The sequence below is a fragment of the Cricetulus griseus genome, chromosome 9 (genome assembly GCF_003668045.3).
Source record: "Cricetulus griseus strain 17A/GY chromosome 9, alternate assembly CriGri-PICRH-1.0, whole genome shotgun sequence".
Lineage (NCBI taxonomy): Eukaryota > Metazoa > Chordata > Mammalia > Rodentia > Cricetidae > Cricetulus > Cricetulus griseus.
In genome coordinates, this window is record NC_048602.1 from 19,822,444 (window position 1) to 19,894,532 (window position 72,089).

At 41.2% G+C, this 72,089-nt stretch overlaps 3 protein-coding genes across 5 annotated transcripts; all 3 read left to right on the top strand.

Annotated features, from left to right (window-relative positions):
- The first annotated feature begins 21,276 nt into the window (after positions 1–21,276).
- LOC100757167 (zinc finger protein 54-like) lies at positions 21,277–34,192 on the top strand. 3 transcript variants are annotated; one of them, XM_027433902.2, is made up of 6 exons: positions 21,277–21,533; positions 22,724–22,829; positions 23,381–23,466; positions 25,689–25,780; positions 29,865–29,991; positions 31,801–34,192. In XM_027433902.2, exons 4-6 carry the CDS (start codon positions 25,751–25,753, stop codon positions 33,813–33,815), a joined length of 2,172 nt encoding a protein of 723 aa, XP_027289703.1. In that variant the 5' UTR covers positions 21,277–21,533; positions 22,724–22,829; positions 23,381–23,466; positions 25,689–25,750; the 3' UTR covers positions 33,816–34,192. The 3 variants fall into 3 exon arrangements, with proteins under 3 accessions (XP_027289703.1, XP_035305392.1, XP_027289702.1); XM_035449501.1 differs by lacking the exon at positions 22,724–22,829 and having other exon boundaries at positions 29,091–29,991; XM_027433901.2 differs by lacking the exon at positions 22,724–22,829.
- An 8,006-nt stretch (positions 34,193–42,198) lies between these two features.
- On the top strand, positions 42,199–52,751 carry LOC103162753 (zinc finger protein 54-like). Its single transcript, XM_035449141.1, has 5 exons — positions 42,199–42,598; positions 43,725–43,837; positions 44,433–44,523; positions 49,634–49,810; positions 51,499–52,751. Exons 1-5 carry the CDS (start codon positions 42,199–42,201, stop codon positions 52,749–52,751), a joined length of 2,034 nt encoding a protein of 677 aa, XP_035305032.1.
- A 3,873-nt stretch (positions 52,752–56,624) lies between these two features.
- On the top strand, positions 56,625–66,506 carry LOC100757460 (zinc finger protein 54-like). Its single transcript, XM_027433904.2, has 4 exons — positions 56,625–56,758; positions 59,639–59,730; positions 62,356–62,482; positions 64,243–66,506. The coding sequence occupies exons 2-4, from the start codon at positions 59,701–59,703 to the stop codon at positions 66,246–66,248; spliced, it is 2,163 nt and encodes a 720-aa protein (XP_027289705.1). The 5' UTR covers positions 56,625–56,758; positions 59,639–59,700; the 3' UTR covers positions 66,249–66,506.
- The last annotated feature ends 5,583 nt before the right edge of the window (positions 66,507–72,089 follow it).

Here is a 72,089-nt window from a genome sequence, read left to right on the forward strand (position 1 = left end):
GGGAATTCAGGGATAGATATGCAAATATGAGTAGTAATTAAAAATTTAAACAAAAAACACTAAGTAAAACATGAAAAAAGAAGATTCCCCTTGCCTCAGAATTTTAACTGCTATTAAACCAGATAATATCCAGGGTGTGTGGCATACTTCTTCAATCCAAGCATTATAAAACAGCAATAGGTGGATCTCAGTCATTTATATTTTTCTATAAAATGTATTTCACGATATCCAAATCTGTTACTCAGGTAAACACAGCCTCAGGAATTAAAAAAGCAAAAAAAAAAACAAAACACTCATAAATATACAATGGAAAAGAAAATAAAGACTGATATGGTCATTTAAAAAACTTTAGTCATGTAGGATTGTGTACTGCACTCGACCAGCAAACCCATGGCAGATATCTGGGATTTTAGGTCAGCAGGATCTGCAAAGAAACATCCAGGACTGCCAGTATTACACAGAGAAACCTCGATTCAAAAAATTTTTCAATTATTAATTATTTGACAGCCCCACACATATGCATATATACACACAGTGTCTGTGTGGTTTTGTGTATTCATAGCTCAAATACTCCCCACTCTCAGGACCTACCTCTCTGTTACCCTGGTACACAATTCCAAACAATATCTCCATAGTGCTCCTCTCAATTGTTTTTGCTTGAGACCCACTAGAATAACCAGGGAATTTTTGTGAGATGGTGGATTTGGATCTATGTGCTGGAGTTTAGTGGGCTTGGCAGAGGACTACAGCCACAGGCAATGTATCTTCCCCTAGAATGCATTCATAGAGAGAATTTGAGAGATTAAGGGTGGGGCTCGGTGAGGCTTTCCCTTTCTAAAACTGACTGTGGTCTAAACTGAGGTCAATGCAGGTCAGCTCAGTTGCTGTTGGTTACTGATTACAACTGTGTGGAGCCCAGAAAATCTCATGTCTTAGCCCACCCTGCTCTTTCCCTTTTATTTCATTTCTTCCTCCTCTTCCTCAGTGTTTCCAGGCCATAGGTTGAAGGTAAAAGGGATGGTTTAGGTCAGGAAACATATATCTATGGAGATATTGTGTTTGTATTCAAACAAATGAAGTTTGCCTGAATAACATATTAATTGTAATTTTTTTATTTTAGACAAAAAGGGCAAATATAGTTATAGGTTTTTAATCTAAAACTAAGCTTGCCTGGAAATCAAAGTGAAGGGCTAAGCCACTAATTATCCACATTCCTAGTTAGCATCAAAGCCATTGGTTGCCCAGACAATTAAGGCACTAATCAGTCCTTGAGGCTAGACGTTGGTAGCCACGCCTTTAATCCCAAATCTTAGTCAGATGTGAGTTCAAGCCCACAGAATGGTGAATCAGTTTAAAAGAGAAAGTGAGGTCAGACCTTTGATCCCAGCAATTAGGATCTCAAGCCTTTAATCCCAGTACTAGGGAGGTGGGAACAGGATTGGTGGCTGGTTGGAGAGAGGAATATAAGGCAAGAGGAGACAGGAGCAGCGTAGAATGAGGTTTGGTGGAGAGAATTGCAGTCTGAGGATTCCTTGAGTAAGGATCGAACAATTAGCCTAAGGTACAGGTTAGAGTTATCAGCTGGCTACTTTTTCTAATCTTCATGAAACCTTTCTTTGTTAAAGTTCAACAAAATAGCACATACCTTACTTATTTTCTGCTTCTGGTAGGGCCATGCGTCTCGGTATTCACCTCCAGTTGGGTGTGGCTAGTGTGTGTATGTGGGGAGTTGGGGGTTAAGCACCTTACTTAACACCAGCAATAGAAGAGAAACTTGTTTCTGAGTTAGTAAAATGATAAGACCACCATCTAATAGTAACAGCACTATAGTGTGGGAAGTACTCAGACCTGGGCTGTTAGCAATGGCTGACCACTGACTTATTAAGACCCACATTTCTTTTCAAAATCAAAGTTCCTGAAATGTCTCTCCCCACAACACAATTGCAGTATTTGGTTTTGGCTTGTCATGTTTGTATTGGTGATGGGACGCTGGCTTCTGAGTTTAGCTGTTAACTTATCTGGTTAATTTTACCTCATGAATCTGGTACTCAAGTCAAGGGTAGGCTGCCTGTTTTTACTTGAAGGATTCATACTAACTGTGGGAAAGTGTTGAGGGCCAAATCTCAGGGCTTGGCATGAGATCCTAGGCCATTCTTGGCAGGCCACATAGTTAACCTTTACATAGCAGCTCCTTAGAACCTCAGCTCAAGAAAAGAAACAACCTGACACAGTCCTCCACACACAGGCTCAGTCACCTAGGCAACCCTCCCTGGACCTCTTACTCATGAACTCTTGACCCTGCCAAACATCCTCTTTGTGGCTTCCCAATATCCTGCCTATACTAACACCTAGCTCACAAACAACCCATTCTGCCCCTCCCCACATCCTGATTATATAAGCTAGCCTGAGAAAAGTAAAGTTTGCCACTTGATCAGAATCCTGTCTTGTGGTCATTCATTCTGCGTCTCTTGTCCCCATTCCCTGTCCCTGACTCTCTTGGCCCAAGTTGATGTCCAGAAGGTCGGGACATGAAAGAGATACAGGGGCAAAGGGTCCTCCTACCTCCAGTTCTGGTCTAGTTTTCCAGCAAGCCTGGGGCTACTCTGTGCACAGCAGTTCAAGTGTATCCTGGCAACTGGAGTTGTGGGGAAGGAAGTCTGAGGCACTGGTAGTCACTGTATAATTGTTGCAGGACCACTTACATGTCAAAAGAAGCTGGGAGTGCAGTACATTTTAGAAGGGTGTGGAGGAAGACTGTAGAATGCAGTAAGGTAGAGGAGTCAAAGTGATTGGATTCTGGGATACCAAGTGAACAAAAGATTAAGAGTCAAGCACCAGTTTCCAGGTAGAACTTTCAGGCCTGCAAGAAGGGAAATCATGGGTTATAGACCTAAGTGTGGAGGAAAGGACCAGATACTAAGTGGACCAAAAAACTACCAACAGCCACAGGTTCTGGATCAGGAGTCATGGGAAAGTCACCAGTCAAAAGTACAGTGACAGGAAATGCTGACCTGGGACACAAGAAGGAAGGGTCCAGGGGCATGATTACTTTCTCTTCTGTTTGTAAGGAATCTGGCTCTGAATTTCTGCTGTGGATGTCTTACCCTCGTGAACAAATTTCACATTACATAAACTGGACTATTCTACTTTTTGTGGATATTCATTGTCAAAATATTCTTATAGAATCATGTAGTTGAATATGTGAGTTTATGTGTTGGTATTTGCCAACATTATCCCTTTGCTACCACAGAAAGGAAAAAGCTCTTCAAATAAACAGTCAACCATGGTGACTTCCACATTAAATTACTTCTCTATTCAAGAAAGTGGCACATAAAATTAGGGACTTGGAATGTCCAACCAGTAAAGGTAATCAAATCCAAAAATAGAGGATTTTTTTTTAGTTCCATGGATATGGTTGTAAACACTGACATTTAAAATTGAAATTTTTTACCCAGCATTGAATTTTCATCTGAGAAATATGCACTGTTATGTAAATATAGCATTCTGAGAAGTGCTTTGACTGCTTGTTGGTAAACAGCTTTTATCCCACCAATCGTAAGTCAAATACAGCTAGATCTCAGTAAGATATAGGCTAGCCCCCTCTCCATAGTGAATTCCACAAAAACTAGCCTTCATGGTAAGAACTTTTCTGAATAAAAAAGAGAAATGAATAAATGTGTACTTTTGTGCTGAATCATTGATGTTGCACCTTAGAGCCCGGAAAGATACAGTATACTGTTTCATAGTATCTGTATTTTCCCAGTTAGAACAGGAGTTTTAAACCAGGTGATGTTCGCACAAGCCTATGATCCCAGCATCAGGGAAGCAGAAGTGGCTGGATCTTGGAGATCATTGGCAGATTGGACTGGAGGAAGTTTAAGGAAAGCGGGGATTACAAAGAGAAACTATGTCCCCCACCCTCCTCCCCACTTGTGGGTAGTGAAAAAAGGTACAAATGAGAAGCTATTATAGTAGTGTAGGATAATATTAGAAAACATCTTTTCAATAATTACTATAACACATCTACATTTAGAAAAATGTCTACAACAGACTATTGTTTCCCTGGTCAACATAGGCACTCTGTCCATGAACATATGACCGAACTATTATTTTTTTTTAATCGTGTCTTCGCTGTGGTTGAGACCTGAACTTCAAAATGTGGCTCTGTCTGACCCTGACCTCACCATTGAGACCAGGATCAAGTGGACTTCAAAAACATCCACCGACTTGTTTCTACAAAAAGTTCTAGGATTGAAGGTGTACACCCGCACAACTGTTCAAACCTGTGGCGATATTTTGTTTGTGCGCTAACAAAAAATGCTTGCCTGAAGATCATAGTGTAGTTAGTCATAAAGGCCAAGGAGTTGTAGCACACACCTTTAATCCCAGCCCGTGGAATGAGGAAACAGAATTAAAGGCCACCCTCCTCTACCTAAGATTTAATCAGAGTAAAAGAGAGAGAGAGCGCATACCTTTAATCCAGTACCTAGGAGTTACACACCTTTAATCCCAGCACTTGGGAGGTGGAGACAGGAAGTAACTGGGCTGGGTAGACAGAGGTATATAAGGCAGGAACAGACACCAGTTCAGCCCACTCAGTCTGAGGACTCCTAGAAACTGGGTCTTCCTTTTGGCCTGAGGATTCAGTAGAGGTAAGTAGTCTCAATACAGGTTGGCTTTTTTACTTCTCTCATTTTTCAGTATTTACCCTGATATCTGACTCTGGATTCATTAAGATGAATTAGAACTCTGAGGAAAAACATGTGTTTGATTTTGTGGTCTGTTGACACCCAGTGGTGTGACTGTGTACTTGTCAGAGGAGAAGGGTTAAGGCTTGCAGCCTGCTTAGATGGCTTGTCCAGAGAATGGATTCAGCAGAGTAGCAAGAGTCTGCTTTCTGTGGATGAGAATAGTTTAGATGCAGGACCCCTTGCTCCCCTGAATGTTTCTTGGGAAATTATTTGTTAAGTGTATTTCCTTTTGGCAGATTTTCCTCAAATTTGGTCCATGATAAATTCAATAATTCATTTTGTGTGCGTCTGTGATCCCAATAATACAGTACCATTTCTGCTCCTGAGGTTGACTCAGAAATAATTGGAAGTGGCATTCAAGTTACACTAAATGGAAAAGTTTTCTCTGTATTTTCAGTATTATGACGAGGCATGACAACAGGAGAATTACTTGTAGAATCCAGTATGTTTATCTACTTGAATACAGTTCTTCCTTAACAGTATGGGTGCTTTCTGAATGATCTCTTTATCACCTTGGGGACAACTAATCCCCCAGATCTGCTCACCTGTGAAGCCAAATGCATGCCCCTGGAATGTGGAGAAGGAAGAGACAGTAGCTAAATATCCAGTGGGACATGAATTCACTTTTGCCACATTCTGTTTCACTGGAAATAATTCTATAGACTTCCACTAAGAAAGATCTCAGAATTACCATTGTATAGCTATGAGAATACTTTCTACTTAGAATTGGTACTTGGAGGCAAATCAATTTTATATGAATATTCATGCACAGTGGTTTTAGGTTCTCCTCCAAGATCTATCCTTCTCTATCCCAAAAAATAGGCTAGGTTTCCAGTACCAGACATGACTTTCCCCTGGATGAGAACACCTTAAATCCAATTAGAATCTGATTGTTACCATCAATGTATGTGTTGTGCTCCTACACCCTTGGTGTTATGATCGTGTAGTGTAGATCATTGTTATGACTCAGAATTTTCATAGCTGGGTAGGACTTTTGGCTCCCTCCTTTAAAAGCTTGCAGGTTCCCTTATGGTACCATGAAGGATAGTCCTCAGGGAGGAGGTTTTAAAATCCGGTCCATGTCAAGTCTCCTGGTTGTGACTGAAACACATGGCTTCTTCAACAGTAGGGGCTCAAGGTCTACCTATGGGAGTCAAGCGTGGACAACCACAGTAGACTGTACTGTTTGGAAATCTCAAGGACAGGATTGACCAATTGATGACAAAGCAGGCTGCTGTGTGTGCTTGTGAGAAAATACATGGCTCTTGAGACGAGCCTCAAGAAGTAAGACAGGAAATTATCATTTATACACTAACTGTATAGGCTTACAGAGACTTGAGTGCATTATAGGCATATTTGTAGATAATGGATAGAATCCTTAAGACCTTTTCAGACATCCTTACTGTTATTTTATTCTCTCTCCTTCTGTGTTTATGGCTGTCCCTTCTCCATTAATCCTGTTTGTGCACGCTCTCCGTCTCTCCGTCTCTCCGTCTCTCCGTCTCTCCGTCTCTCCGTCTCTCCGTCTCTCCGTCTCTCCGTCTCTCCGTCTCTCCGTCTCTCCGTCTCTCCGTCTCTCCGTCTCTCCGTCTCTCCGTCTCCCCGTCTCTCCCGTCTCCCCGTCTCCCCGTCTCCCCGTCTCCCCTCTCCGTCTCTCTCACACACACACACCTGTATTCTATTTACCCCTTTTTAGATCATTATTTCCTCTTTATTTTTCTATTACCCATTATTCTCCTACTTTCCACAGGATTTTCCTTTTACTTGTCTGGTTTTTCCAGGTAATCCTGCTTGTGGACTCACATCTGAAGATTTGGAGCTAGGAACTTCCTATTCAAGAGAACATGCAACATATTTCTTTGTGGATCTCAATCAATTTAATCTCTTTAGGGCCATCCACTTAGCTACAAAGCTCATTTTTTCAACTTTCTTCACATCTGACTAGTATTACATAGTGACACATATTAACACATTCTCACTACCCATTCAGCCAGTTCAGGGACATTTAGGTTGTTTCCATTTTGTAGCTATTGGGAATTGTTCAACAATGAATATGGCTGAACAAGTATCTGTGGAGAAGGATGCTGAGTCCTTTGAGAATACGCCAAGGAATATAAAAGCAGGGGCAACATGCAGGAATTATTTAAGCTCCGTATTTATTTGTGAGAGTATTCACTATCTGGATTACCATGGGGGCTAGGTTTTTGATCATGGCATTTTAATTCACTGTGTTTTTCTTCTTGATGGTGTTGCTGGTTGGAGTTTTGGCAGTATTTTTCTTCCTTCCATGTGAAAATTATTGGTTTGCTGTCTTGCCCTTGGATGATAACTTCCCAGTTCTCTGGGATTTACTATTATTCACATGAAATTTAAAATTTCCCAGAGTCTCATGGATAAATCCTGATTCTCCTGTGTAAATTTTGCCTCTAATTTTTGTCTGCAAACCTGCTTTAGTGAAATCAATTATGGTAACTTGAGACTAACTTGAATTGCACATATGTCTCCATCAATTTTAACATTTTAACTCTCTAAGTAATAATATGGTTAATACTGATTATGTCTTCAAACTTTAAATGTCTTGCCATGCTTTCCTTTATTTGGAATCGTTTTCTGAACACCTGGTTGTATTCATTTTCCTGGATATTTTCATATGACATGACATTTTTTCTAAAAGCTTTCAACATTAATATTTTTGTTTCATTTTGACCCCTTATATGAAACGACAGCGAGTCATCTGTATATTCATTTTTCCTGAAAGAGAAACTCAAATAAGACAAACAAAAAGAAATGGCTGAATCTCCAGTAAGCGTATCTAAGGTGAGTGGTTATGTCCACTTTTCTAGAAAGGTTGGATATGTGTTCAGATTTTGCAAGCATTTAGCTTTCTGTCATTGTTTATATTTTAAATGTTATTATGAGAAACATAGACACATATTCACACAGTATGAACAAATATCTTGTAACAGGACTTCCTTCAAATTTATAATTCTTCAGATATGAAATATTCTTCCACTTTCTGAAGTTTTTGGGATTTTTAAAGATTTTATTTATTATGTATACAATATTCTGCCTCTATTTATATTATCACACCAGAAGAGGGCACCAACTCATAATGAATAGTTGTGAGCCACCATGTGATTTCTGGGAATTGAACTCAGGACCCAAGGAAGAGCAGTCAGTGCTCTTAAACTCTGAGCCATCGCTCCAGCCCCCTTTCTGAAGTTTTTCTAGGTCAAAGTAGGATGATTCCTATTTTTATTAGGAAAATTTTAGATTATATCTAATGTTATTGATGTGGAATATTCTATCTGCTTTGTAGTGGCTCAAATGGCTTATAAAAGTAAACCCATCAATTAGCTGTTCTTATATGTTAATGATAGTACTGATAGCATGCATTGTTGTTACATACAGTGTTACTATGGGAAAAGTGAAAATGCCTTGCCTAAGAGCACAACTATGAATTCTAACTTCTTTATCTACCACTTTGTTCTTTAATGGAATGGAACTGGACCCATAGTTCAGACATATAAGCTGAGCCTGTTAGAATACAACCATGTAAGGCAGATACACACAGGGTTCATGGAGTGTCAATGTTTTAACATGATCCACAGGTGCAGCCATGAAAGCCCAATTACTCATCATGAATTTTCCTTCTGATACAAGTATACTGTGATCCTGTGGGGCATAAACACAGCATCGATAACAATAGCTAACAATGTCCAGACCTTAAATTTGTGTGGTTTTCTGCATATCAACTGTGAGCTTGTGTCAAATGTTTTCACATACTTAGAAAATCCCTTTTATCCCTGGGGAGCTGATGGGGAGTGCAATTGGAGGGGGGCCAGTGGGAGGCATTGGAAGATGGGAGGGAGAGAGAACTGAGATTGACATGTAAAATAAGATCTTTTCATATTAAAAAAAAAGAAAAACCCTTGTAGAATGTGACTATATTAAAAAGATCATTTTGAGTAATCAGTCTTCATCAACCATATACCTAATTTCCTCAAGTCTAATTATAATCTGGAAAGCACTCTATCTTTGAGTTCATGGTCAAGCAATGTTTTTGTTTCAGGATCTGTTGACATTCAGAGATGTGTCTGTGGACTTCACCAAGGAGGAGTGGCAATGCCTGGACTCTGATCAGAGGGCTTTGTACATTGATGTGATGCTGGAGAATTGCAACAACCTGATCTTTGTAGGTAAGACATTTTGCTGTTATAATTCCTAAATAATCCATTGTAGATATTGGAACAGCAGGAGACAAGGAAAATTTTGGTACTAGGAAGGAATGTTTACATCGAATTTGATTTTCTTCCATTTTCAAAGTTAGAGCTGTCATACTTCCCTCATTTTGGGTTCATGATGCATTCAAAGACTTTAACCTTCAGAATTTAAACCTTCATGTTCATAACTGTACCTGACATGGTTTTGAGAAAAACTAAAGATGTGTAAACACAATTTTCTAAATTTGGTGAAGATTCTGACTGGAAAAGTAATAGGAAATCATTCTTAGATTCCTCTACTTTGTGTTCTCTCCATTTGCTGAGCAAAATATAGTGATAGATGTCAGTATTCTTTCTAAAAGTTGTACCATGGGTCATGAGCTGCCTCACAGCACACATGGATTCCTACATGCAGGGTAGCCCTGGTCAATTCCAGGAGCAAATGATATTACCCTGGAATGTGGAGAATAGAGAGGAGGGTGGGGTAGGGGATGAGCAAGACAACAGTGGTGGCTTCTTGTGAAAGAGAAAGCAAGAGTTGACAATATTTTTATGATATTTCTTTGCACTGGAAAGGATGCCTGATCATTTTACTTAGTATAGCATCCTGGTACCAGGAGGCATCCTGCCTCTTGTAACTATTAAGACATGTGTCTATTGCCACCAGAGTTATGGTGGCAATACTACTACAAAATGCAATTTGGTTTGACTATCCTGACATCTGAATAGAATAATTTTATAAATTATGAACCTCAGATGGGTCCTTGAAGTAGGATTATTTTTTAAATGTCTTCCTTGATATCTGTATTTATATTCCACCCTACATTTTCTTCCCAGTGGAAAACAAACAGACCTGCCTTCTGGGAAATATTCTCAGGATTTGGTGTACAGGCAAGACTTGAGAATAACCCTAGGAGGAAAGTTAGGAGAAACAGCATTGTGTGGAGCTCAGACAATGGCAAATAAATACAATCGTTAGTTGTCCATGGCAGTACTGCCTCAAATGATCTGAGCCTATGGTGTCTGGCAGAATACTGCCTTTTCTTCTATTCCTTTGTAAGAAACCAATGTGTTTTCTGGATTAAAGACATCATTCTGATGCTTTTCATTAAGACTTTAATCTTCAAAGGTATTGGGTCTTTTGAACAGTACTCCTCATTTCCTAACACTTAATAAGTATAAATACAGTGAGCTGGAATTGAAGTAAACCATTCTTTCTCAATATCTGATTTAAAGTAATCAGTCAGTGATCTAAATTCCAAAGTGACTTATGGATTCCTCAATTTCCTGATCCATCTTGTACCATTAGACATTTTCAATTAAGATGAGATATCTATTGAATTTCACAGACCCTTGAAGGCTGTCAGACTAGTTTTTCAGAATATATTCAATTACAGTGAAAGAAAAACTGTCTGTGTAGTTGCTTGTTGACATATTTTGAGAGAGAATATAGAGAGATAGTTACTTATCAAATGTTGAATCTTAGAACAAGCAAACTTAATATGACCATATTCATTTTCCAGAGAACTATTACAGGTCTGATCCTGTCCATCAACGTGTGAGGATACAAAAGAAGTCTTGTCAGTGCAGTGAGCTTGGCAAAGTACTTCATGACCCCTCCACACGTGCATTTAATAGAACATGTGAAAATACAGAAAACTCTAATAACTACAGATACAGAAATCACGGGAATTCATCTACTGACTCACCAAACCAAGATGGACATGAAAGCATGCACTCTGAAGAAGAGCCTTGCAATTCTAAAGACCATGGGAAATCTTTAATGATTTTTTCCAACATTACTCAAGATCAGACAATCTGCACTGCAAAGAAAGTGCACAGGCAGGGAGAAAGGTCATTCCAGTGTGGGATATGCAAGAAAAGCTTCGGGAATGCCTCAAGACTCACTGTCCATCAGAGAATTCATACAGGAGAGAAGCCTTACAAATGTAAGGACTGTGACAAATCATTTAGTCTGAAGTCAACACTTATAAGGCATCAGAGAACTCATACTGGAGAGAAACCCTACAAGTGTACCACCTGTGACAAATTCTTTACCCAGTGCTCAAGTCTGAAAACACATAAAAGACTTCATACTGGGGAGAAACCTTATAAATGTAGGGAATGCGACACATCCTTTACTGCCAAAAATACCCTTACACAGCATCAGAGAATTCATACTGGAGAGAAGCCTTACAAATGTAAACAATGTGACAAATCCTTTACTGAGAAAGCAACACTCATAAGGCATCAGGGAATTCATAATAGAGAGAAACTTTATAAATGCGGAGAATGTGGTATACCTTTCACCTCTTGCCAACATCTTCGAGATCATCAGAAAATTCATGATGGAGAAAAACCGTACAAATGTGGAGAATGCAACAAATCTTTTAGTAAAAGCATATATCTTAGTAAACATCAGAAAATCCATACTGGAGTGAAGTCTCACAAATGTGATGAATGTGACATGGCCTTTCTTCAGAGGTCATATCTTAAAAGACATCAGATAGCCCACACTGGAGAGAAACCATACAAATGTGTGCAATGTGACAAATCCTTTGCCTACATGAAAACTCTTAGATCCCATCAGAAAATCCATACTAGAGAGAACCCTTAAAATTTCTGGTATGTGAAAACTCATTTGCCTACACGGAAAATCTTAGAACACTTCAAGAGTTCACACTGCAGAGAGACATTACAAAAGTAAGGAATGTGACAAATATTTTCCTAGTTGCTCATATCTTAGAGCACATCAGAAAAGTCATACTGGAGAGAAATGTCACAAGTGCTAAGGCTTTGGCATATCTTATATCCACCTGTCATTTGTTAGAAGATATCAGAGAGTTCCTACTGCCCCGGAAAATAGAAACACCATTGTAAATCATGGGACATAACATTTATATGGTATTCTCAATGTACTAATCTCAAATATACACAGTTAAATCATAAAGAAATTGTGAAAGTCTTTCATGTAATTTTAATCTTATTAAAATATATACAAGTAAACTTCTGCAATGGTAACTGTTTTGATTATTTTTATGTGTATGTGTGTTTTTTCTACAAGAATTTCAGTCCCATGATGGTATCCCAGCTATCAGTCTGGGGAGCAAGAGTTCCCCAGTGTTCATGTCAGCTGTTTCTGTGGTTTCTAAACAGTGATTTCTAAGACTGTCAGGACTACATATATCCTGTCTCCATTAATAGTAATAATAACAATCATAATAATGCCAAAATACACTAACAAAAATGTGACAAAACCTTTACTTCTGAATTACATCATAAAACTCCTATTTCTGAAAGATCACATCAATGTATACTATATATAATCTCTATGTCTTATTATTCATTAGAAATTATAGCCAGCCAATGCAATCACTTTGAAAAGCCCGTTACCTACTGCTCAAATTACAGACATAAAACCAAATGCAACACAAAAGAAAAAAAAGTTCTCCAATCAGGTCTCATTGATTGTTCACTTTCAAACTTTTCATAGGAGAATTAAAACTTAAATTAGAAAGAAGGCGAGAAAGAGTAAAGAGAGAAGCTTTCCAACAATCCCAAAATATGACCAAGTTGTTACAGAGATTCCCCAACAAATGTCAGCTCAGCTGAAAATGAAGAAACATTTTCAATGAACTGTCATTTCTGAACGCCATTCAGAGGCTTGTTATGGATGTTTGCATTTGAACTACCATACATTTTTGAAGGGTAAAAAGAAACAAAACACTTGCTGTTTTCAGTTAATCATGATCTGGATGCTATCTAGAAATAAAACCTTCCATAAAAGAATATAAAGGCACTTTCAACAACAGAAAGACTAATATGACACCAACAGAATCTAGGGATTCTACACGAACGAAACATGAATGTCCACATACAGATGAAGAAGAAAATGAAATTAAAAACAACTTTATGGTTTTTAAGTGTGTGTGTGTGTTCCATATGCGTGGATATGTGCAGGGGCCAGAATAAAGCATCAGATTCTCTGGATCGGGAGTTACAGGTGGTGTGAGCTATCTGATTTGGGTGCTGGGAACTAAACTTGGACTTCTTGGCTAGTAGTGCAGACTCAACTGCTAAGCCATCTCTCCAGAACCTAGGAATGCTAATTTAATCTTGATTTTCTTGATAGCAAATGCAGCAGAGAATCTTCCTCAGGTTTCTTCGTCACTGGATTTTTCTACTTCAATTTTTTGTTTATTCTTATTTTTAATTGTCTGTTATTTTTGTTTTATAGAATCTCTTTTTGTGTCTTGATATGTCCCACATCAGATATGCATAAGATAAACATATTCTCCAACCCTGTGGGTCATGGTTATGCTCTCTTAATGCTATACTTTGACAAATTAGAAAATGTTAACCTTAAAAAAAAAACTTTATGAAGGTAATAGAGACCCTTGAAGAGGAATGTGAAAACCCCTTAAAGAACAAAACATGCAAGTAATAAACAAAACTCTTACAGAAGGCAAGAGAAGCCAAGAAAAAACAAACAGTTGAAGGAAAAAATTGAAACAGCTGAAAATGGAAATATAGACAAAAAGAAAACACAGACTGGTGGAATTCTGGAAATAAAAAAGGTGGGTAAAAGATCAGGAGCTACAGATGCGAGCATAACCAACAGAATACAAGAGATGAAGAGAGAATCTCAGGAATTGAAGATATATGAGAGATAATAGATTCATTGATCAAAGAAAATCTCAAGTCCAACAAATCCACAACAGAAAATACCCAGGATATGTGGGACACCATGAAAAGAACAAACCTAAGAATAATAGGCATAGAAGAAGGAAAAGAAACACAGCTCAAAGGTGAAGAAAACATACAAGAAAATTTTCCCAACGTGCCATTGAAAGCACAAGAAACTTACAGAACTCCAAATAGACTGTACCACAAAAAAGTCCTGTCACCACACAATAATCAAAACATCAAACATACAGAATAAACAAAGAACATTAAGAATAGCAAAAGAAAAAGCCAAGTAACATATGAAGGCAGACATATCATAATTACAACTGAATTCTCAATGTGAACTCTGAAAACCAGAAGGTCCAGGATTATGTTGTATAAACACTAAGAGACAATGGATAGACTACTATACTCAGCAAAGCTATCAATCTTTGTAGATGGAGAAAACAAGATATTCCACCACAAAAACAGATTTAAACAATACATATCCACAAATCCAGCCCTAAAGAAAGTACTGGGAAGAAAACACCAACCCAAGGAATTTAACTACAATCAGAAAAACATAGGCAATGAATAATCCCATTTTACCGAAAGCCAAGAGAGGTATGGGGAATCAACACATAATACCACCAACAACAGGAATCACTAAAGAAAGAAATTAAAGACTTGCTAGAATTCAATGAAAATGAAGACACAACATACCCAAACCTATGGGACACTTTGAAAGCAGTGCTAAGAGGCTAAGAGGAAAGCTCATAGCACTAGGTGCCCACATGAAGAAACTGGAGAACAGTCACACTAGAGAATTAATAGCATACCAGAAAGCTCTAGAGCAAAAAGAAGCAAACTCAGCCAAGAGGAGTAAATGCCAGGAAATAATCAAATTGAGGCCTGAAATCAATGAAGTAGAAACAAAGAAAACAATGCAAAGAATCAATGAAACAAAGAGTTGATTCTTCGAGAAAATCAACAATATAGACAGACCTTTATCCAAAATAACCAAAAGGCAGAGAAAACATGCAAATTAACAAAATCAGAAATGTGAAAGGGGATATAACAATGGACACTGAGGAAATCCAGGGAATCAAATGGTCATACTTCAAAAACATGTATTCCACAAAACTGGAAACTTTAAAGGAAATGGGCAATTGTCTGGATAAATGTCACTTACCAAATTTAAATGAAGAACAGATAGGTAATCTAAATAGACCTATAACCCCTAATGAAGTAGAAGCAGTCATCAAAAGTTGGGACCAAAAAAAGCCCATGGCCAGATGGTTTCAGTATAGAATTCTACCAGAAATTCATAGAAGTTCTAATACCAATACTCCTCAAATTGTTCCACACAGTAAAAGCAGAAGGGTCACTGACAAACTCTTTTTACAAGACTACAATTACTCTGGTACCCAAACCACACAAAGACTCAAGAGAACTACGGACCAATCTCCCTCATGAACATTGATGAAAAAATACTCAATAAAATGCTGGCAAATCAAAGGTAGGGGACAAGCAGTAAGGGCTTTTATATTTTATACCTCATGTGCATGGAGAGAATATGTGAGTGGACAGTGACAGTGACTCTGAGTCACTGAAGGTGGATCTGGAAAGTGGATGCTTCTTGATTTACCAATAGTAACACCTTCAATTCAAACCTAGGCATGGGCATTAGACCAAACCTCCACCTCACAGAGAGACAGGGCAAAAGGAGAGGGAGATTGTTTCAGTGATCCATTTGTTTTCAATGGCTTCCTGTATGGAACTGTACATCCCTTTCCAATTCTCAAAAATAACCACCCAACAATTCAATTGATTTTCACTAGCAAAACATAGATGCTCCTTGTACATCTAGAGAAATGATGAGGCTTGTTTTCAGGGGTTTTTTGTAGTCCTTACTGGAACCTTAAGCAGTCCTGAACAAACAGCAAGAGAGTAGTCAGAGGGAGGCTCTTGAGAGTCAACAATTCTAAAACCAGGATTCTTGTCAAGGAGTTGGAGCCAGGCACTCCAGGAAAGATGATTTCCATGGGATGAGGTTGCAGCCATCACTGCCTGCTTTAAGATGGTCTTTGCTTCTGAGGACAGCATTCATAGGATATGATACTTTGATTTTTCCACTGCAATTCCTTCCTTCCACCAACAGATTTTAGCAACATACTGCTCCGAAAACAAGAGGGAAAAAGGATACTCACTGATGGGGAATGTACTTCTGTGTGCGTTCATCTTATTGATTGTTGAATAAAGTACTGTTTGGCCAAAGAGGCAGCAATGAGTTAGACTGGACTAGGAGTCAAGGAGGATTCTGGGAAATGTAGTAAAGAAGTGGTGATCCAGGCAGGACGTGACATAGCAGAGAGACTCATATTTAAGCAAGGACAAGCAGGAAGTGGTTCCTTTTCCCCTTTGCTCTTCATCCAGCTCTCTGCTCGAAGCCACTATGTGATCCCGGGGATGAGGACGCCAAAAGAAGGTGTCTGATAAGATAAGTCTTATAAAATATAAATATAAATATAAATAGATTTTTGATAATTAAGACTGAGCTGAGCTAGCAGATGAGAAATCCTAGTCATTGGCCAAGCAGCATTTGTACCAAAAAAAAAAAAATGCTGGCAAATCAAATCCAAGAACACATCAAAAAAATCATATGATACGATCAAGTATGATTCATCCCAGATGCACCTATGCTTCAACATACGAGATTCTGGAAGTGTAATCCACCATATAAACAAACTGGAAAAAGACAACCACATTTTCATCTCATTCCATGCTGAAAAATCCTTCAACAAAATCCAACACCTCTTCATGATGAAGGTCTTGGGGAGGTCAGGGATTACAGGAACACATTTCAACATAATAAAATCCGTATATAGCAAACCAACAGTCAACATCAAACTACAAGTGATTCCTCTAAATTGAGGAACAAGACAAGGCCATCCACTCTCTCCAGATCTATCCAATATTGTACTTGTATTTTTACCTAGAGCGATAAGACAACAAAAAGAGATCAAGGGAATACAAATTGAAAAGGAATTAGTCAAACTTTCACCATTTGCAGACGATATGATGGTTTACATAAGTGACCTGAAAAAAATTTACCAGGGAACTCCTACAGCTGATAAACACCTTCAGCAAAGTGGCAGGATACAAGATTAACTCAAATAAATTATTAGCCCTACTATATACAGAGATAAATGGGCTGAGAAAGAAATCAGAGAAACATCACCCTTTACAATAGCAACAAACAACATAAAATATCTTGGGGTAACACTAACCAAACAAGTAAAAGACCTGTATAGCAAGAACTTAGAGTCCTTAAAGAAAGAAATTTTAAAAAGATAACAGAAAATGGAAAGATCTCCCATGCTCTTGGATAGGTAGAATTAACATAGTAAAAATGACAATCTTGCCAAAGCAATCTACAGATTCAATGCAATCCCCATCAAAATCCCAACACAATTCTTCACAGACCTTGAAAGAACAATTCTCAACTTTATATGGAAAAACAAAAGACCTCGGATAGCCAAAACAACCCTGTACTATAAAGAAACTTCCAGAGGCATCACCATCCCTAACTTCAAGCTCTATTACAGAGCTATAGTCCTGAAAACAGCTTGGCATTGGCACAAAAATAGACAGGATGACCAATGGAATTGAATTGAAAACCCTGATATTAACCCACACACCTACAAACACCTGATTTTTGACAAAGATGTTAAAGTTATACAATGGAAAAAAGAAAGCATCTTCAATAAATGGTGCTGGCATAACTGTGTGCTGGCATGTAGAAGACTGCAGATAGATCCATATCTATCACCATGAACAAAACTAAATCCAAATGGATTAAAGACCTCAACATAAATCCAGCCACACTGAACCTCTTAGTAGAGAAAGCGAGAGGTACCCTCAAAAGAATTGGTACAGGAGACTGATTCCTGAACATAACACCAGTAGCACAGACACTGAGATCCACAATTAATAAATGGGAACTTGAAACTGAGAAGCTTCTGTAAGGCAAAATACATAGTCAGCAAGACAAAACAGCAGCCCACAGAATGGGAAAAGATCTTCACCAACCCCACATCTGGCAAAGGACTGGTTCCAAAATATACAATGAACTCAAGAAGCTAGCCACCAAGACACCAAACTATCCAGTTAAAAAGTGGGGTACAGCCGGGCATTGGTGGTGCACACCTTTAATCCCAGCACTAGGGAGGCAAAGGAAGGCAGTTCTCTGTGAGTTCAAGGCCAGCCTGGTCTCCAGAGAGAGTGCCAGGATAGGCTCCAAAGCTACACAGAGAAACCCTGTATCGAAAAAAACAAAAAGCAAAAAAAATAAAAAAAGTGTGGTACAAACTAAATAGAGAATTCCCAATAAAGGAATCTAAAATGGATGAAAGACACTTACCTGAGAGAGTGCTCAACATCCTTAGCTGTCAGGGAAATGCAACTCAAAACAACTCTAAGATACCATCTTACACCGGCCAGAATGGCTAAAATCAAAAACACCAATGACAGTCTATGCTAGAGAGGATGTGGAGAAAGAAGTACACTCCTCCATTGCTGGTGGGTGTGCAACCTTGTACAACCACTGTGGAAATCAGTATGGAGGTTTATCAGGAAAATGGGAATCGGTCTACCTCAAGATCCAGCAGTTCCACTCTTAGGCATATACCCAAAGAATGCACGTTCATACAACAAGGACATCTGTTCAACTATGTTCATGGCAGCATTTTTTGTAATAGCCAGAACCTCAAAGCAACTTAGATGCCCCTCAACAGAAGAATATATGGAGAAAATGCGGTACATTTGCAAAATGGAGTACTACTCAGTGGAAAAAAACAATGGAATCTTGAAATTTGCTGGCAAATGGATGGAACTGGAAGAGACCATCCTGAGAGAGGTAACCAAATGGCAGAAAGACAAGCATGATATGTACTCACTCATATATGGATATTAGGCATAGAGCAAAGGACTACCATCCTTCAATCCACACCACCAGAGAAACTAGGAAACAAGGAGGACCCCCAAGAGAAAAACACGTGGTCCCCAGGGAAGGGAAAAGGGGCAAGAACCCCTGAGCAAGTTGGGAGCACAGGGGCAGACAGGAAGAAGGTAGGAAAAAGATAAGGGGAGAAGAGGAGGGAGGAGAACAAGAGGGATCAGAAGACTGAGGCAGGGGAGGAATAGAGGAGAGCAAGAAACGAGACACCTTAATAGAGGGAGCCAGTATAGGTTTAAAGAGATGTGTGGGACCAGAGAGATGTTCAGAGATCCACTAAGATTCCCCCAACTAACAATCTAAGCAGGAGTGGAGATGCCCTTTGATGTCCTTCCCCGATAATAAGATTGATGATTACCTCGGTCGCCATCCTACAGCCTTCATCAAGTAGCTGATCAAAGCAGAAGCAGACATCCACAGCTGAGCACTGAGCCATACTCCTGGAATCCAGTTGTAGATAGGGAGGAGGGATGAGCAAAGGAGACAAGACTGTACTGGAGAAACCCACACCAACAATTGACCTGACCTAGTGAGAGCACAGAGACTCCTAATGGGAACCAGCATTGGACCAAACCAAGCCCTCTGAATGTGGGTGCCATCTGGGAGACCTGTGCAGCCTATGGGCCTCGAACAGTGAAGCCAGTGTTTATCCCTAGAGCACAAATTGACTTTGGGAGCCCTATGGAGGGATACTAGTGCAGTCCAGATACAGGAAGGAAGGCCTAGGCCCTCCCCCAAATGATGTGATGGACTTTGAGAGCCCCCCCCCCCCGTGGAGGGCCTCACTATCCTTGGGGAGTATCCTTAGGGGTGGTTTGGGGGTCAATTGCAGACATGTGAGGATTGGAGAGTGAGGGAATGTGGGATTGAAATGTAAAATAATATTATTTCTAAAATAAAAAAAAACTTCTTGGCACAAAAAAAACAAAGATTTCCCCACTGACTCTTAACAAACATTACCTGATGTTAAACCAGATAGCAAGTGACACTTGGTGGCATACTCATTTTATTCCAGCATTATGGATGCAGATATAGGTGGGTCTCCAGAAATTTGAGGGCATCATCGCATATAAAGGGAGTTCCAGAAGAGCCAGTGCTGTTATACAGAGAAACCCAGTCTTGAAAAACTAAAAAATAAACCCCACCAGATATTGATACAACCAAAAAGAAATCACTGACTGATAGAGTCATTTAAAAAAAAGTTCAATCCAGAGCAGCATGGCATACCCAAGACTGAGGAAGACAGGTCTCTGAGATTTCAAGACCAGCGTGGCCTACAATGGAAAGCAAGGGTTACAATGAGAAACCCAATGCAAAAAACAAAACATTATTTGTTTTCATTTTTAACTATTTCACAGTCACACACACACACACACACACACACACACACACACACACACACACAGACTCTGTGTGTTTGTGTGTTTGCACCTCAAATACTGTCTATTCTCATTCCCTACCTATCAACTACTATCCTGATGCACAATTCCAACTCATCTTTCCCTTGTGCTCGTCTCTATTGATTTTGCTTGGGATCCACTGAGATTGACCAGGGCTAGCGATGAGACTGTGGGTTTGGAGCTGTATGTTGGATCCTGCTGGGCTGAGCAGAGGACTGCAGCTAAAGGCAGTGATTCTCCTCCTACAAGCCATCCATAGACCACATTTGAGGGGTAAAGAGTGGACCCTGTGAGCCTTTGCCTTTCCTAGACTGACTGTGGTCTAGTGTGAGGTCAATGCAGGTCAGTACAGTTGCTGTTGGTTACTGATTACAACAGCTGTATGGAGTCTAGAGAATGGCATGTCTCAGCCCTTCCTTGTCTTTCCCTTCTTACTCCCTTTCCTCCTCCTCTTTCGCAATGGCCCCAGAGCCAAAGAAGGGATGCTGTAACTGACATTTTTAGGCCAGGAAATACATACTTATTTTCTGCATCTGGCACGGCAAGAATTTTTGCATTCGCCGCTTCTTTAAAAATAAAAATAACAAATTGTATGTTTCATCTCAAAAGACCTTCAGCGTGAATCGCAGAAGACAAACTTGTTTCTGGAATGGTAAACTGACAAGACCCCCATCTAGTGGTGACAGCGTGGGATGAGCTCCGCCCTGGGCAGTTAGCAATGGGCTGACTTCTCCAGACACCGGTTTCTTTTCAGAATCCAAGTTCCTGAAACGTCTCTCCCCCAAGTCACAGTGGCAGTGTTTGGTTTTGGCTTCTCATGTTTGTGTTGGCGATGAGATAGACGCCGGCATCTGAATTTAGCTTGTGATCGTTTGATGTAAGTTGTAGCCCAGGAGGCTGGTTGTCAAGGTTGGGCTGCCTGTCTTTTCTCTGGAGGTCTCAGCGCTCACTGTGGGGTCAGACACCGGGGTGCAGCGTCCTCCTGGCTGCAGCTCTGGTCTAGGCTGCAGCAAGGGTGTGTGGAGCCTGCGCAGAGCGGGTCCAGGGCGGCCTGAGCTGTGTGCAAGGCGGCGGGAGATGCAGGGGGAAGAGCGGGTCAGTGGGGCGGGGACACTGGAGCGGAAATTGCAGATGGGGAGGGTGCTGGACTTTAGGTGAATGCACTGGAAGGAGGGGCAACTGGGAGGGGTTAAAGATGTGATGTAAACGGAAGCCGGGAAACCTAACGAGAGAGGACCAGGAAGTGAACTCGGGAGCCGCAGCCCGCAGTGCCGAGTGCCCGGTTCCCTGTCGTTGCTCGGGGTCCTGCACGGTGGGACCCGCGCGCTGCAGAGCCGGGTGCGGAGGACGCGGCGGGTCCGCGGGGACCTGAGACCTCGGGATCCGCGGTGTCCGCGCTCGCGGGGCGGCCTGGGAAAGTCAGCAGTCAGCAGCGCAGTGGCGGGAACCGCAGCCCGGCGGCCCTGGAAGCTCCCAGGTCAGAGGAGCAGCGGGGCTGGGACCCGGGAGGGAGGAGCGGGGGTGCGAGCGGTTTCTCTGCTGCTCATCAGGAAGCCGGATCCGAGATTCTGCTTGTGGGAAATCTTTAGATCATATGAACGGGACTAATTCTTTTCTCATTGGTCTTCACTGCCAAAATGGTATTATAAAAACAATGTAGCAGAATATTTGAATTTAAGTCTTGATGTTCGCAAACACCGTTCTCTTTGCTACGGTGGAAAGGACAAAGCTCTTTAAATTCGTATTTGTTCAGGCTAACTTCCACCTTCAACCACTTCCCTATTCAACACAGTGCCGCTTACAATTAGGGACTTGGACGCCTCCTGGAGAGCTTTTCTATGTCAGTCATGAAAAGAACGCCAGCAAATGTAATTGAATGGGAAAGTATAGTTTTTGCAAGTTCCATAGTCGTGGTTGTAAGCTTTAACATTTAAGTGTAAACTTTTTATCCACCATTATTTTTTCATCTGAGAAGTATTCTGAAAAATGTCTTTGACAAGCTTGTTGGCAAACACCTTTAATCCCACCACCGGGGAGGCAGAGGCGAGTTGGAAGCCAGCATGCTCTGCATAGTGAGTTCCAGGACAGCCAGAGCTTCGTGGTGAGACCCTGTCTCAAAAAACAAATAATTAAATAGAAATAAAGAAAAGAAAGGGGAAAAAAAAAAAGAAATGTGTCTTCTTGTGCTGAGTTCTTAATATGCAACTTAGAACCTGAAAAGGCACAGTATGTTTTTTTTTATGTTATTAAGTCACAATATTTTCACAGTTAGAAACAACATTGAAAGCCTTGTGGTGGTAGTGACCATGCCTTTAATCCCAGCATTTGGGAGGCGGAGGCAGGTGGATCTTGGAGTTCCTTGCCAGCTTGTTAAACCCAGTAAGGTTAAGGATAGCTGGAGCTACACAAAGGAACTGTATCTTGGATGGGCTGTTGGGGTGGGGGGGGGCAGAAAAAGAATTGGAAAGGGATTATTGTTTAAGATAGTACTAGAAAGCATCTCTTAAATAATTATAGTCACTCATCGACATCAGAAAAATGTCTGCAATAGTCTTTTCTCTCTTTAGTCAAAGAAAAGCACTCTTTCCTAGATACATGACCAAACTGTTATTTTCTTTCTTTCTTCTTTCTTTTCTGTTCTGTTATTTGCTTTCTTTTTTCTTTTAGGTTCTTGTCTTGGAGATCTGTTGTCATTGTCTGGCTCAAAACTGACAAGATTAGACTGGAACTCATAGTTCCACCCATCTCCGTCTCCCCTTGGCTGACATTAAAGGTGTGCACCAACACAACCATTGTAACTGTTTGGTTTCATTTTGTGGTCTGTTGACAGCCAGAGGTGTGACTGTGGACTTTTCCCAGATGGAGGGGCAATGCCTGGAGCCTGCTCAGAGGGCTTAGTCTAAGACTGGATGTTGCAGAATTGCAGCAGTATGGTTTCTGTGTGTGAAAATAGTTTGCTTGTCATCTCCCTTGCTCCTGCTCAGTGTTTCTTCACAAATTAAGCCGCGTGTGTGTGTCCCCTTGAGAGGTGGGAGGCTTCCATCAGATTGGGTCTGATGAATTCAGAGCATCACTAGTGTATGATGTTCTCATCCCATTCATTCAGTTCCATTTCTGCTCCTGAGGTTTGACTGAGCTGTGACTGGAAGTGGCCTTCAAGTTACACTCGCTGAAAATGCTTTGTGGGTATTTTCAGTATTCTGACACTACATGGTACGGGGTATCATTTGTATAATCCTAGGTTTGGTTTTCTCTTCATCTACTGAGCACAGTACTGTGTTGGAAATCCAGTGGCTTCCTGAACAATCTCTTTCTCATGTGCAGGGCTCACTGATCACCCAGACCTGCTCACCTGTGCAGCAGAGCAGAGGGGCCTGGAAGGAGAGAGGAGACAGAAGCTTAGGATCCAGGTATAGTGGAGGGATTGGTGAAGGGGTGGCAAGGGGTTCAAATCAATGTGAAAGTGCGACATGAAATCAGTTCTGCAACATTCTGTTTCACTAGAAATTATTCTGGAGAGTTCCACTGAGAAAGATCTCAGGATTATCCTATTGTAGTCACGATACAACTTCCTACAGAAGAATTGACTCGGCCTGTGAGTGACTGATAGTAGTTGTAGGTTCTCTAAGATCCATTACTTCGCTAACCTTACTGAAACTGGCTTGGCTTCCAGTAGCAGGCATGGTTTGCCTCTTCTAGGCAGGGTTTTAAGTCCAATTAGAAGCTGTTGGTTACCACCTAGTTATGGGTGCCACTCCTGTACCCTTAGAGCTACCGTGCAGTGCAGAAAAGTGTTGTAGTTCATAGGTTTCGTAGCTGGGTAAGACTGTCAGTTGGCTCCCTCCTTTGAAAGCCTGCATGTTGCCTTCTGGTACCATGAAAGATAGTCCTCAGGCAGGAAACTTTAAATGCTGATCCATCTCTATTCTTCTGTCTTCTGTGACTGAAGCACATGGCTGCTTCAACAACAGGGGCTCACCTTCTATCTCTGGGAGGCAAACGTGGACAACCACGGTAGCCACTAATGTTTTGGAAGTCTCTTGGATAGCTGTGACCAGCAGTTTCAAAATAGGCTTCTCATGCCCGGTATTGGTGGTTTTGTTAGAAAATATGGCTCTTGTGGGAGCATTGTCAGCTCAGCTGGGAAATTGTCCATTACATTCTAAATGTATATGCTTACACAGACTTATATGTCCTATAGGCAAGATTTGGTGGATGAATAATAGTATAATTCCTTATGACTTTATAGGCACCCTTACTATTATTTTACCCTATTCTTTTGTGTTTACATCCAGCTGTTATCCATAATTAAATCCTTACCCCTGTCTTTCCATTTCCCCCTGCAATCACTTGTTCCCTGTTACCCCATTTCTGCCAATCCCTAACACCTCCCAATGCCGTCTTGTTACTTTTCTGGTTACTGCAGTCACGACAGGTTGTGGACTCACATCTGAAGATTTGGAGCTAGGAACTTTAAAGTGGAAATACGGAGCCAAGTAGAAATATAAGGGTATTTAATAGGGAAAAGCCTTACTTACAGAGTGACCTAGCCAGCCGGGGTGGCAGCGGTCTGTACCAAGCCCAAGATGAAAGGGGAAAACGAAAGTGAAACACAGCCCTTCTCTCACTCTATGTCACCCTGACCACGCCTTGCCCTCGCGTGGTCAGGCAGACCTGTAGCCAGCCCCTAAGCAGGCGTGGCTACAGGTTCCCCTACAGAACTTCCTATGAGAAAGAATATTCATTGTCTGTCTTTCTGGGTCTGGGTGACCTCACTCTATTTTGATCTTCTTTTGTCCATCCATTTAGCTGCAGAGCACAAGATTTCAATTTAATTTACAGACAGATACTATTCCGTAGTGTATATGTACCACATTTTCCCTACCCATTTGTCAGCAGAAGGACGTTTAGATTGTTTCCATGTTGTAGCTACTGTGAGTAGAGCATCAATGAACACAGCTGAGCAAGTATCCATGGAGTAGGATGTCAAAGTCCTCTGAGTGTATGCCAAGGAATGGAATGGCTGGGTCATATGCTGGATTTATTTAACTTGGGGGATTATTTGCTTAATTGAGTATACGCCATGTTGATTTCCAGAGTGGCTAGATTTCTGGTTCTGGCATTTTTATTCACTATGCTCTTCTTCTTGGTGTTGTTGCTGGTTGGATTATTGGCAGTATTTTCCTTCCATCTGTGTGAGAATTAGTGATTTGCTGTCTTGTCCGTGGATGATTACTTCCAAGTTCTCTGGGATTTACTATTAGTCGTAGGATATTTATTATTTTCCGTATTCTCATTGGTAAACCCTCTGATTCTCCTGCAAAAATTTTGCCCTCTAATTATTGTCTGCAAAGCTGCTTTAGTGAAATCAATCATGGTAACCCGAGACTGTCTTGAAGTGCATTTAAGTCTCCAGCAATTTTAAGTGTGTTTCTGGATGTAATAATACTATGGGTAGTGATTTTTCTCCTTACGCTTTAAATGTCTTTCCATGTTCTCCTGGATTTGGGACACCTTTGGACACCTCTTTATACTCTTTTCCTTGAGTCCTTTTCATGTGGTTTAATATTGTTCTCTAACAGCGTTCAGCATTAATTTTTGCACTTTGTCTTTGACCCCCTCTATATCAAAGGGCCTCAAGCCATCTATTCCTTGTTCCTGAAGGAGAAACTCAAAGAAGAGAGAGAGAGAGAAATGGCTGATTCTCCAGAAAGCATGTCCCAGGTCAGTGGTCATGTCCACTCTTTTCCTAGAAATGTTATATATCCAGACATTCCAAGCCTTTCATTTTCTGCTTCTGATGATTTTCAAATTTTACTATGAAGAATGTTCAAACAACAACAAAAATCACACACCAAGATTAACTAGACCTAAAGACTACAACTTAATGTCCGTTTATACAGTTGGAGTCGTCATTGGGAACAGAAGCTCTGCAGCCTCGCATGAGATTTTATATTTTGGCTATCAAATATATCTTTTATGAACTTATCCACCACAAAAAAAAAGAAAGGGTCTGTGACAGAATTAAAGCTAAAAAGGCAATTAGCTCTATATCCTTTTTCATAACTGGTTTGATTACCTGCATTCAGGCCTGCCTCAAACCCTGATATGTATTGTCTCCATGTTCTGCTGTGCCCACATGCACACTGTTTCCACGCACACAGATTGTTGACTAGATCTCCACATCAGGGAAAATGTGTTTTCTTCTTCCTGACACTGTATGACCTCACTCAATATGACACAATATGGACTTTGAGTCCATCCATCTTTCCTGCAGATTTTTATTACACGTGTCTCTTCAGCTGAATAGTATTCCATTTGATACGGTAATACAATACTTTGCTATGGTAATACAATAGCTTTGAACATGGGTGTAAATATTTCTGTATTGAGATGTGGAGTTCTCCAGTTACATTCCCAGGAGTGGCATTGCTGGGTCACATGTTAGTTCTCTCTTAAATTTTTTTTTTTCAATAAACTCCATTGATGTACAGAAGCTCTATTTTCATGTCACCCCATCTGTTGGTACTTAGGTTGGATGCTGTGCTCTTGCTATTCTTTCTAATCAATAAGTCCTTGCCTACTCCAACATTCTGATGGGAATTCACGTGTTTTCTAGGTTTCTGTGTGTTTCTGGTTTTCAATAGGTTTTTGATACATTTCGAATGGATTCTTATGTAAATGAAAGATAAGAATCTAATTTCCTTCACCTTCTGGATCCAGTTTTTCCGGAACTGTTTGTTGAAAAGGCCATATATTTCTTTTTGAAAATAAGTTTTTACTGATCCATTGTGAATTTCCCATCATGCACCCCAGTCCCTCTGTATCTGCCTTTCACCCTTGTAATGTCACCCCCAAAGGAAAATTTAAAAAGTAATGAAAATAGAAAAGTAAAGTGTATATAATAGTAAAGAAGAAAAACAAGCAACAAAAGATAAGAATGCTTTGCTCTTCCATCTTTCCCGACTCTCCATCATCTCTTTATTTGTCTTGTGGCATTAGCAGCTGTGCTGGGTCACTCAGTAGACCCTTTGGTCCAAACAGTTTTACATGCAAATGTTCATTCTGTACTGGGTTGTTGGTCAGATTCAAGGCCTCTGGTTTCTGGTACAACCTGAGTACTCGACCCATCACTGAAATGTTGTCCCATATCAGGGTGATCCTGAGGCTATGGTTCCACCAACCAGTCCCTTCACCCATCCAGCAGGTCACAGATAGGATGGATGCTGGGGTGTGCCAACTCAAAGCACTGGATGTGTGCCTGGGAGGTAGCTGAGTTCTCAGTCCAGGCTTCTGGGACCACCCATCTCAGGTAATGGGTAGGGCCAGCTTTCTCTATTATGAGTTAGGGGTTGGGCTCTACTATGAGTGACAGGGCCAGGGTCCTCTGGCCTCAATCCCACCGCCTGTGAGGAGCAGAGCCGGTGAAGGGCATTGCTGGCTCAGCACAGCCCTTGGACTTCCACAGGCTTTGTTTGATGGACCCCTGTAGTAACATGGGCCATGGACATCAACACAGACCTCAGCTACAGCAGAATCATGGATCCAGACATGGAAAAGGCCGTGTTTTTATAATGTATCTTTTTGCCTACACTGTCAAAGCTTTCTGCATAGCTTTATGGTATTCTCTGACCTATCCTGTTATTCTGCAGTCAGTTTTTATGACCAAACCAGGCTGTCTTATGACTACAGCTATAATTCCATAAATCCACACCTATAGTACTTTTCCATTCTGCCCTTCGAATATTAATTACTTTTTCCCAAGGGCAAATATCTCACATGAACTCATTAACCTGTAATTTTGAAAATATTCCCAATTTTAACACATGAACAAAAAAAATGTGTTGAAGCACAAATGCTGTGCGTATGAACTGTATCTTTATACATTAGTGGGCGAGGGCTCCTGGGTCACGTAGGCTCCATTTGTGGTGTCTGTCACATTTTGTTGAGTCATGGTTATAAAAAGCGCATATTGAAACACATGGAATAGTTGTCACAGCGTCTCAGCAATATGTGGAGTTAAAAGAGACATATCTTGGGTTTTAGTGCTTAATAGTACTTGGTTCCAACTATTAAAAATTTAAGCACACTAGGCAGTGCAGAGCATGGATTGATCTTGCCACGAAACTGATGTTCTTGAGTGTAGATTCAGATTGCAGTCTACTTGTATTTCAGTTGGTGTTTAATGTCACAGCAGTGCTGATGTGGCCATGTGTTTGTTGTCACACCTGCCGTCTGTTTCTCTCAGGAGAATCGCTGCTCACATCGCTCACTTGGTTAGACGGCTCAGTGGTAACTTCTCAAACCACAGAGATCAGTGTTTTTTGGTTTTTTTTTTTCAATTTGTTCTTCAAGACAGGGCTTCTTTGTGTAGCTCTGGCTGCTCCTGAAAATAGCACTGTAGACCATGCTGGCCTCAGACTCACAGAGGACCACCTGCCTCTGCCTCTGCCTCCCAAGTGATGGTATTAAAGGCGTGCGCCACCACACCTAGCCTGAGATCAGTATTTTTATTACTCTTTTTCCTTTAGCCCCAAACAGGATACCAGTGTGCAGCCCTTTCTGGCCGGGACTCATTATGTGGCATGCATCAGGAATCATGTCTTAGGTTGTTGACTGATTAATGTGCAGAAGCCACGACACTTGACACATTTGATCATGATTGCTTCGCTCTAGTCAGTTCCTGTGAGAGGAGTAGCTGCAGGCCCCACCTTGAAGCTGCAGTGTGTTAAAGTAGAGACCTGGGGAATGGGCTCTGATCCGCAGGTTTGCATTTCTGTTCCTGACTCAGACAGAGTATGTCACCACTTTCCATTCCCAAAGCAATACAAGAAGAATCAGGAACACTACTAACCTAAAATCTGTTAGACAGTACAGCATAAGTTCTAAAAAAGGAACACATTGACAGCTATAAAATTCAGACACACCAGCTCAGATTTTCTCCTCAGCCATTCTTCTGAGCTATATTACATTTGCAAAGCACTGAAAAGTGACGATAATTCTCACAGAATTTAATGTGTTCATTTACCAACAGGAAATCAATGTCACTTTGGAATGGATCCACGGTTACTACATGAGTACATGCTGAGCTGCAACTTAAACATTGTTTGATGTGTTTTTAAAGGTTCCTTAATTTTTATAACTCTTTTGGAGTGAAATATTCTTCAAATCTTCTGAAATTATTGTCTAAGTTGCCTGATTCTTATTTCTAAAGAAAATTTTAGATGATATCAAATGTGTCTGGTGTGGATTTTTCTATCTGCTTTCTAGGGGCTCAAATATTCTTATAAAAGTAATTCCATAGATGACTTGATCTCATACGTTGATGTTAAAATTGACAGTAGGCAGTGTTGTTACACTTTTTGTTATTGTGGGGAAAAAAAAACAGTATTTTTTGCCTATAAAGTCAATCATAAATTCTGCCTTCCATACATGCCCATTTGACTCGTGTCAGTATTTTAGCACAGTCTACAGGTCCAGCATTTAAAACATACTTCTTCCTCCCAAATTTCCCTTCTGAGACTTGTACACTATGATCCTCTGCAACATAACACAGGATCCAAAACAGATAGTTAACTGCGTCCAGACCTTAAATGTGTGTCTTGTTGCTTGGGTTTCCTTGTGAGATACTCTGTCATCCTGTTTTTACAGAGTTGGAACATTCATTATAGAATGTGGCTATATTAGAAATCATCTTTTTGAAGATTTACCTTCCCTCATCTACATTCCTAATTTCCTCAAGTCTCCTTATGTCAAGGAAAGCACTGTTCCTGGGATCACGTGGTCAAACTGTACTTTCTCATTTTAGGGTGTGTTGACATTCAGGGATGTGACTGTGGACTTCCCCCAGGAGGAGTGGGAATGCCTGGACTCTGCTCAGAGGGCTTTGTACATTGATGTGATGTTGGAGAATTACAGCAACCTGGTCTCTGTGGGTGAGAGCATTTTGCTTCTAGAATTTGTAACTCATCTTTTATATGTACTGGACTGGCATTACAAGTTGCAGATTCTCTGGTAAGCTGTCTTGGAAACAATGCAGACTAGGGAATGTTTGATAGTAGGAAAAAAGAACTTTTTCATGCTATTTAATTTTTTCTTCCATTTTCCATGTTAGAGGTATCATGCACCCCTCCTTTTGGTTCCACAATGCATTCAGAAACTTAGTATGGTATAACATTGATGCTCATATCTTAAAGCTTCGTGTCCGTAGTTGTAGCAGACATGGTTTTAATTGTGAGAAAAGCTCGAGGAATGAAAACTGAACATTGTCCCTGAATATGCTGAAGATTCAGAATGACATAGCAATTGGAAATTATTCCTAGATCCATCTCTCCTATGTGTTCTCTTCATGTACTGAGCCCAGTACTGTGTTAGAAGCCTGTATTTTTTCTAAAAATTACTAGCATGTGTCATGGGCTACATCACATAACATGTAGATTATGGTATGCAACATAGGACTGGCCACCTGTCTAGAAAGAATAAGACTGCCCTGATATGTGGAGAGGAGAGAGTAGCCACAACCAGTATGGGCTAGTAAATGAGCAACAGAACGGTGATGGCTTCAAGTGAAAGAGAAAGCCAGAGCTGACAATGGTTTTGTGATATTCAATTTCACTTGAAAGGATTCCTGATCATTTAAATTACTACAGTATCCTTGTCCCAGGATGCATCCTGTCTGCTGTAACTCTTATAAGGCATTGTGTCTGTTGCACCTGAATTATGGTGACAATACTAGTACAAAGTGCAATTTTATTTGATAATGCTGACACCAGATTGAAATAATTTTACAAAATTTTAAATCTAACATGAGTCCACGAAGTAGGATTACTCTTTAATTGCCTTCCTTGCATGTGTGTCTTCATATTACACCCTTCATTTTCTTCCCAGTGGAGAACACACAGGCACCCTTGTGGGAAATAGTCTCAGGAGTCAGTGTACAGAGTGGACCTGAGAACAACCCTATGAGGAAAGTTAAGAACACAGCAGTGTGTGGAGCTCAGACAGTGGAGGATAGAAATAAGAAAAAGCTGCCCGTGACAGCCCTGCCTCAATCCAGCTGGAGCCTCTGATGTCTGGCATTATACTGTCTTTGCATCCATTACTTTTCAAGAACTAATGCCCTGTTTTAGGGAAAAAAAGAACTAAAATAACCCCTGTGATGGTTTTAAGTGAGTCTTTAATCTTTAAAGGAATTGGGTCTTCTGAACTGTGTTTCTCATTGCATTTCACGTAGCAAGTACACTGTGAACCTAAGATTGGTTTAAACTCTTCTTCATCAGTTTCTAAGAAGAAATATTTAAAAGTATGGACACGTACCCTAAATATAATCAATTGGTGAGCTCCATCCAAATTACTGATACCTCAATTTCTTGATCCACTTCATGCCTTTAGATATTTTTTATGAGAATATCGATTATTATCTCCAAACCTTGAAGCCTGTCAAGCTAGTTTTTTTTTGTTGTTGTTGTTCCTGTTTTTATTGTTGCTTGGTTGGTTTTGGTTTTTGGTTTTGGTTTTTTTTGTTGTTTTCTTTTTTGTTTGTTTGTTTTGGTTTTCTTTTTTCACGATGTTGGTAGCAGAATGTCAGGCTGTTTTTGTGAGAATATATTCAATTACAGCAAAAGAAAAATGCCTAAGTAGTTGCTGGTTGACTTCTCTTAAGAAAGAACTTAGCGAGACAGTCATTTATCAAATGTTTATTGTTGAAACAAGCCCTATTAATCTGAATTGTACTCATTTTCCAGAGAACTATTATGTATGTGATCCTGTCCATTACCATGTGAAGACTGAAAAGGAGTCTTGTCAGTGTAATGAGGTTGGCAAAGTGCTTCATGACCCCTCCACATGTGCACTTTATAGAACAAGTGAAACTACAGAAAACTCCAATCACTACACATGCAGTAATCACAGGGATGCCTCTGTTGACTCACCAAACCCAGACAGACATGAAAGCATGCACACTCAAGTTGAACCTTGCAATTCTAAAGACTTTGAAAGATCTGAAAATTTGTGTTCCAACATTACTCAAGATCAAAGACTCTACATTGCAAAGAATGAACACAGGCAGGGAGAATTTGATGACTATTTCAGATCTGCATACAGTCTTTTGCAACAACCAGTCTACATTGGAGAGGCACCACACCAGTGTGGGAAATGTGGGAAATGCTTCAGGACTGCCTTAAGCCTCACTGTCCATCAGAGAATCCATATTGGAAAGAAACCCTACAAGTGCAACGATTGTGACAAATCCTATAACCAGTGGGCAAATCTTAAAACACATCAAAGGCTTCACACTGGGGAGAAACTTTACAAATGCAAAGAATGTGGAAAGTCATTTCCTCAGTCCTCAGCTCTTAAAAGCCATCAAAAAACACATACTGGAGAGAAGCCTTACAAATGTAAGGAATGCGACAAGTCCTTTGCCCACTGCTCCAGTTTCAGGAGACATCAGAAAATCCATAGCGATGAGGAAAATTGCAGTTGTCAAGAATGTGGCAAGGTCTTCCATCAGCTGTCACATCTTAAGAGCCATTACAGACTCCACAGTGGAGAGAAGCCTTACAAGTGCAATGAGTGTGACAGAGCCTTTCCCCACTATTCATCACTTAGGTGGCATCAGAAAACTCACTCTTTAGAGACATTTTACAAATGTGAAGAATGTGGTAAGTCCTTCCTTGAATTATCACATCTTAACAGGCATTACAGAATCCACACTGGAGAGAAGCCTTACAAATGTGAGGTGTGTGACAAATCCTTTACTGTGAACTCAACTCTTAGAACACATCAGAAAATTCATACTGGAGAGAAATCTTACAAATGTACGGAATGTGACAAGTCCTTTACCCGGGACTCACATCTTAGAAGACATCAGAGTGTTCATACTGGAGAGAGACCTTACAGCTGTAAAGAATGTGGCAAATCTTTTACTACATGCACCTATCTTAGAGAACATCAGAAAATTCATACTGGAGAGAAACCTTACAAATGTGGACAGTGTGACATGTCCTTTATTCAGCGTTCAAATCTTAGAACGCATCAGAGAGTCCACACTCGAGAGAAACCTTACAGGTGTAAGGAATGTGGCAAATATTTAACCACACGCTCAACTCTTAGAGAACATCAGAAAATTCATACTGGAGAGAAACTTTACAAATGTATGGAATGTGACAAATTCTTTACCCATAACTCACATCTCAGAACACATCAGAAAGTTCACACTGGAGAGAGACCTTACAGCTGTCAGGAATGTGACAAGTCCTTTACCACATGCTCATATCTTAGAGCACATCAGAAAATTCATACTGGAGAGAAACTCTACAAATGCAAAGACTGTGACATGTCCTTTCTACGGATTTTTAGTCTTAAAATACATCAGAAAATTCATACTGGAGAAAACCCTTACAAATGCAAAGACTGTGACCTAACCTTTAATCAGATTTCAGATCTTAGAACACATCAGAAACTTCATACTGGAGAGAAACCTTTCAAATGTCTAGAATGTGACAAATCCTTTAACTACATGTCAAATCTCAGAACACATCAGAGTGTTCACACTGGAGAGAGACATTACAGGTGTAAGGAATGTGACAAATCTTTCACTAGCTGCTCCTATCTTAGAGCACATCAGAAAAGTCATACTGGAGAGACACTCCACAAATGCAAAGACTGTGGCGTATCTTATATCCACCTTTCAAACCTTAGAAGACATCAGAGAGTTCATACTGGAGAGGAAAATACTGTTGTAAATCATGCAACATAGTGTTTATATGGTATTCTTATCAATCCCAAGATTATTATAGAAGCAAAGACAAGAAATTTGTGAAAGTCTTCAATGAAGTTTTAAATCTTATAAAATATCACAGTTTATATTCAAATAAAATTCTGCAATAGCAACTGAATTATTTTTAATGTTTGTGGGTGCTTTGTCTACAAGACTTTCTGTTACTATATGTTTGTCTGATGCCTGTGGAGGCCAGAAGAGGGCACCAGATTCCCTGACGATTTACTTAAAAACAGTGTGAGCTATTGTGTGTATGTGTTGAAAATTGAACACAGTGTTCTGGAAGAGGAACCAGGGCTCCAAACCATTTCTCCAGCCCTGGGAATAGCTGTAATAAAAAAATGAAAAATAAAACATTTACCTTCTTCAACTGTTACGATAAATCTTTCCTCCAAAAGCCGCCCGAGTACTACTGCCACGTGGGCAATCTCCGCCAGCCGCCCGAGTTCTGCCAGCTGTATGGATGGACAGAATAATACACAGACTTATATTAGGTACAAATGCTGCTTGGCCAATGACTAGGATTCTCATATGTTAGCTCAGTCTTAATTATCATAAATCTATATATTTTATAAGACTTATCGGACACCTTCCATTGGTGTCCCTCCTTGCCGGTGGATCACATTGTGCCGGGGGAGGAAGGGGGTCAATTCCTGTTTCTCTTTGCTTAAATATGAGTCTCCTTGCTATGTCACTTTTTGCCTGGATCACCACTTCTCTACTACATTTCCCAGAATCCTCTTTGACTCCTAGTCCTGCCTAACTTGCTGCCTCATTGGCCAAACAGTACTTTATTCAACAATCAATACGATAAACATACACAGAAGTACTTCCCCCATCATTCAACATCCAGGAAGTGATAATAATACCAGGTATGGTGGTACATGTCTTCAATCCCAGAACTCAGGAGGCAAAGGAATGGAAATGTCTGAGTCTGAAGCCATCCTAGTCTACACAGTGAGTTCCGGGACTGCCAGAACTACATAGATCCTGTCTCAATAATAATAATAATAATATAATAACAGAATTGCTAACATAAAAATTCGACAAAGCCTATGCCAGTTGGTGGTGACACACACCTTTAATCCCAGCACTCAGGAAGCAGAGGCAGGCGGATCTCTGTGAGGTCGAGACCAGCCTGGTCTACAAGAGCTAGTTCCAGGACAGCTTCCAAAGCCACAGAGAAACCCTGTCTCGAAAAACCAAAAAATAAAAAAAAGTGACAAAGCCTTTAGTTTTCCTTCTAAATGTGCTGTACATCACAAAATTCATAGCTCTAAGAAACCGAAAGAGGTATACCATATATAATCCCTATTCAGTGGAAAATACAGTCACCAAATGCATTGAATTTGTAAAATCCTCTACCCATAAAAGAAAATGCTCTAATAAACTCTCACTTTTGTTCATCCTAGTGTCAAATCTTACAAATAGCTGAAGGTGAGGAACTATAGAGAGAGAAGCTGTGCATATGACATCAGAAATGACACAGCTGGTTTTGAAGTCCCCAAGAGCTCTGAATGGTGGTGCCTGCCTTTGTTGCAGGAATTTAGCAGAATCGCTGTATGGGATAGATAATAGAATGAACAGCTGTTTTCTAGAAGTACCTTGACTTTGTGGAAAACAATGATTGCTTGCTGAAGGGAAATAGGCAGCTATCCCATGACTTTGGTCGATAGAGATAAGGTTCAGTGGTTAAGAGCACTGGCTGCCTTTCCATAGCTCCTGAGTTCAATTCCCAGCAACCACATGGTGGCTCACAACCAACCGTAATGAGATCTGGTTCTCTCCTCTGGCCTGCAGAACACTTTATACATAATAAATAGAATCTTAAAAAAGAAAAAAAGAAAGAAAATGTCAGACCAGATTGACAGTATTCCTTAGACCTCCAAAAAAAAAAAAAAAAAAACCGAACAGCAAAGCTACTTAGAGTACTTCTTGACATGAAAAAGCAATTTTCCTGATGCTTAGTATTACCTGATATTAAACCAGATAATGAGCCAGGCATGGTGGAACACAATGCATTCTAGAGGCAGAGATAGGTGGATCTCAGTGAATTTGAAGCCAGCCTGGTCTGCTAAGGAAGTTCCAGGACAACCAGGGTTACACAGAGAAAACGTGTTTCAAAAAAACAAAACACAAAAACCACAGATAATGCTATAACCAGAAGGAAATTACAGACTGATAATAGTCATTTAAATTTTTTTTGTGAGCAGGGCAGGGTGGGGCATACATTTAATCCCAGCACTCCTGAGGCAGATGGATCTCTGAGATTGCAAAGATAGTTTGCTCTACAAAGCTGGTTCCAGGATACCAAGGGCTATACAGAGAAATAAAAAAAAAAAAAATCTATTAACTATTTCACACTCACATACATATAAGTAAGAGTATACATAAACACACATATATGTTTGTGTGTGGGCACCTCAAACGCTGTCCACTCTTACCTCATACTTCTCTATTATCCTGGTCTACAAGTCCAACAATCTTTGGGTCCCAGCCCCCACAGGGTCTCTGTGAATTGCTTGTCAGCCAATAACCACAGGTGCATCCTGTGTTCTAGTCCTGTGTTCTAGTTCTAGTCTACAGCCCCCACCTTGCCCCACTACACCTGGGGTTTCTCCACGAGCTCTTGCACCTGGGTTTTTCCACTGTGCTGTAAGTGTATATAAGGCTGCTCTCTCCCTGGAAAATGGCAAAGATGGAAAGATGCACACAGCACAAACAGCCGGACGTCTCTGTTTTTAACTAAATCCCCAGGCTTTCGCCCGATACTGGGACTTAGTCGTAGCATGGACACATCTGTGGTGTTGCTCTCCATTAATTTTGCTTGGGACCCACTGACATTAATCAGTGTCATCTGTGAGACGGTGGACTTGGACCTATGTGTTGGAGCCGGCTGGACTCAGCAGAGGACTGCAGCTAAAGGCAATGATTCTTCTGCTACAATCCATCCAAAAACATTTGAGAAGTCAAGGGTGGGTCCTGTGAGCCTTTGCCTTTCCTATACTTGTTATATGGTATTTTGTGTCCTGACAAATAAAGCTTGCCTGGAGATCAGAGGGTTGAGCTAGTCACTAGTTAACCACAGAGGTCAGACAGTGTTGGCACAAACCAGCACTTGGGAGGCTCAAACTTTAATCCCAGCACTTGGGAGGCCCCCACCTTTAATCCCAGCACTTGGGAGGTGGAGACAGAATATAAGGCAGGTAGAGGCTGCAGCTCTGGTCTAGGCTGCAGCAAGCGTGTGTGGAGTCTGTGCAGAGCGGGTCCAGGGCGGCCTGACAGCTGAGCTGTGAGCAAGGCGGCGGGAGATGCAGGGGGAGGGTCGGGTCCCGATCGGGGCGGGGACACTCACCCAGAAACAGCCATGGCGAGGATGTGTCCCACTGTATGGGCCTTGGGAAAGACAGGAGAGTGGGAGAGGCTGGAGGCGTGAAATAAACAGAAGCTGGGACCCAATAGGAGCCAGCAGCCTTCACGTGACCTTACAGCTGTGTGAAAAGTAGTCGGATGGGAGAAACTCCTGGTAAGTTCAGGATTGCTCTCTCTAGATCTTCGGTGTTTGGTGTCTTCAGCAACACCGTGTACTTACGGTGGCCAAGCAAAAGCACTGACAGTGACCTGTTTTGTTTGGGGTACCTCATGGGCCTCCCTGACCAGTAAGTCCTAGGCAGATAACCAGTACCTGGTACAAAGAGTTTGGCTTACTAGCCCCGGTGTCTGGGAGAAGCATCAGTCCCCCGTGTGGGAAACCTTTGTTCAGAGTTTTAAATTAACCTGTAAGACAGTGGGATTTCATGAGGCTTTTTCATACATCTTTCCTTTGGGCTAACTCTCATACCCTACCTCCTTTCTTACTGCTCCATCCCCAGTTAAACAGTCAGCATACGTCATCCAATGTTAGTACACTTATGTGTACATGCTTAACTGTAACTCAAGCACACCTCCTAGTAGCGGCTGCCACTCCCTGTAAGTGTTCAAACACATGGGTCTATGGGGACTATTCCTATTAAAACAACCAAGCCTGACAGGCAGTGGTGGCGCACGCCTTTAATCCCAGCAGAAGCAATGGATCTCTGGGAGACTGAAGCCAGACTGGTCTCCAGAGCTTGTCCCAGGACAAGCTCCAAAGCTACAGAGAAACTCTGGGAAAAGAAACAACAACCATACCCCCCACTCTTCCTCTTTTCTTCCTGCCCCACCCCAATTATTCAGCATGCATTATCCAATCCCCCATTGTTGTATATTATATTGTTGGGAACAAGCAGAAGTACCTTGTTCTAAGTACTGTCATTTTGACTTGGTCCATTTTACCTGTAGGATGAAACAAAGTTCACTTTCCCAAGCCCTAGAGAAGCTGGGACTTCCCCATAGCTGACCAGCCTCCTGCCTAAACCATAGAAATCATCTCTTATACGTCTTTAGTTCTCTAAAATATTAAGGCTGCTCCTAACAACACAAAGCGCAAATTATTCTGATTGGTTAGACACGAAAACTGCCATCTTTTTCTGTTGACCATGATGAAACACATAGGGAAAGCCACTAATCTCTAAGTCCTGGTGGGTGTAAAATGTAACTGTCACTTGGCACAGATGTTGTGGATTTTGTGATTAAATTACTTGCTGAACGTCCAGGGATGCAGTCAGCTCCAAAGTTTGTACTATTGTCACTGTCTGGTCAGTTTTTGGTGCTCAACTCAATAGAATTCTTGGCTTTGGGTAGACTCTTGTACCTGCTTGCATAGTTTGATGCTCTCAGACCCAACAACAACATGTGTTCTATTATATTCCCTTCTAACTATCCTCTCTCATTATAGATTTTTTTCTACTTGAGTTGCAAAATGATAGGTTCCCAGGTAGCTTCTTCATTTGAGTTGACCTCCCAATCACTCCGCTACTTACTTGAACCATTCAGCCCCAGGATTCCCAGTCTCTAACTTCATATCACCTCGATTCTACCACCCATGCCCACTTCCCGGAACTCAACATCCCGACTCACCAGGGAAATACAAATCAAAACGACTCTGCGATACCATCTCACACCTGTCAGAATGGCTAAGATCAAAAACACCGATGACAGCTTATGCTGGGCAGGATGTAGAATAAGGGGAACACTCCTCCGTTGCCCGTGCGAGTGCAAACTTGTCCAGCCATATTGGAAATCAGTACGGCAGTTTCTCAGAAAATTGGGAATCAATCTAATTCAAGACCCAGCAATGCCACGCTTGGGCATATACCCAAAGGATGCACAACCATACCACAAGGACATTTGCTCAACTATGTTCATGGAAGCATTATTCATAGTAGCCAGAACCTGGAAACAACCTAGATGCCCTTCAACCAAAGAATGGATAAGGAAAATGTGCTACATTTACACAGTGGAATATTACTCAGAAGTAAAAAAAAAAAAAATGGCATCTTAAATTTGCAGGCAAATAATGGGAACTAGGGAAAAAATGTCCTGAGCGAGATAACCCAAACTCAAAAAGACAAACATCGTATGTGCTCACTCATAAGTGGATATTATAAATAAAGCAAAGGATAACCAGAGAAGCTAAGTGAAAAAGGAAGACCCTAAGAGGGAAATACATGGAGGACCCTGGAAGGACCCTGGAAGGACCCTGGAAGGACCCTGGCAAATGCCTTCAATTCAAGAATTCCTGAGGAACAGACTGCTAATCTCTGGGGCTTCTAGGCCATCCTGGTTTGCTATTTATAAGCTAGTTCCAGGACTGCCAGAGTTACAAAGAGAAACTATGTCACACAAGATCTCCTGGGTAAACTGGAAGGAGAGTAGAAGGGGGGGTGGGAACATGAGGGATCAAGATGGCCGAGTTGAGGGAGGGGTGGAGAGGGAACGCAATGAAAAAGATACCTTGACAAAGGGAGCCATTATGGGGTTAGGGGCAAACCTGGTCCAAGGGAAATTCCCAGGAATCCACAATGATGACACCAGCTAAGACCCCTAACAATAGTGGAGAGGGTGCCTGAACTGTCCTTCCCCTGTAATCTGACTAGTGACTACCCTAATTATCATAATATCACCTTCATTTAGCAACTGACGGAAGCAGACGCAGTGATCCACAGCCAAGCACTGGGCCGAGCTACTGGAGTGCAGTTGAAGAGAGGGAGGAGGGATTATATGAGCAAAGGAGTCAAGATCAGAAAGGGGAAAACCACAGAGGTGGCTGGAAAAGCAGCAGAGCTCACAGACTCTGGAATGACAGCTGGGGAACCTGCATGGGACCAAACTAGGCCCTCTGAATGTGGGTGACAGTGACATGGCCTGATCTGTTTGTTCCCACACCCCCACACCGGCAGTGGGACCAGTACTTATCCTGGGTGCTTGAACTGACTTTTTAGAGCCCATTCTTTATGGAGGGATACCCTCCTCAGCCTTGAAGCCTGAGGGGAGTGGGCGTGGTCTTGCCTCAACTTGGAATACCAGACTTTGTTGACTCCCCAAGGAAGGCCTTACCCTCGCTGAGGAGTGGATGGAGGGTAGGGTGGGAGAAGGTGGGGGTGGGGGCAGGAGAAGGGGAACTGGAGATGGTATGTAAAATGAAAAGAGAAATTTTAAAATAGAAAATTAAATTAAAAAACAGTTCTTGACACAAAAACGAAAGACTTCGTGAATCTTAGTACTCACAGATATTATGCCAGATGAGGAGCTGAGCGTGGTAAGTTCACTCCACATTGTAGAGACAGACCTCTCTGGCTAGCTAGTGGCAAGTTCCATTCTCTGACCCCCAGACAGGCTTTACTTTTAGAAGCAAGACATCACCACACAGAGGTAAGTGGATCTCAGTGATTTCCAGGCCAGCCTGGTCTTCAAAGTGAGTTACGGACAAACCAGGGCTGTTACACAGAGAAACACTATTTTGAAAAAAAATTAATAGATTGATAAATAAGTTAAACCACCAGATAATGATAACAGTCAAAAAGAAATTACGGATTGACACATTCCTTTTTTAAAAATTTTCTGAGCTCAGGATGATGGCAAATGCCTTCAATCCAAGAATTCCTGAGGAACAGACTGGCTAATCTCTGGGGCTTCAAGGCCATCCTGGTTTGCTATTTAAAAGCTAGTTCCAGGACTGCCAGAGTTACAAAGAGAAACTATGTCACACAAAAGAAAAAAGAGAGAGAGAGAAGGAAAGAAGGAAAGATTTTACACTCACGCACAGATGTACGTGTGCATTCACAGTCAGAGCGTGTTTCTGCCTGCACACCTCCCTCCTGCCTCTCCACTATCCTGGTCCACATTTCAAACAAATGTGTCAATTATGTTCCTGTCTATTAATTTTGTGTGGGATCCCCTGAGATTAACCAGGGCCATCTGTCAGACAGTGGTTTTGTAGCTGTCTGTTGGAGCCCGCTGGGCTGAGCAGAGGACTGCAGCTAAAGGCAGTGATTTTTCTCCTGCAATCCGTCCCTAGACAACATTTGAGAGGTTAAGGGCGGGGCCCTGTGAGCCTTTGCCTTTCCTAGACTGACTGTGGTCTAGTGTGAGGTCAATGCAGGTCAGCACAGCTGCTGTTGGTTACTGATTACAACATCTGTATGGAGTCTGGAGAGTGGCAGGTCTCAGCCCCTCCTCCTCTTTCCCTTCTTACTCCCTTTGCTCCTCCTCTTCCTCAGTGTTCACAGAGCCGTAGATGGGATGCAGTAACTGAAGTTTTTAGACCTGGGACCACATACCTCTCTTATTTCTGCATCCGGGACAGCAAGAGTCTCTGCATTCACCGTTGCATTAAAAAACAAAAATCTGTTTTATCTTAAAAGCATCTTTAACATGATTCACATAACACAAATTGACAAGACCCCCATCCAGTGGTAACAGCGCGGGATGAAGTCAGCCCTGGCTGTTAGCAATGGGCTGACCAGTGGCTTCTGGAGACATCCATTTCTTTTCAGAATCCAAGTTCCTGAAATGCCTCTCCCCAAGACACAACTGCAGTATTTGGTTTTGGCTTTTCATGTTTGTGTGGGGATGGGACGCTGGTAACTGAATTTAACCTGTTATGGTTTGATGTAAGAAGTAGCCCAGGAGGCTGGGTGTCAAGTGGGGTCAGACACCGGGGTGCAGCGTCCTCCTGGCTGCAGCTTTGGTCTAGGCTGCAGCAAGCGTGTGTGGAGCCTGTGCAGAGCGGGTCCAGGGCGGCCTGACAGCTGAGCTGTGTGCAAGGCGGCGGGAGATGCAGGGGAGGGACGGGTCCCCGATGGGGTGGGGACAGTCACCCGGAAACAGAAGTTGGGAGGAGATTGGTCATTGGCTGGGTGTAGAATAAAGACGGAGAATGGGATAGGTTATAGGAGTGACGTAAACAGAAACTGGGACTAAATTTGCGTGAACACTGGAAATGTGGATTGTGGAGGCAAAGCCATCAGTGACAACCGCCCGTTCCCTGTTGTTGCTCGGGGTCCTGCACGGTGGGAGCCGCGCGCTGCAGACCCGGGTGCGGAGGACGCGGCGAGTCCGCGGGGACCTGAGACCTCGGGATCCGCGGTGTCCGCGCTCGCGGGGCGGCCTGGGAAAGTCAGCAGTCAGCAGCGCAGTGGCGGGAACCGCAGCCCGGCGGCCCTGGAAGCTCCCAGGTCAGAGGAGCTGCGGGGCTGGGACCCGGGAGGGAGGAGCGGGGGTGCGAGCGGTTTCTCTGCTGCTCATCAGGAAGCTGGCCCCGAGATTCTGCTTGTCGGAAATTTTTAGATCATATATGAACGGGACTAATTCTTTTCTCATTGATCTTCACTGCCAAAATGGTATTATAAAAACAATGCAGTAGAATGTATGAATTTATGTCTTGATATTTGCAATCACGGTTCTCTTCAAATTTACATTCATGCACTCCAACTTTCGTGTTTAACCACTTCGCTGTTCAAGAGAGCTAGGGACTTGGACTCCCAGAGAGCTTTTATAGATTAGTCATGAAATGAACGCCTGCAAATGTAATGGAATCCGACAGTATATTTTTTTCCAAGTTCCATATTATAGCTGGAAATATTAACTTGTAAAAGTAAATTTTATCTGTCGTTAAATTTTCATCTGACACGTATACACTTTGTAATGAAAATAGAACAGTTTTTTAAAAAGGTCTGTGACAGGCTTTGTGGCACACACCATTAATCCCACTACTGAGGAGGCAGCGGCAGGTGGCTATCAGTGAGTTGGAAGCCAGCATAGTCTCCATAGTGAGTTCCAGGACAGCCAGAGCTTCGTGGTGAGACCCTGTTTCAAAAAAAGAAAGAAAAGGTAAACGAAATGTGTATTTTTGTGCTGTGTTCTTAATGTGCAGCTTAGAGCCTGAAAAAGCTCAGTATGCTTTTTTTATGGCATGAGGAGACAGTATTTTCACAGTTAGAAAAAGCATTATAAGCCACATAGTGGTGGTAGCACACGCCTTTAATCCCAGCATTTGGGCATCAGAGGAAAATTGCATCTGGGAGATCCTTGCCAGTCTGGTCTAAGATCCAGTTTAAGGACAGTCATATCTACACAGAAAGAACCCTGTCTCAGGGGGAACAAAAGGAAAAAAGAAATGGAAAGGTATTGTAGTATAGAATAATATTAGAAAGCTCTTTTGAATAATTACAGTAACTCATCTACATCAGAAAAAAATGGTTGGAGTAATCTTTTGTCTCCGTGAATAGACAAAAGCACTCTGTCTATGGACCCATGACCAAACTGTTATTTTTTGGCTCTTGTGTTTGCTGTGTTTGAGTCCTGAATTCCTTTTGTTGCTATGTCTGGTCCAAACTCACCATGTAGACCAGGCTGGACTAGAAAACACAGAGTTCAACCCACTCTGTCTCCCCAGTGTGAAGAATGAAGGTGTGCACCGACACAACTCTTCAAACTGTTCTGTTTTCTTCTGTGGTCTGTTGACAGCCAGTGGCGTGACTGTGGACTTCTCCCTGGAGAAGGGGCAATGCCCGGAGCCTACCCTGGGGGTTTGTACAGAGACTGGATGCTGCAGAGTTGAAGCAGTCTGGTTTCAGTTGGTGAGAATAGTTTGCTTGCAGTCTCCCTTGCTGCTCCTCAGGGTTTCTTGGCCAATTACTCTGCAAATGTTTGTCCCTTTGAGAGGTGTGAGGTTTCCATCATATTGGGTCTGTGATAAATTCAGAACCTCACTACTGTATGATATTCTCATCCAAATCATTCAGTTGCATTTCTGCCCTGAGATTTGACTGAGCTGTGATTGAGATTGGCATTCAAGTTACACTCGCTGAAAATGCTTTCTAGGTATTTTCAGTATCCTGACCCTGTGTGACAACTGAGGAATCATTTGTAGACTCCTCTCCAGCTACTGAGCACCATACTGTCTTAGAAATGCAGGTGCACCAGGCAGTGATGGCACACGCTTTTAGTCCCGGCACTTGGGAGACAGGTAGGAGGCTCTCTGTGAGTTCGAGGCCAGCCTGGTTTACAGAGCTAGTTCCAGGACAGGTTCCAAAGCTACAAAGAGAAACCTTTTGTCTGAAAAAAACAAAGGAAAAAAGTTAAAGATATTTCCTGAAGTTAGGCTCCAAAAGGAAAAAAAAAATCAAGAAAGAAATTCAGGTGCTTCCTGAATAATCTCTTTCTCATGTGCAGGGCTCAGTCATCACCCAGACCTGCTCACCTGTGCAGCAGAACAGAGGGCCCTGGAAGACGGAGAGAGAGGAGACAGAAGCTAAGGATGCAGGTATGGTGGAGAAATTAGTGAAGGGGTGATAAGGGGTTCAAGTCAATGTGGAAATGGGACATGAAATCAGTTTTGCCACATTGTGTTTCACTGACAATAATTCTGGAGACTTCCATTGAGAAGAATCTATTATTCTATTCTATTGTAGGTGTGAGAACAGGTTCTATGGAAGAATTGATACTTGGAAGTATATAAAATTTTATTTGAGTGTGCACGTGAACGATACTGTCCTTATACACATCACTTATCATGTCTTCATAACACTACAATTGGTCTTCATTTCTATGACTTGTATTATTATAATACAGCGTATTATAAAATAATCAAAATTGTGACCTCTAGGTTTATTTTCTTGTTTTCAGAATCTTGGAGCTTTTGGTAGTCTAGCACATTCTCTACCTTTTGGTGTTAATGTAACCAACCATTTCTGAAAATGATACCAGCATAGTTTTATAAGAAATCAGGAAGTATATTTACAGACTGCTAAACTCCATCTGTACTGTCCCCCCATGCCTACCTCCTGTTGTCTGTGGTCATGACAATCGCAAGTGGTTTCCGTTGCTGTGATTGCAATATACTGTGAGATCACCTCTACATTTGATCCTCTTAGTACTTTCTCGTTCTTTGCTGTTCCTTGGTACTTTTGGGATTCTTCTGTAACATATGCAAATAGGATTGTAATGGGAATTGCTTGGAGTCTTAGAGAAGACAGACCTCCTTCTAGGTTGTCTTCTCATCTTTGAAAAGAACCTTGAAGTTCTTGGCCTGGCCTTTGCTATTACTCTTAACTTTGTATTTTGATACTGTTGTTTTGATTCTCCTGTCACTATTATAATTATGATCATCAGTCCTCTCCACTGTACTCCATAGTCATAGCATTTTTAAAAAGTCATTCTAAGTCGGACGTTGGTGGCGCACACCTTTAATCCCAGCACTTGGGAGGCAGAGGCAGGAAGATCTCTGTGAGTTCGAGGCCAGCCTGGTCTCCAGAGAGAGTACCAGGACAGGCTCCACAGCTACACAGAGAAACCCTGTCTCCAAAACCAAAAATAAATAAATAAATAAATAAATAAATTCTTTCTCAGTATTTTGTATCTTTACATATGCAATGGTTTTTTCTGTAGAAAATATATTTTTTAATATCCGATGTCAGTTTTCTTTTCTTGAATCCTGTAGTCTGTTTACATCTTTTGCTTATAGAATACTGTTTACATTTCAAGAAATTACTGTGAAAAATGCATTAGTTGTTGTTAAGCAACTTGAATATGAACACTGACAAGACACAGTTGGAATCTCTTGTGTATTAAATTTATATTATCATGTAATCTGCAGTGTGGTGCTTTTAAATGTGTATATATTGGCCCATAAACTGCTGCTGAGCACAGTCTGTTCAACCCATTTACTTATTTATTGATTATATTATCATTTGCTTCCTTTGCATTTTTTTATTTATTCTGGGTTTTCATCCATTCTACTATAAATACATAGCTAATGAATGTATCTGCCGTGTAGGCTGTCTCTTCATACTTTTGATTATCCCCATTTCCCTGGATTTTTTTTTTTATTTTACACAGTACTATTCATCCATTCCTGCTCTTGTATTAACTGTTGCCCCTTTGTGTTGCTCTGCAGGATTCATGGTTTCATATCCTTCATGAAGGTCTGTGATTCTCTGAGTGGTAGGAGAGACTTGAACCTAGGTTCATGTTTTTATGTCAATAGATACTTTTCCCAATGCCACCGTTCGAAGAGGCTGTCTCATCTACAACACACGTTTGTGTAATTTCAGTGACATTCACCTGGTCGTGGCTATTGGGCAGGCTTCAGATCCGATGCTCTATTGCATTGGTGTGACCTGGAATCACACTGGGATAGCTCAAGCATTACATTTTCCTGGGGCTGTTCTGGGCACAGGGAATTTGTGTCAACATAAATTCTAAGTTTCTCTTTACTATTTCTGTCAAGGTTATTGTGGAACGTTTAAATGTCATGAAGTTTGAGTTAATGATATAAACCGCTTTCAGAAATACTGCAGATTTCAAAATATTGTGTTCCATTCCATCTGTGTGAGCCGTCTTTCCATGTTCTAGTTAGCTCAAGAGTTTTTTGGTTCTTTGTTTTGTGTTGTTTTTCTTGACTTGGGGTTCTCTGTGTAGCTTTGGAGCCTGTCCTGGCACTCACTCTGTAGACAACCTGACCTCGAATTCACAGAGAACCACCTGTCTCTGCCTCCTGAGTGCTAGAATTAAAGGCGTATGCCACGCCACCACCTGTCTTGCGTTTGGGCTGGTGTTTATCTGAATAAAGAAATCTTAGCCTTACAGACTACGGATCATCTTTGAGTGCACGCAGCATGCAATGCTCAATATACATCAGTGGTAGTATGGTTCCTTATGACTGTTTAGACATCCTTACTGTTATTTTGCCTTTCTTCTATGTTTATGTCTATCCCTTCTCCATAATTAGATCCTTCCCCTAATTTTCCATTCCCCACTTTAGATCACGTGTTCCCTGATACTCCATCTCTATTACTTCCCCATATCCCACCGTGATTTGTTGTTACTTTTCTGGTTACTGCAGTCACTCCAGGTTGTGGACGCACATCTGAAGATTTGGAGCTAGGCACTGCCTATGAGAGAGATCATGCATTGTCTTTCTGGGTCTGGGTGACCTCTCTCAATATGCTCTTTTCTAGGCCCGTCCATTTAGACTGTGATTTCAATTTTCTTTACAGATAAATACCATTCCATAGTGTATATGTACCACATTTTCACTATCCATTTACCAGTGGAAGGACATTAGGTTGTTTCCTTCTTGTAGCTGTTGTGTGTAGAGCAGCAATATACTTGGCTCAGCAAGCATCTGAGGAGTTGGATGTTTAGTCCTTTGAGCATTGCTGAAGACCAGCTTTAGTGTGGTTCAGTTCCCAAAGAGGAGCTGTTGAGTCAAGGAGGGCTGAAAAGGATGAATGCATATCTGAGGATTTAGCAGCTCACTCTGTTAATCAGAGAGACTATTTATATAGCACGTTGACTACATAAGTCATTTGGCAAGCATCAGAGCCCTGGATCTCCTTTTCATTTCCCCATGAAATGTTAAGGATGAAAAGGCAAAATCAAAAGAAAAGGGAAAGAAAGAAAGAGGAAAGAAAGAAAAGGCAAAGTACAAAACAGTCTTATTCAAAACAACATCTTTAGACAGCATCTATAAAATCAGGAGCTTATAAATTTCTCAGGGTCTGAAAAGAGTAGGACCTTCTACTTTTACAGCCTGTGCCTAGGCTAGCTGCTCATGCAGTTATGTTAGACAGTCTGAAATTATTTTTACCTTAACCAAAGTAAAGGTAGACCCTGGCATCTCATTCCTTTTTCATCAGCCGGCACTATTCTTATTGCCTCAATATAGGCTCCAGTACAGGGCAGTGGATAGACTTGTGACATATTGTATCCAGAGCTGAGTTAAGAAATTTCTCAGAATCTTCTGTATTGGTACCACAATCCTTGAGGCACAGAAAGATTCCTCTTACTGTACTGTGACCCCCTATCTTCAGAGTTTTCTCATGGTAATATATTTCCCCAGAGGCTGCATAACCTGCACTCAGTCCTACCTCAACGCTGCTATGTAACCTTTCTTGTTCTCTTCTCTCCATGTTCTGCTGTGCCCATGTGTACACTGTTTCCGTACACACAGATTGTTGACTAGATTCTGCATATGAGGGACAATATGGTTTCTTCCTTCTGACACTGTATAATGACTCAATATTACATATTTCTTTCCATTTTCCTTCCATAATTCTTTCCATTTCCCTTCAAATTTGTATTACATTTTCTCTTCAGCTGAATAGTATTCCTATAATATATATATATATATATATATATATATATATATATATATATTGCAGAAAGAACATTCCTCATGATTGCCTTGCTCTAGTCAGTTCCTGTGAGAGTCATGGCTCTCCTCCGCCACCCTGAGGCTGCAATGCTTTAAAATAGAGACCTGGGGAATGGGCTCTGACCCACAGGTTTGCATTTCTATCCCTGACTCATGGCTCAGACAGAATATGTCACCACTTTGCATTTCCAAAGCAATACAAGAAGAATCATGAACACTACTAACCTAAAATCTTTTACACAGAACAGCATAAGTACTAAAAAGGACACATTGAGGACTACAAAATTTAGATAAAACAGCTCAAATTTTTTCCTGAGGCATTCTTCCTAGTTATATTACATTTGCAAAGCACTGAAAGATGACAGTAATTCTCACAGAATTTAATATATTCATTTACTCACAGGAAATCTATGTCACTTCCAAATGCATCCACAGTTACTGCACTTATGCTAAGCTGCAACTTAAACACTATTTGATGTGTTTTTGGACGTCCCTCAATTTTTATAATTCTTTGGAGTGAAATAGTCTTCGAATCTTCTGAAACCGGTATTTCTCTAAGTTGCCCTATCTCTATTTGTTAAGAAAATTTTAGATTATGTCAAATCGGCTGATGTGGATTTTTCTATCTGATTGGTTGTGCCTCAAATATTTTTTATGAAAGTAATTCCATAGACTACTTGATCTTATATTTTAATGTTAAAATTGATGGTATGCCATATTGTTATATTCCTTGTTACTGTGGGAGAAAAAAAAATTCTTTGCCTATAAAGCCAATCATGAATTCTGCCTTCCTTATCCACCCTTTTTCTCTTTAATGGAATGGCGTTAGGCCTAGAATGTAATCATATGAACCGAGCATCTTAGAACACAATCTCGGAAGGCCGAAGAATGCACAGAATTGATTCAGTGTCAGTATTTTAGTGTGTTCTACAGGTACAGCATTTGAAGCATGTCTCCTCATCACCATTTCCCTTCTGAGACATGTGTGCTGTGTTCCTGTGGGACATAAACACGGCATCTATACCAGAGAGATAACTGTGTCCAGACCTTAAATGAGTGTTGTTTCTTGTATATTACCTGTGAGACTATTGTGTCTTGCTTATTTAAGAGACATAGAACATTCATTATAGAATGTGACTATATCAGAAATCATCGCATTAGCTAATTTTCTTTGTTCATCTACATTCCTAATTTCCTCAAGTCTCCTTACATCCAGGAACACACTCTGCCTGGGATCACGTGGTCAAGCTGTACTTTTTGTTGCAGGGTCTGCTGACATTCAGGGACGTAGCAGTGGACTTCTCCCGGGAGGAGTGGGAATGCCTGGACTGTACTCAGAGGGCTTTGTACATTGATGTAATGTTGGAGAATTACAGCAACCTGCTGTCTGTGGGTGAGAACATTTTGCTTGTAGAGCCCTAACTCAGGCTTTGTATGTACTGACTACTCTATATATTGTTAACTCTGTCAAGCTGTCTTAGAAACAACTAGGGACAGTTTGGTAGTAGGAAAGAACTTTTTCTTAGAATTTGACTTTCCTTTCCATTTTCCATGTTAGAGGTATCATACGTCCCTCAATTTGGTTCCAAAATGCATTCAGAAACTCAGTAGTGTATACAATTTCAATACGTATCTCCAAGCTCCAAGTCCCATCATTATACCTGACATGGTTTTGTGAGGAAAAACTCAAGATATCTGAGCTAAAATTTCTCCCTAAATATGCTGAAGATTCTGAAGGAAATGGCAACTGGAAAAGCATTCCTAGATTCCTCCACTTTGTCTTCCTTCGCGTAGTGAGCCCTGTCCTGTGGTACATGTCTGTATTCTTTCTAAAAATTCTAGCACGTGTCATGGGCTACTCCACAGAACACGTGGATTATTGGATGCAATAATAGTCAACAGTCGAGAGCCAATGAGATTGCCCTGAAATGAGAAGAGGAGAGAGTAGCCACAAACAGGGTGGGCTAGTGAATTAGCGCAACAATAGTGATGGTGTCAAGTGAAAGACAAAACAAGAGTTGTCAATGTCTTTGGAATATTCAATTCCACTTGAAAGGATTCCTGATCACTTAACTTAGTGTAGTGTCCTGGCCCCAGGATGCATCCTGTCTGCTGTAAGTCTTAGAACACATTGTGCCTTATTACAACGGAATTAAGGTGACTTAATACTAGCACAAAATGCAACTTTATTTGACTAAGCTGATGTCAGATCAGAATAATTTTGCAAACTCTAAGTCTAACATGAGCCCATGAAGAAGGATTATTCTGTAATTGCCTTCCTAGTTGTGTGTCTTCGTAGTACATCTTTCATTTTGTTCCCAGTGGAGAATAAACAGACCCCCTTGTGGGAAATAATCTCAGGAGAGGGGACTTGAGAACAACCCTATGAGGAAAGTTAAGAGACACAGCAGTGTGTGGAGCTCAGACAGGGGAGGATAGAAATAAGCAATGGCTGCCCCTGGCGTGGTGTAGAACTTCTGATGTCTGGCAGAATACTGTGTTTGCATCCATTACTTTCGAACATTCTAATGTGTTTTTCTAGAGAAAGAAATAAATCCTGTGGTGTTTTTTCCCCAGCTTTTTATTTCATTTTACATTCCAACGACAGTTCTCCCTCCCACCCCTCCTTCTGCCTGTCCCGTTCCTGTGATGCTTTTAAATAAAACTCTAATCTTTAAAGGAATTGGGTCTTCTAAACAGTACTCCTCATTGCCTATCACTTAGCAAGTACAAACACTGTGAACCTGGGATTGGATTAAACTCTTCTTTTCTGAGCAGTAATATTTAAAAATAGAGACATGTATTCTAAATATAGTAAGTCAGTGAGCTCCATCCCAGAATTAATTACTGATTCCTCTTGTGCCATTAGACATTTCGATAAAGATGAGATATCTGTTATATCATAGATCCTTGATGGCTGTCAGACTGTTTTTGTGAGAATACATAAAATTACAGTAAAAGAAGAAATATTTAAGTACTTGCTGGCGGGCTTACATTAAGAGAGAGCGTAGGGAGACAGTCATTTATCACATGTTTAGTCTTGGAACAAGCCCTATTAATCTGAACTGTACTCATTTTCAGAGAACTGCTGCATATGTAATCCTGTCCATCACCATGTGAAGACTGAAAAGGAATCTTGTCAGTGTAATGAGCTTGGCAGAGTCCTTCATGACCCCTCCACATGTGCACTTTATAGAACAAGTGAAACTACAGAAAACGCCAATAACTACACATGCAGTAATCCCAGGGATGCCTCTCTTGACTCAGCAAACCCAGACAGACATGAAAGCAGGCACACTGGAGAAGAAGCTTGCCGATCTAAAGACTGTGAGAAATCAGTAAATTTGTGTTCCAACATTAATCAAGATCAGAGAGTCTACGCTGCACAGAAAGAACACAGGCAGGGAGAATATGATGACTGCTTTGACTCTACATACAGTCATTTGCAGGAAAAATTCTCCATCGGAGAGAAACCACACCAGTGTGGGAAATGTGGGAAATACTTCAGTGCTGCCTCAAGCCTGACTGTACATCGGAGAATCCATACTGGAGAGAAACCTTACAAATGTGGAGAATGTGACAGATCCTTTAACCATCGTTCGAACCTTAGAACACACCAGAGAGTCCACACTGGAGAAAGACCTTACAGTTGTAAGGAATGTGACAAATCTTTCACTATGTACTCATACCTTGCAGCACATCAGATAATCCATACTGGAGAGAAACCCTACAAATGCAAAGACTGTGACAAATCCTTTATCCAGCGTTCAAAACTTAGACTGCATGAGAGAGTCCACACTGGAGAGAAACCTTACAGGTGTAAGGAATGCGACAAATCTTTTACTAAGTACTCATACCTTACAGCACATCAGATAATCCATACTGGAGAGAAACCCTACAAATGCAAAGACTGTGACATGTCCTTTCTCTGGATTTCTACTCTTAGAATACACCAGAAAATTCACACTGGAGAGAAACCTTACAAATGCAAAGACTGCGACATGTCCTTTAATCGGTTTTCAAATCTTCGAAGACATCAGAAACTTCACACTGGAGAGAAACCTTACAAATGTGGAGAATGTGACAAGTTCTTTACCCACTTGTCAAATCTCAGAACACACCAGAGAGTTCACACCGGAGAGAGACCTTACAGTTGTAAGGACTGTGACAAATCCTTTACTCGGTGGTCTAACCTTAGAGCACATGAGAAAATCCACACTGGAGAGAAACCCTACAAATGCAAAGACTGTGACATGTCTTATGTCCACCTTTCCAGTCTTAGAAGACATCAGAGAGTTCACACCGGAGAGAAAAATACCACTCTCCTAATGTGACATAGCATTTTTTTTTTCAGTGTTCTCTACTTATAAACCCCAACACTCTACATAATGTGTTACGGGATAAATTCTTGTATACTGTGAAGATGTGTCTTTGCCAAAGCACCATCTGATTGGTTTAATAAAGAGCTGAACGGCCGATGGCTAGGCAGGAGAAAGTAGGCAGAACTTCTCAGAAGAGAGAGGGCCTTGGAATGAATCTGGTGTGGTAGGAGATGCTGGAAAGACATGGGAGGAGTCAGACATACAGAAGGGAGGAGAGGTAAAGAGCCAATTGGCAGAACAAAGGTTAACAGAACATGTGTTACTTTACGATATCAGAGCAGGCTGGGGGGCGGGAGAGATGGCTCAGAGGTTAAGAGTACTGACTGCCATTCCAGAGGTCCTGAGTTCAATTCCCAGCAACCACATGGTGGCTCACAACCATGTATAATGCAATCTGGTGTCCTCTTCTGACATGCAGGCAGTACACTGAATACGTAATAAATGAATAAATCTTAAAAAAAAAAAAAGTAGGCTGGGAACAATCCTAAGCTAGAGGCCAAGTTTTCATAATAAGTCTTTGTGTCATTCTTTGGGGCCTGGGGTCCAAAGGAAGTCTAACAAGAAAAACAAGCTGCAATAATAGAAACATAAAGATAAGAAACATAGGGCTGGAGAGATGGCTCAAAGGTTAAGAGCACTGGCTGCTCTTCCAGAGGTCCTGAGTTCAATTCCCAGCAACCACATGGTGGTTCACAACCATCTGTTATGAGATCTGGTGCCCTCTTCTGGTATGCAGACATACATGGAAGCAGAATGTTGTACACATAATAAATAAATAAAATCTTTTTAAAAAAAAAAGATAAGAAACATATCAAAACCTGTAATGAAGTTTTAAATCTTGGGAAATATCACAGAGTTTATATTTTAAAAAAATTCTGTTGGCTGGGTGTTGGTGGCACACACCTTTAATCCCAGCACTCAGGAGGCAGAGGCAGGCAGATCTCTGTGATTTCGAGGCCAGCCTGTTCTACAGAGCAAGTACCAGGATAGGCTCCAAAGCTACACAGAGAAACCCTGTCTCGAAACCAAAAGAAAAAAATTCTGTAATAGTAACTGTGAATTTTTTTAGTATATATGGGTGCGTCGTCCAATGTGTAAAGAGTTGTGTTGCAACTCTGTCTGGATGCTGCTTACTTGCCAGGTGCCTGTGAATGCCATCAGAGGGCATAAGATTCTCTGAGGCTGTAGTTACAGACAGTTGTGAGCTCCTACGTGTGTGTTAGGAATTAAACACCAGTCCTCTGGAAGAGCAACCAGTGCTTTTAACAGCTAACCCTTGACTCCAGCCAATGGGAAATGCTGTAAAAAAAAAAAAAGTCCTTTATCTTAGATGGATGGTGGTACACAGTGTACACAGCTAGTTCCCCTTCCCATGCTTCCTGAGTGCTGGGTTAAAAGTCTTGCATGACATTGCTCAACTGCATATAATTTGTTGTTGCTGTTGTTTTTATTTGCTATGTACCCTTTTCTGACCTGGAACTCACTATGTAGACCAGGCTGGACTTGAACTCACAGAGGTCTACCTGTCTCTCCCTCCAGAGTGCTAGTATTAAAGGTATGTGTCACTACCACAGATCCTGTTATCATGTCTTGACAATTACCCAAGGTAACTGCACAGCCTACTTGATAGAACTGAGTGATTAACTGGATCTCTTGTTAACTGACATTAAGATTTCTGTTACACTAACTTGGAAATGCTTATTGAAATAGATGGATATAAGATACCAGGTGGGTATAATATACCAAATTTAAAAACCATGAAATAAATATGTAAACAGAACTACCGATGTTGCTACTGATGTAGCCACGTGACTGAAACAGATATAAAATGCCACCCATAAAACAACCCCATGACCACACTGACAGGATTCTACCGGAACTCCAGAGAAAAACCAACAGCAAAGCTGCTACTTAAAATACTTCTTGACTCGCCAGGCAGTGGTGGCGCATGCCTTTAATCCCAGCACTTGGGAGGCAGAGGCAGGCTGATCTCTTTGAGACCAGCCTGGTCTACAAGAGCTTGTTCCAGGACAGCCTCCAAAGCCACAGAGAAACCTTGTCTGAAAAAAAAAAACCTTCTTGACACAAAAAAGAAAAGACTTCTTGACCCTTAGTATTACCTGATATTATACCAGATAATGACCTGAGCACGGTAGCACATAACCACATTGTAGAGACAGAGATAGGTGGATCTCAGTGAGTTAGAGGCCAGCCTGGTCTTCAAAGTGAATTCCAGACAAGCCAGAGCTGTTATACAGAGAAACCCTGTCTTTAAAAAAAAAAAAAAGATAGATAGATAGATAGATAGATTAGTATATTTTTAAAAAACAGACAAGAATAGAAACACAAAAGGAAAGTACACACTAATATATTCATTTAATCAAATTTCTGAGCTTGGGAGGATGGCCAATACCAGCAATCCTGAGGAAAGGGCTGGCTAATCTCTGGGACTTCAAGACCAGCCTGGTTTACTCTTACAAAGCTAGATCCAGGACTGCCAGGGTTACACAGAGAAACCCTATCACACACAAAAAAAATCTGTTATTAACTGTTTCATACATACACACATACATATATTCACACAGTCTATGTGTGTTTGTGCCCAGAACCTCAAATACTGCCCACTTTCACCTCCTACCTCTCTACTATCCTGGTCCACAATTCCAAAACATCTCTAGTGTGTTCATGTCCATTTATTTTCCTTTGGGATCCCCAGAGATTAACTAAGGTCATGTGTGAGACTGTGGGTTTTGGAGCTCTGTGTTGGGTCCTGCTGGGCTGAGCAGAGGGCTGCAGCTAAGGGCAGTGATTTTTCTACAATCCATCCCCAGACAACATTTGAGAGGGAAAGGGTGGGGCCCTGTGAGGCTTTGCCTATCCTAGACTGACTGTGGTCTAGTGTGAGGTCAATGCAGTACAGCTGCTGTTGGTTACTGATTACAGCAGCTGTATGGAGTCTAGCGTCTCTTCCTCAGTGTTCCCAGAGCCACTGACTTTTGTGTGGCTGGTACAAAATACCTTCCTTATTTTCTGCATCTGGGACAACAAGAAGCTCTGCACTCACCGTGTCATTTTTATAAAATCCTATAATTTATCTAAATAGTACCTTTAGCATGAGTCACAGAAGCCAAGCTTGTTTCTGAGTTAGTAAATTGACAAGACCCCCATCTAGTGGTGACAGCGTGGGATGAGCTCCGCCCTGGGCAGTTAGCAATGGGCTGACCCCTGACTTCTGCAGACACCGATTTCTTTTCAGAATCCAAGTTCCTGAAACGTCTCTCCCCCAAGTCACAGTTGCAGTGTTTGGTTTTGGCTTCTCATGTTTGTGTTGGCGATGAGATAGACGCTGGCATCTGAATTTAGCCTGTTGTCATTTGCTTGAAGAGGAGGCCGGGTGTCAAGTCCAGGTTGGGCTGCCTGTCTTTTCTCTGGAGGTCTCAGCACTCACTGTGGGGTCAGACACCGGGGTGCAGCGTCCTCCTGGCTGCAGCTCTGGTCTAGGCTGCAGCAAGGGTGTGTGGAGTCTGCGCAGAGCGGGTCCAGGGCGGCCTGAGCTGTGTGCAAGGCGGCGGGAGATGCAGGGGAGGAGCGGTGAGTGGGGCGGGGACGCTAAACCAGAACCAACGCTGGGGAGGGTTGAAGTTTAGGCGATTGATGGAGAAGTGGGAGGCGTTAAAGATTGACGCAAACGGAAGCCGGGAAACCTAACGAGAGAGGACCAGGAAGTGAACCCGGGAGCCGCAGCCCGCAGTGCCGAGTCCCCGGTTCCCTGTCGTTGCTCGGGGTCCTGCACGGTGGGAGCGGCGCGCAGCAGAGCCGGGTGCGGAGGACGCGGCGGGTCCGCGGGGACCTGAGCCCTCGGGATCCGCGGTGTCCGCGCTCGCGGGGCGGCCTGGGAAAGTCAGCAGTCAGCAGCGCAGTGGCGGGAACCGCAGCCCGGCGGCCCTGGAAGCTCCCAGGTCAGAGGAGCTGCGGGGCTGGGACCCGGGAGGGAGGAGCGGGGGTGCGAGCGGTTTCTCTGCTGCTCATCAGGAAGCCGGCTCCGAGATTCTGCTGTGCATGTCTTTCCCTGGTGTATTTTAGATCATATGAACTGGACCAATCCTGATGTTTTGTTTTTTTCCCGTTGATCTTCTGATTGCCAGATAGTCTCATAAAAGTAACCTACTGGATTATTTGAATTTATGCGTTGATGCTCGCAGACACGGTTCTCTTTGCTGTAGTGGAAAGGACAGAGCTCTTCAACGTTACGTTCATCCACGCTAACATTCGTGTCAAACCGCTTCGCCATTCCAGAGAATGGCACGTAGAACTAGAGATTTGGTACTCCCAGAGAGCTTTTATATTTCAGACGTGACATGAAAGCCTGCAAATGTAATTGGATCCGAAATTATTATTTTTTGGGGAGTCCCATAGGTACGATTGTAAACATTAACGTTTAAGAGTAAACTTTGTAGCCGACATTAAATTGTCATCTGAGACTTAATACACGCTGTGGTGTACACAGAGCATTTTGAAAAGTGTCTTTGCAAGCTTGGTGCCACACACCTTGAATCACACCACGGGGGAGGCAGTGGATCTCAGTGAGTTTGAGGCCAGTCTGGTCTACCTAATGAGTTCCGGGGCAGCCAGAGCTTTACGGTGAGACACTGTCTCAAAAAAAAAAAAAAAGAAAAGAAAAGAAATGCAAAAAAAGAAAAGAAATGTGTATTTTTGTGCTGTGTCCTTAATGTGCAGCTTAGAGCCTGCAAAAGCACAATATGCTTTTTGATGGTATGAGGTCACAGTATTTTCACAGTTAGGAAAGGCATTATAAGTCCATGGTGGTGGTGGCACATGCCTTTAATCCCAGCATTTGAGAAGCAGAGGCCTGTGAATTTGGGAGTTCCTTGCCAGCCTGGTCTATAGAGGGAGTTTAAGGACAGTCATATCTACACAGAGAAACAAATGAAAAGGTATTATAGTATAGGATAATATTCGAAAGTATCTTTTGAATCTGCCCAGGGACACATAACCAAACTGTTATTTTTTTTGGTTCTTGTGTTTGCTGTGTTTGAGTCCTGAGTTCATTATGTTACTCTGTCTGGATGAAAACTCCACTTGTAGTCCAAGCTGGACTGGAATTTACAGATTTACACCCACCTCTGTCTCCCCAGGGCTTAGATTAAAGGTGTGCACCGACACAACTCTTCAGACTGCAGTGTTTTATTTTGTGATCTGTTGACAGCCAGTGGTGTGACTGTGGACTTCTTCCAGGAGGGTGGGCAATGCCTGGACCCTGCCCTGAGGGCTTTGTACAGAGACTGGATGTTGCAGACTTGCAGCAGTCTGTTTTCTGTGGTTGAGAATAGTTTGCTTGAATAGTTTCTTGGCAAATTACTCTGCAAGTGTGTGAGCTTTGTGTAAATGAGTCTCACGGAGTGAAGTGAAATCCCCAGAAGAACAAAGAAAATCTACATGGAATGTTCTCTCTTCTTCCAGTGTGTCCCTTGGAAGGTGTGAGGCTTCTGTCAAATTGGGTCCGTGATAAATTCAGAACCTCACTAGTGTATGATGTTCTCATCCCAATCACTCAGTTCCATTTGTGCCCCTTGAGATTTGACTCAGCTGTGATTGGAAGCTGCATTGCAGTTATACTAATTGAAGATGCTTATGACTGTTTAACAACCTTATGCATTGTCTGTCTTTCTACGCCTGGGTGACCTCACTAAATATGATCTTTTCTAAGTCCATCCATGTACCTGCAAAATTCATGATTTCAATTTTCTGTACAGGTAAATAATATTGCATAGTATATACGGGCCACATTTTTCACTATCCATCTGTCAGTTGAAGACAGAGTTTCTTTCCAGCTAGGTCCCAGCAGCCCTTTAGTCCCAAATAAGCACACTAAACTTATATTAATTATAAACTGTTTGGCCGATGGCTAAGGCTTCTTATTGGCTAGCTCTCTCTTAATTATTAACCCGTTTCTATTAAACTACGTATTGCCACTTGGCTGTGGCTTACCTATAATGGTGCAGCATGTTACTCCTTCGACCGCTGTCTTGAGACAGAATTCTCCTAGTCTGCTAGACCTGCCTAAACTTCCTGCCTAGCTACTGGCCAATCAGCATTTATTCATCAACCAATAAGAGAGAGGTATATCCCATCAGACAATTAGGTTGTTTACCTTCTGTAGCTGTTGTGAGTAGAGCAATTATCTGTGGCTGAGCAATTATCTGTAAATTGAATTCTTTGAGCATATGCCAAGGAGTGGAACAGCTGGGTCATATGCTATATTTAATTAATTGAAGATTCTCTATATTGATTTTTAGAATGGCTAGATATTTGTTGATGGAGCTTTTATTCCCTATGCTTTTGTTTTTGATGTCATTGTTGTTTGGATTATTGGCAGTGTTTTTCTTCCTTCTCTGTGGGTTTAGTGATTTGCCGTCTTACCAATGGATAATTACTCCCCATTTGTCCTGTATCTATCTGTCCTTCACATGAGATTTATTATTTCCCGTGTTCTCATGGATGATTCCTCTAATTTTTTGTATCTATTTTACCTTTGATATATTGTTTGCTGTCCTGCTTTGTTGAAATGAATTGTTTTACTTCAAAAATATCTTGAATTGCAGTTTTAATATAGAGTTTTTCTGGATGAAACCATATGATTGATAGTGATTTTTTTTCCTCCAAGCTACAAATGTCAGTCCATGGTCTTCTGGCTTTGGTATTACTGACCACACACCTGGTGTATTCTGTTGCTAGGGTCTTTTCATGTGGTTTTACATTGTTCTTTAAGCTTTCAGTATTAACTTTTGCTTTTTCCTTTTGACCCCTTTATTTGACAGCAAAGCAAGCCATCTATGCATTGTTCCTGAAAGAGAAACTCAAAGAAGAGAAACAGAAAGAAATGACTGATTCTCCAGTAAATATGTCCCAGGTCAGTGGGCATGTCCACTCTTTTTCTAGGACTGTTATATATTCTGACATTTCAAGCTTTTAATTATCTGCTTCTGATAGTTTTGTAAATATTATGAAAAACATTCAAACAAACAACAAAAACAACATCACACTGTGCAATTAACCAGCCCTAAAGAGTGTGCAATGCAATGTTCTTTCTGCAGTTAGAGCAGACATAGGGAAAGGAAGCTCTGGAGCCTCACATGGGATTTCAGATTTTCCCTATCAAATATACTTTTATGAACTTGTCTACTACAAAAAGAAAAAAATCAAGGCCAGCCTGGTCTCCAGGGAGAGTGCCAGGATAGGCTCCAAAGCTACACAGAAAAACCATGTCTCGAAAAACCAGAAGAAAAAAAAAAAGAAAGAAAGAAAAAACAACTGACAGAATTAAAGCTAGAAAAGCGCTTAGCTTTATATACTTATTCATAACTTGTGTTCATGACCTGCATGCAGTCCTCCCTGATATGTAACCTTTCTTGTTCTCTTCTCTCCACATTCTGCTGTGCCCACAGGTATACAGATTGTTGGCTAGATTCTGCGTAGGTGGGGAAATGGTTTCTTCTTCCTGACACTGTATGGCCTCACGTCATATTACACATTTCAGGCCCTTCTATTTTACACCTGTTGATAGACAATTAGCTTAACTGCAAACCTATGCTATGATGAATAATGGAACAGTGAACCCGGGGTGTAACTGTCTCTGTACTGGGGTATGCAGTTCTCTGGTCGTATTCTCAGGAGTGACATCGCTGGGTCATATATTAGGTCTATCTTCGATTTTTTTCAATCATCTCCAATCAGATGCCCACAATGTGGGGGAGTGTATATTTATTTACACTCCCCCTCACATACCAACTGTTAGTGATGGTTCTTTTCTCTCCACATCCTCTCCATCATTTGTTGTCAGCTTAGCTGATGGCAGCCATTCTTCCTGGGATGAGGCAGCATCTCAAAGTAGTTTTAGTTTGTGTTTTCCATGGTGCTGTTTTAGGGATCCTGAAGACTTGCCATACTTATTGGCCATTTGTGTTTCTGTCTTTAAAAAGTGTCTCCTCAAGTCATTTGCACATTGGTTGATTGGCAGTTTTATTTCCTTGGTATGATTCTCTGTAAATTCCAGGTATGAGCCCTTATCTAAAATGTTGCTGGTATAGATTCTCTACCGTACAATACAACATAAGTAATAAAAGGGACACATTAAGGGCTGGAGAGATGGCTCAGAGGTTAAGAGCACTGACTGCTCTTCCAGAGGTCCTGAGTTCAATTCCCAGCAACCACATGGTGACTCTTAGCCATCCGTTATGAGATCTGGTGCCCTCTTCTGGTGTGCAGATATACATGGAAGCAGAATGTTCTATACATAATAAGTAAATAAAATCTTTTTTAAAAAGCAGGTGGAGGGACATTAAGTACTACAAAATTCAGGCACAGCAGTCAGATTTTCTTCTGAGCCATTCTTCTGTGCTATATTTTATTTGCAAAGCACTAAAAGTGAGTATAATTCTCACAGAATTCAATATATTCGCTTATTCCCAGGAAGTCTATGTCACTTCTGAATGCATCCACAGTAGCTGCACTTACATGTACATGTACACGCTTAGCTGCAACGTAAAACACTATTTGATGTGGATTTTGGATTTCCCTCAATTTTTGTAACTCTTGTGGAGTGAAATTTCCTTCAGAGCTTCTGAAATTGTTATTTATCTAAGTTGCCTTATGCCCGTTTTTTAGTAAAATTTTAGATTATATTAAATGTGGCTGATGCGGATTTTTCTATCTGCTTGGTTGGGACTCAAATATCCTTATAAAAATAATCCTATAGCCAGGGGTGATGGTGGCACACACCTTCAATCCCAGCACTCAGGAGGCAGAAGCAGGTGGATCTCTGTGAGTTCAAGACCAGCCTGATCTACAAGAGCTAGTTCCAGGACAGCCTCCGAAGCCACAGAGTTTCTGTCTTAAAAAACCAAAAAGAAAAAAGAAAACAAACAAACAAAAAACCCTATAGACTACTTGATCTAATATGTTAGTGTTTAAATTGACAGTATACAGAGCTGTTAGACTCATCGTTACCATGGGAAAAAACCCAAAATTCTTTGCCTATAAAGCAAGACATGAATTCTCCCTTCTACAACTTTCTTTTTAATGAAATGACATTGGACCTACAGTTTAAACATATGAACTGAGCATGTTATAATACAATCACTTAAGGCAGAAGAATGCACAGAATTGATTAAGTGTGTAAACGTTTTGCGTGATCTACAGGTACAGCGCTTAAAGCATGTTTCCTCATCACCATTTTCCTTCTGAGGCATGTACACTGTGATCATAATAAACACAGCATCCATACCAGATATATAACTGTATCCAGACCTTATATGTCTGTTGTTTTGTGTATATTGCTTGTGAGACTATTTGTCATCCTATTTTCACAGAGTTAGAAAATCCATTATACAATGTCACTATATGAGAAATCTTTTTTTTTTTTTTTTTTGACTAATTGTCTTCACTCATCTACAGTCCTAATTTCCTCAAGTCTCCTTATGTCAAGGAAAGCACTGTTCCTGGGATCACGTGGTCAAACTGTACTTTCTCATTTTAGGGTGTGTTGACATTCAGGGATGTGACTGTGGACTTCCCCCAGGAGGAGTGGGAATGCCTGGACTCTGCTCAGAGGGCTTTGTACATTGATGTAATGTTGGAGAATTACAGCAACTTGGTGTCTGTGGGTGAGAACATTTTGCTTCTAGAATTCCTAACTCATGCTTTGTATGTACTAGCACTGTAGGTTGTAAATTCTCTGTTAAGCTGTCACGGAAACCACAGGAGACCAGGCAAAGTTTGGTAGTAGGAAAGAATGATTTCAGGCAATTTAATTTTTTCTTTCCATTTTCCATGTTAGAGGAAAATGCACTACTCACTTTGGTTCCACAATTCATTCAGAAACTTAGTATCGTATAGAAGTCATGCCCATATATTAGGAGCTCCATGTCCATCTTTGTACCTGACATGGTTTTAATTCTGAGAAAAAAAAAACTGGATATAAAAACTTAAAAGTCGGGCTGCAGAGATGGCTCAGAGGTTGAGAGCACTAGCTGCTCTTCCAGAAGTCCTCAGTTCAATTCCCAGCACCCACATGGTGGCTCACAACCAACTGTAATGAGATCTAGGGCCCTCTTCTGGCCTGCAGGGACACATGTGAAGGAACGATGTACACATAAGTAAATCTTAAAAAAAAAAAAAAAAAAAAAAAAAAAAAAAAAACAAAAAAAAAAAAAAACCTCTCCCTAAATATGCTGAAGATTCTGAGAGGAAATAGCAATTTGGAAGTCATTTCTAGATTACCCTGCTGTGCGTTCCTTCTTGTACTGAACATAGTATCGTTTTTGACTTCTGTACTATTTCTGAAAATTCTAACATGAATCATGGGCTACCTCACAGAACACTTGGATTATTGTATGCAAGGTAGGCCTGGTCACCTGTCTGGAAAGAATGAAATTGCCCTGCAATGTGGAGAGGAGAGAGTAGCCACCACAGGGTGGGCTTGTGAATGAGAAGGACAACAGTGATGGCTTCAGGTAAAAGAGAAAACAAGAGCTGAGAATGTTTTTGCGATGTTCAATTCTACTTGAAAGGATTCCTGATCATTTAACTTAGTGTAGTGTCCTGGCCCCAGGATGCATGCTGTCTGTTGTGTCTTATTACAGCTGAATTATCGTGACTAAATACTAGTACAAAATGCAATTTTATTTGACTGTGCTGAAATTGCATTGGAATAATTTGACAAAATTTTAAGTCTAAAGTGACTCCATGGAATAGGCTTGTTCTGTAATTGCCTTCCTTGTATGCATATCTCATGCTACATCCTTCATTTTCTTCCCCATGATAAGTACACAGACAGTCTTCTGGGAAATAATCTCAAGAGTCAGTGTACAGATCTAGAGCCTCTGATGTCTGGCAGAATAATATCTTTGCATCCATTACTTTCAAACAATCTAATGTGTTTTTCAAGAAAGAAAAAGAAACCCTGTGATGCTTTTAAGTAAGTCTTTAATCTTTGAAGGAATTGGGTCTTCAGAACAGTGCTCTTCATTGCCTCTCACTTAGTAAGTAGAAGCACTGTGAACCTGAGATTGTATCAAACTCTTCTTCATCAATTTCTGAGAAGAAATATTTAAAAGTAGAGACATGTTTTCTAAATACAATCAATCAGTAAGCTGAGTCCCAAAGCTAATTGCTGATTCCTTAATTATTTGATCCATCTTGTACTGTTAGACATTTTTTATAATGATGAGATATCTATTATTAATCACAGACCCTTGGAGGCTGTCAGGCTGTTTTTTGTGAGAATACAAAAATTACAGTGAAAGAAAGATGTCTAAGTAGTTTCTAGTTGACTTATCTTAAGAGAGAGCTTATGGATACCATCATTTATCACATGTTTATTATTGGAACAAGCCCTATTAATCTGAAGTGTCCTCATTTTCAGAGAACTATTGCAAGTGTGATCCTGTCCATCACCATGTGAAGACTGAAAAGGAGTCCTGTCAGTGTAATGAGCTTGGCAAAGTGCTTCATGACCCCGCCACATGTGCACTTTATAGAACAAGTGAAACTACAGAAAACTCCAGTAACTACACATGCAGTAATCCCAGGGATGCCTCTGGTGACTCATCAAACCCAGACAGACGTGAAAGCAGGCACACTGGAGAAGAACCTTGCAGCTCTAAAGACTGTGAGAAATCTGTAAATTTGTGTTCCAACATGACTCAAGATCAGAGAGTCTACACTGCAGAGAAAGAGCACAGGCAGGGAGAATATGAGGACTATTTTATGTCTACATACAGTCTTTTGCAACTACCAATCTACATTGGGGAGAAACCACACCAGTGTGAAAAGTGCAGGAAATGTTTCAGGACTGCCTCAAGCCTCTCTGTACACCGGAGAATTCACAGTGGAAAGAAACCCTACAAGTGCAACATTTGTGGCAAATCCTATAACCAATTTGCAAATCTTAGAATACATCACAGACTTCATACTGGAGAGAAACCTTACAAATGCAAAGAATGTGGAAAGTCATTTCGGCAGTCCTCAGCTCTTAAAAGCCATCTGAAAATACATACTGGAGAGAAGCCTTACAAATGTAAGGAATGCGGCAAGTCTTTTGCCCACTGCTCCAGTTTCAGGACACATCAGAAAATCCATAGCGATGAGGAACATTGCAGTTGTCAAGAATGTGGCAAGGTCTTCCATCAGCTGTCACACTTCAGGCGACATTACAGACTCCACAGTGGAGAGAAGCCTTACAAGTGCACTGAGTGTGACAGAGCCTTTGCGCACTATTCATCACTTAGGTGGCATCAGAAAACTCACTCTTTAGAGACATTTTACAAATGTGAAGAATGTGGTAAGTCCTTCCTTGAATTATCACATCTTAAAAGGCATTACAGAATCCACACTGGAGAGAAGCCTTACAAATGTGAGGTGTGCGACAAATCCTTTACTGTGAACTCAACTCTAAAAACACATCAAAAAATTCACACTGGAGAGAAACCTTATAAATGTAGGGAATGTGACAAGTCCTTTACCAAGTGCTCACATCTTAGAAGACATCAGAGTGTTCACACTGCAGAGAAACTTTACAGCTGTAAGGAATGTGGCAAATCTTTTCCCGAGTGCTCAGCTCTTAGAGAACATCAGAAGATTCATACTGGAGAGAAACCTTACAAATGTGCAGAATGTGACAAATCCTTCTTCCAGCAATCAAATCTCAGAACGCATCAGAGAGTCCACACTGGAGAGAGACCTTACAGGTGTAAGGACTGTGGCAAATCTTTAACCACGCTCTCAACTCTTAGAGCACATCAGAAAACTCATACTGCAGAAAAACCTTACAAATGTGTGGAATGTGACAAGTCCTTTACCCATAACTCACATCTCAGAACACACCAGAGAGTCCACACTGGAGAGAGACCTTACAGCTGTCAGGAATGTGGCAAGTCCTTTACCACATGCTCATATCTTAGAGCACATCAGAAAACTCATACTGGGGAGAAACCCTACAAATGCAAAGACTGCGACATGTCCTTTCTACGGATTTCTAGTCTTAAAATACATCAGAAAATCCATACTGGAGAGAAACCTTTCAAATGCAAAGACTGTGACCTGTCCTTTAATCAGATATCGAATCTTAAAAGGCATCAGAAACTTCACACTGGAGAGAAGCCTTACAAATGTCTGGAATGTGACAAATCCTTTGCTCACTTGTCAAATCTCAGAACACACCAGAGAGTCCACACAGGAGAGAGACCTTACAAATGTAAGGACTGTGACAAATCCTTTACTAGGTGCTCCTACCTCAGAGCACATGAGAAAATCCACACTGGAGAGACACTCCACAAATGCAAAGACTGTGACATGTCTTATATCCACCTTTCCAATCTTAGAAGGCATCAGAGAGTTCACACCACAGAGAAAAGTATCTGTGGCAAATAATGTGACATAGCGTTCTTTTTTGTAGTCTCAGCTCATAAGTGCCAACAGTGTCCATAAAGGAAGCATAAAGATAAGAAACTTGGGGGCTGGAGAGATGGCTCTAGGGTTAAGAGCACTGGCTGCTCCCCCCGGAGGACTCGGGTTCAATTCCCAGCACCCAGATGGCAGCTCACGGCTGTCTGGAGCTCCTCTTCTAGGGATCTGATTCCCTCATACAGACATACTTGCAAACACCAATGTATATAAAATAAAATAAATTGTTTTTTTAAAAAAAAACAGGACTTTGAGGGTGCAAAATTATTAAAAAAAGATAAGAAACTTATGAAAAGCCTTTAATGAAATTTTAAAACTTATAAAATGTCTCAGAGTTTAGATCAAAATAAAATTCTGCAGTAGTAACTGAATTAATAAAAACACACACACACAAAAAAATTGTGTATGGGTGCTTTGCCTGCAACTCTTTCTATATACTGCATGTTTGCCTGGTGCCTGTGAATGCCAGAAGAGGACATAAGATTCTAGACAATTGTGACCTCCTGTGTGTGTGCCGGGAATCGAACCCTGGTCCCCTGGAAGAGCAGCAGTGCTCTTTCCCACTAAATCATATCCCCAGCTCCTAGGTAAACTATAATAAAATCATTTCTCTTAGCTGAGCAATGATGGTGGCACATGCCTTTAATCCCAGCACTGGGAAGGCAGATACAGGTGGACACATGTGAGTTTGAGGCCATCGTAGTCTACACAGCTAGATACAGAACAGCCAAGGATGTCACATAATGAAATCCTGTCTTCAAAAACAAAAGCAAAACAAGACAACCTAAAAACTGTTTATCTTGTTCAACATTCAAGAATTCATAGTAATGCCAGGCTAGGTAGTGCATGCCTTTAATCCCAGCGCTCAGGAGGCATAGGCAAGATGCCTATGGAGGTGAGTTCCAGGACTGCCCAGTTAAACCTTTAGCATACATTATCCAATGTCCCATTCTCTTACGTATAGCACTTGGGTTTGGAGTTGACTCAGTGGTTAAGAGCACTGTCTGCTCTTTCAGGAGACTCGCTTTGAATTCCCAGCACCCTCCCATGCTCACTCAATCTATGTCGTCAACTCCAGGGCATCCAATGCCTTCTTTCCTCAGAAAGCACCAGGAACACAGGAACACAGATATACATGCAGAAAAAAAACAAAAAACTCATTGGTTCACCAAGTTAGACTTTGTTGTTTTCCCAGCTTTGGTTTGTCATTGGTTCCTGATCTGTGGTAAGTAGATATTGTTTGCACAGGAACAGCGTCACACATCAGTGTGTGTGCCACACTATATTTGGGGGTGGGACATCTCAAATAGTTATCTAAAATAATTTTCAAAGTTCCTTCTCCAGTTCTCACTGCCACAGCAGTGTTTGACCTTCTTTCCTCAAAGGTTTGCCAACATTAGTTATCATTTCTATACCTGATGACCGACATTACATCTAGGGCCTCACGAAAGCTTAACGGAGTCCTCGTCTGCATATGTGTATAACTTGTTTGTGTGTTTTGGTTTTAGGCTGGGTTTGTCATTGTTCATTCATTTGTTTTCTTTTTGTTTTGCTTTTTTTTACATTTTTAATTTTGAAATTTTATATTAGAACATTTCTCCTCTTGCTTTGCTGGAGACAAATCCTCCCATCTAACATCTCTGCTAATGTTCAAACTCATGGCATCTTTTTCATTGTTATTGTATACATATATGTCTGTGTATACATATATATTTGTAAATACCTACTCAATCCAAATGTTACTTGTATGCATGTTTTTAATGCTGACCATTTGGTATGGAGTAAGCAGTTGGTGTGCTCTTCCCTGGGGGAGACTTTCTCCTGCTCCCAGCATCCCCCAGTTGACTGTAATTCTCTGTGTAGGATTGAGACATAGTGGGCTTTTCCACATCCCCTTGTCATGTCTCTGTGTACCTACAACTGTCCTAGACTCACTATGTAGAGCTGGCTGGCCTGGAACTCACCGTTTCCCTTGCCCATGCCTCTTGAGTGCTGGGTTAAAAGGCTTGCATGAGAAGGGAGCCCCACGTCTCAGACCCAGGAGCAGCTTCAGAGGGAGGTCAGAGCTTCAGGCCAGAGCATTGTGAAGGGAGACACGAGTCTCAGACCCGGAAACAGTGTCAGAGGGAGGTTCAAGCTTCAGGCCCAGGAGCAAGGACTGATCACCGGGTGAAATGACAGTAGCAGTATCCAGTAGTAGCTTCCAGAAGCTATAGCAAAAAGTTCCTCTGGGAAAGAGCACCTGTGTCCCAGCCAGCATCCACTGCCATTTGTCGGTTGAAGATACCCCTCTAATACGTTGACCACTGAAGCCTCAGCCCCATCTACACCTCCAACAGGAGGAGCATCCACCTGAGCTATAGCCCCACCTGCACCTCAAGGGGTAACTACCTAAGCATTGGATGCACTTCCACCAGGAGGCGCTTTCAACGGAAGCTCTGCTCTACTTGTGCCTGAAGGAGTGGTCAACGGAGCCACAGCTCCCAACCATACCAATTGGAGAAAGAGATGCATAGACAAGGTAAGAACTCACTCAACAATATAAGGAGCAATACAGCATCACTAAAAACTAGTGGTGATACAGCAAGACCTGAACATCCCAACACAGATGAAGCAAAAGAAAATGACCTAAAAATTAACTTTATGAGGATGATTGAAGCCCTTAAAGAGGAAATGAAAAAAATCTCTTAAAGAAATGCAGGAAGCCGGGCCTTGGTGGCGCACGCCTTTAATCCCAGCACTCTGGAGGCAGAGGCAGGCGGATCTCTGTGAGTTCAAGGCCAGCCTGGTCTACAGAGCGAGTTCCAGGACAAACTCCAAAACAATACAGAGAAACTCTGTCTTGAAAAAAAAAATGGAGGAAGAGACAAATAATTGGAAGATATTACCAAGTCCCTTAAAGAAAACCAATATAAAGCAATCAAACAAGTGAAGGAAACAATTCTAGACATGAAGTCTGAAATAGAGGCAATAAAGAAAACACAAACCTAGGGAATTCTAGAAATGGGAAACCTGGGTAAAAGATCAGGAACCACGAGTACAGAATACAAGAGATGGAAGAGAGAATTTCAAGCTCTGAAGTAATTTGGAGGAAATTGATTCATCAGTCAAAGACAATTTTAAATCCAACAAATCCTTAACACAAAACATGCAGGAAATCTGAGACACCATGAAAAGACCAAACCTAAGACTAATAGGGCTAGAAGGAGAAGACATCCAACCCAAAGGCACAGAAAATATATTCAATAAAATCATAGAAGAAAACTTCCCCAAACTAAAGAAAGACATGTCTATGAAAACACAAGAGGCCTACAGAACACTAAATAGACTGGACCAGAGAAAACGAAAGTCCCCTCGCTACATAATAATCAAATCAATAAACATACAAAATAAAGAAAGAATATTAAGAGCTGCAACGGAGAAAGGCCAGGTTACATATAAAGGCAGACCTTTCAGAATTATGCCTGACTTCTCAATGGAAACAATGAAAGCCAGAAGGTCCTGGTCAGATGTTATGCAGACACTAAGGAACCACAGATGCCAACTCAGACTACTTTTTCCAGCAAAGCTTTCAATAACCATAGGTGGAGAAAACAAGGTATTCCGTGATAAAACCGAAATTTAAACAATACCTATCCACAAACCCAGCCCTACAAAGAGTACTAGAAGGAAAATGCCAAACCAAGAAAATCACCCACATCCACAAGAACCTAGGAAATACATGAACTTACAGCAGCAAACCTCAAAGAAGGGAATTGAACACACAGGGCCATCACCACCACCAAAAACAAAAATAACAGGAACTAGCAATCACTGGTCATTAATACCCATTAATATAAATGGTCTCAATTCACCTATAAAAAAGACACCAGGCTAACAGATTGGATACAAAAACAGAATCCATCCTTCTGCTACATACAACAAACACACCTCAAACTCACAGACAGCCATTACCTCTAAGTAAAAGGTTTAGAAAAAATTTTCCAATCAAATGGACCTAAGAAACACAAGCTGGTGTAACTATCCTAATATCTACTAAAATAGACTCCAAATTAAAATCAATCAAAAAACATTAAAAATGGCATTTCATATTCATCACAGGGAAAATCCATCAAGAGGATTTCTCAATTCTGAACATCTATGCCCCAAACACAAGGGTTCCTGTTTTGTAAAAGAAACATTACTAAATCTTAAATCACAAATGAAGCCCCACATACTAATAGTGGGAGACTTCAACACCCCACTGTCATCACTGGAGAGATCTGCCAGACAGAAGCTTAACAGAAAAATGTGGGAACTAGCAGAGGTTAGACATCTATAGACCATTCCACCCCAAAACAAAAGAATATGCTTTCTTTTCAGCACCTGATGGAACCTTCTCAAAAATAGAGCACATACCCACTAACAAAGCAAACCTCAACAGATGCAAAAAATTGCAACAAACTCCTGTACCGTATCAGATCACCACAGCTTAAAGTTAGAATTCAACAGCAACATTAATTTCAGAAAGCCCACAAATACATGGAAATTAAACAATGATCAACTGAACTACCACTGGGTCAAGGAAGAAATAAAGAAAGAAATAAAAGACTTCCTAAAATTTAATGAAAGTGACTGCACAACATACTCAAACTTATAGAAACAATGAAAGCAGTGCTGAAAAAGAAAGTTCATAGTACTAAATGCCTACATAAAGAAGCTGGAAAAATCCCACACTAGTGAATTAACAGAACAACTGAAAGCAATAGAACAAAAAAAAAAAAAAAAAAGTAAACTCATCCAGAGGGAGTAGATGGCAAGAAATGGTCAAATTGAGGGCTGAAATCAAGAAAATAGAAACACAGAAAACAATGCAAAGAATCAATGAGAAAAAAAAAGAGTTGGTTCTTTAAAAAATTCAACAAAACAGACAAAGCTGTATCCAAACTAACCAAAAGAGAGAGATAGAATATCCAAATCAACAAAATCAGAAACAAAAAGGGGAACATAAAAAGAGACACTGTGGACATCCAGAGAATCATCAGGTCATACTTCAAAAACCTGTACTCCACAAAACTGGAAAACTTTAAGAAGATGAAGAATTTTCTATATGAGTACCACATACCAAAATTAAATCAAGAACAGATAAACAACTGAAATACACCTATAACCCGTAAAGAAATAGAAACAGTTATCAATAGTCTCACAACAACAACAAAGTCCAGGCCCAGCCAGATTCAGTGCAGAATTCTACAAGATGTTCAAAGAAGATCTAATACCAATACTCCTCAAATTATTCCACACAATAGAAACAGAAGGAACACTGCCAAACTCTTTTTATGAGGCTACAGTTACCCTGATACACAAACCACACAAAGACACAACTAAGAAAGAGAATTACAGACCAATTTCCCTCATGAGCATAAATGTAAAACTACACAATAAAATACTGGCATACTGAATTCAAGAACACATCAGAAAAATCATCCACCATGACCAAGTAGGATTCATCCGAGAAATGCAGAGATGGTTCACCATAAGAAAATCCATCAATGTAATCAACCATATAAACAAACTGAAAGAAAAGAAACCACATGGTCATCTCAATAGATGCTGAAAAAGCCTTTGCCAAAATTCAACACTCCTTCATGATAAAGGTCTTGAAGAAAGCAGGAATACAAGAAACATACCTAAACATAATAAAGGCAATATACAGTAACCCAACAGCCAACATCAAACTATACGGAGAGAAATTCAAAGCAATCCCACTGAAATCAGGAACAAGACAAGGCTGTCCACTCTCTATATCTATGCAACATAGTACTTGAA

Coding starts and splice junctions, on each gene's coding strand:
- LOC100757167 (XM_027433902.2), top strand. CDS start 25,751: ATGGCTGATTCTCCAGAAAGCATGTCCCAG. Junction 25,781..29,864: donor CTCCAGAAAGCATGTCCCAG/GTCAGTGGTCAT, acceptor TTCTCATTTTAG/GGTGTGTTGACATTCAGGGA. Junction 29,992..31,800: donor CAGCAACCTGGTCTCTGTGG/GTGAGAGCATTT, acceptor CTCATTTTCCAG/AGAACTATTATGTATGTGAT.
- LOC100757460 (XM_027433904.2), top strand. CDS start 59,701: ATGACTGATTCTCCAGTAAATATGTCCCAG. Junction 59,731..62,355: donor CTCCAGTAAATATGTCCCAG/GTCAGTGGGCAT, acceptor TTCTCATTTTAG/GGTGTGTTGACATTCAGGGA. Junction 62,483..64,242: donor CAGCAACTTGGTGTCTGTGG/GTGAGAACATTT, acceptor CCTCATTTTCAG/AGAACTATTGCAAGTGTGAT.
- LOC103162753 (XM_035449141.1), top strand. CDS start 42,199: ATGTGGATTGTGGAGGCAAAGCCATCAGTGACAACCGCCCGTTCCCTG. Junction 43,838..44,432: donor AAGCAGTCTGGTTTCAGTTG/GTGAGAATAGTT, acceptor TCTCATGTGCAG/GGCTCAGTCATCACCCAGAC. Junction 44,524..49,633: donor GACAGAAGCTAAGGATGCAG/GTATGGTGGAGA, acceptor CCTTACATCCAG/GAACACACTCTGCCTGGGAT.